We start from the raw sequence: 72,089 nt of genomic DNA, 5'->3' as shown, positions 1-72,089 counted from the left end.
CCTAAGGTACATTATTCAGCAACTCAGAGACCTGATTAAAGAGCCTAGAGCTGTTCACAGCTGGGCTGGAAAGACCACTTCTTGATAGTTTCTTATTTCAAAAACTGTGCTATAAAAACTCAGCTTCTTAGATATACATTCTCTAAATAATATAGAGCCTTAAAGAGGTTCCTCAGGTAACCTACTCCATTTTGATGTCCTGTTCCATGAAAGTAAATCTCCTAGACATTAAGATAATAGACTGATCTTACTAATTAGGTGAACAAAATAAATCTTAAAATAGAACCTAAATGCACAAAAAGTGCATAAACATTAAAACATCAAGAGTCAACATTCCCATCACTTCCTCCATGAAGCTCAAGTAATCACCAAAAGCCTACAGGGAATTTCCAGCACTTAATTTTTCTGACCTCCAAAAACAGCAGTTTCACAGTCTAACCTGATATGAAGTGGGAATACAAGCAGCAGGTGAATAATTTAAACTACTTGCTCAGAGTACATTTTTCCAGTTGGAAGAAAATTATCATAGGATTGGACATAGTTTCTAGGTGCAACATGATCTTTTCAGATTATGACTGAAAGGGGGAAAAATAGAGATTGAAAGAAATGGTAGTTAGAGGATCACCTGGGGAAGAAGATGAATCAGGTAAGTGAGGAGAGCCAAGCCCCGACAGCAGGTCACTCTGATGTAGGCAATGATCTTGCGATGCAGCTTGCAAGAGAAGGTGGGACAGACCCTAAATGTAGTATTCAGACAGCTGAAGGCCAAAGGCTTTTCAAAATCTGGAAGAACCAGGAGCAGCTGGACGGCTCAGTCGGTTGGGGGTCCAACTTTGGCTCAGGTCATGATGTCGTGGTTCGTGGATTCAAGCCCCGCATTGGGCTCAGTGCTGACAGCTCAGAGCCTGGAGCCTGCTTTGAATTCTGTGTCTCCCTCTCTCTCTCTGTCCCGCCCCTACTTGTGCTCTGTCTCTTTCTCTCAAAAATGAATAAACATTAAAAAAAATTTTTTTTTAATCTGGAAGAACCGTAAGCAAGAGAAATAAAAGGTCTTCCTGAGGCTATAAAATCAAAGCAAAGTGATGACCATTGAAGTTAGTAGGAATGCTATTTAACTTACATGTCACTTTTATCATTATTTTGATTTTAAGCTAACATAACTTTATTAAAAGGTTTTTATTAGAATTAAATGAAATCACGTAAAGAACCTTGCATTGATCACTGCTGAGAAGTATCAGTTCACTTCACACTCTCTCCTGGCTTCTCAGATCTTGTTAAGTGAGGGAAACTTCTTAAAACATAGCCTAGAATGATTACTCAAATAGCCACTAGCAGGTCTGTGTCAAAGAGTGCCATTCAAATGTAAAGACTGTGACACTTTTCTTACAATACCATGAAAATATTTATGTTTGCTCTCCCTTCTTTCTCAACCAGCATAAATTCTCAACAGCAGTAACCTGGCCTCCACCCAACACTGATCTAAACTAGACTGATGAATGTCACCAATAACCTCCTCGATTCCAAAGTCAATGTAAACTTTGAAATGCTCTGCAGCATTGGCTTCTTCTTGGTGCTCTCTCTTCCCTCCTTCTTCTGTTGCTTCTCTTTCCTGGTTGATTTCTACCTCCTTCCATCTTCCTTTTCTCTGGTTTCACTCGTAAATGTCAATGCTCCCCAGAGCACTCAGCTCATTTTCATGAGTTTCTCCATAGCTTTCTCTGAACCCACGACTTCCATGCTACCTATACGTATTCCTGTCACCTGTTCCACCACTTAGGTTGTCTGCTCCAGCCTCTGGCTTGTAAATCCAACTGCCAAATGAGGAGATCCACTTGAGGGTCCCAAAGACACCTCAAATTATACACGGCTCCTAACTCCCCAGTCCTCTGTCCCCATGGCACTTTGCTGATGACTTACCTTTGCATTTATCACACTATGCTGGGGTTTAAAGAATATATTATTATCTTATTGAAGACAAGGACTATTTACTATTCAAATTAGATTTCCTACATCAAAGCACTGGCACATAGTAGGCATATACTCAATACGAATAAGCAAGTACAAGTCTTGTTACTTTGCTGCCTTTAACCTGACACAGAACGTCTCCACTCTGCCTGTAGTGTTTTCTTCTTTCCTTGACTCCTTAGTAGGTCTGGGTTATGTTTTGGTTACTGGGTTGCTTTGTTTTCAACTTTCTGATTGTTGCTGGGTGATTTCCTTGGGACTCTCTCCTGGTTGCTATGCTTCACACACTCTGAGATTTCCATTTGTAGCTAAATGGTAACATTTTTTATCAGCCTCTGGAATGGATCAGGGTCTCAGAGAAGCTCAATTGCAACATCACACATATTCATGGGCTGTAACAGGCAGAGAACAGGTTTGGAAGGGGTTTCCTTATCTCTGCTCAGAGGCATCCTTTGTGTGTTATTTCACCGTCTGCTTCCTCAAAAAGGATTTCACTTTCTCACTGTTCAACACTCCAGTCTGAATGTATAGTCCACTGGTAATGAATCTATAAACTTAAAATAATGGAGAGATTTGTTAACTTCAAAATAAAAATAAGAGAGTTGAAGGTTTTACTAGCTTTTGTGAGATAAGGTCTTTCTGTTGTTTGTGTTTTGAACTTTAAAACAGATATTCTAAAACTGACCTTTTGCTTGTTTTTAACAGAAGCTTTCTACCGAAATCAGAATTTGGGACAGACATCTGCCTTCTACAAACATGTTATAGGAAACTTCCTTCATCTGGAAATACTGGGAACTGAGATATTCTGATTAATTGAATACCCTACTTAATCCAAAAACATTTATCAATCCTGTGCTAGACATCAAGGGAAATCAGAAAAATGTTAAAATACAGTTGGGTGTGAAAAGTCCAAGACACATGTAATAATTTGTGAATAACTTAATAGTCACAAACCAGATAAATCCTTAAATGGGCTCTTGAAATAGGCAAAAATACTACTATATCCCACTAATCAATTTATTCTCCCACTTTCCAAAATGGGTATTCAAGATTTCTTCACTCTTTTCAAAACTGTGATTCACTGCTGTGGCTGCCACTGCCTCAATCCCTAACTTCACCTACACGCCCTCACCTTCACCCCTTCCACCTACCCTGTCTCAGAGTGTAATCTTAACTCAGGCTTCATAAGAGAGAAGAAAACATAGAAACCCTCAGAAACTTCCTCATCCTCCTGATGCCAAATATATCAACCCACACCCATCCCTTTCACTCTATTCTGATATAATAAAGGAGATAACCTTTCCCCTCCAATCCCTCCAGGGTGTGATGAATCCTGCCCCTCCCTTTCCAGAATTCTTAAATAGCGATATTCTTTCTTACATTTTTGGTTTTAGTTTCACCTTTTCCTCACTGCCTCCATGAGAATTTCCCAACAGTTAGTAAACATCTTCAAGACTTCTTTGCAAAAATGAATTCTCTCAACTATCATTCCCCCACAGGGACTGTGCTATCTTTCTCTCCCCCTCCATATTTTGTAGAAGAGTTATCTACACCTGCAATCGCCACTTCCTCAACTCTCACCCACTCATCAACCCAATCTGGCTTCTGCCCCATCATTCCATCAAAAGAGCTCTAGCTATGGGAGCCTGCGTGGCTCAGTTGGTTAAGTGTCCAGCTTCAGCTCAGGTCATGATCTTGCTGTTCATGAGTTCAAGACCTGTGTTGGGCTCTGTGCTGACAGCTCAGAGCTTGGGGCTTGCTTCAAGTTCTCTCTCTATCTCTCTGCCATATGCACTCTCTCTCAAAACTAGATATTAAGAAAAATCTTTTTTAATAAAAGAATTTTAAAAATTAAAAAAAAAGAGCGCTAGCCAATGTGAGTGATGTGTTCCATGTAGCCAAATTAATAGGTGTCTTCAGATGGCTTTAATTGTCATTGATGACAATAATTCACAGATCTATTTGCTCACATAGTCTGTGACCAGACTCTCCGCATCTGAGTCATCTCTCTACCACTTAATACTTCTGTGCCTCAGAGAATTTATTGAACCTCTCTATGATTTCCTCATATGAAAAATATAAATAAAAATAAATAACCCCAAAGACTGTAGATAACAAATTCGTTAATTCTCTCACACACATATAAATTAATTACAATAGAGCCTAGAAATATTTATTATATTCCCTGCTCAAATTTTTCTTCTGAACCCCAAACTCACATATTGAACTGCATACTGGACATATTTCCACTTGAATGTCTCAAAGGCACTGTATTCATTCTCTGTGGTTGCTGTCACAAAGAATCACAAACTTTGTGGTTTTAAAACAACCTAAATTTATTAGTTTGCAGTTCTGAAGGTTAGAAATTTGACATGGGTCTCAATGGGCAAAAATCCAGGTATCGGTGGGTCTGGTTTCCTTTCTGGAGGCTCAGGAGGGAAACCTTGTTTCTTTGCCTTTTCCAGCTTCCACCTGCATTCCTTGGCTCATGGTCCCTTCCCCCCTTTCCAAGACTAGCAACACTGCATCTCTTTCTTTGATTCTCTTCTGCCTCCCTCTTCACTTTTCTTTACATTTAGATGTAATTCAGACCATAAAATTCACTATTTTAAAGCATAAAATTCAGTGGTTGTTTGTATATTTACAAAGTTGTGTGTCACTGCTAATTCTAGAAATTTTCCATCTCTCCAAAAAGACATCTTTTACCCCTTACAAGTCATTCTTCATTCCTCCTTCTCTCAGCTCCTGGCAACCACTAATTTACTTTGTGTCTCTAGACAGGTTTGCCTATTAACGGAAATATAAATGGAAACATGCAAATTATAGCCTTCCATGTCTGGTTTTCTTTCACTTAGTTTATCCATGTGGTAGCATGGATCAGTAGCTCATCCTCTTTATGGCTGAAAAATATTCCATTGTATGGATATACCACATATTGTTTATCCACTGATAACAGCTGATGAATATTTGGGACATTTTCACTTTTTGGCTACTATGAATAATGCTGTTATGAACATTCATGTACAAGTTTTTGTATCAACATGTGTTTTCAGTTCTCTCGGGTATAGATCCAGGGGTAAAATCATACTGCAACACTATATTTAACCTTTTCAGGACCTGCAGTTTTCCAAAGTGGCTGAGCCATTTTACATTCCCCCCAGCAGTGGAAGAGGATCCCAATTCCTCCAAATCCTCACTAACACTTGTTATTCTCTTTTTTTTTTTAAATTAATTAATTAATGTATTTTGAGACAGAGAGCACATGGGGGGCAGAGAAAGGGGAGAGAGTCCCATGCAGGCTCTGCACTGTTGGCACAGAGCCCCTCGTGGGGCTCAGTCTCACGAACTGTGAGATCATGACCTGAGCTGAAACCAAGAGTCAGACGCTTAACTGACCAAGCCACCCAGACGCCCTTTTTAAAAATTTCTATACCCATCCTAGTGGCTATGAAGTAGTATCTCATTGTGGTTTTGATTTGCATTTTCCCAATGACTAACGATGTTGAGGATATTTTCATATGTTTTTTGGCCATTTATATAACTACTCTGGAGAAATGTCCACTCAAATCTTTTGCTCCTTTTTCATTCTTTTTATCGTTGAGTTGTAAAAATTTTTTTATATTCCGGATACTAGATCCATGTCAGATTTATGATTAAAAAAAATTTTTTTTCTCCTATACTGTGGGTTATCTTTTTATTTTTTTGATAGTGTGCTTTGGTACAAAAAAAGTTTCTAATTTTTTTAAAAGATTTTATTTTGGGGACACCTGGGTGGCTTAGTCAATTGAGCGTCCGACTTTGGCTCAGGTCATGATCTCACAGTTCGTGGTTCGAGCTCCACATTGAGGGGAGCCTGCTTTGGATCCTCTCTCCCCCTCTCTTTGCTCCTCCCCTGCTTGCATTCACTCAAAAATAAAGCAAGCATTTAAAAAAAATTTTAAGTAATCTTTTCACTCAGCTTTGGGCTCAAACATACAACCCTGAGATCAAGAGCTGCATGCTCTACTGATTTGAGCCAGCCAGGCACCCCAAAAAGTTTCTAATTCTAATGAAGTCCTATATAGCTATTTTATCTTTGGTTGCTTGTGTTTTGGTGTCATCTAAGAAGACATTGCCTAGTCAAAAGTCTTAAATATTTAAAGCTCTGTTTTCTTTTAAGAGTTTTGTAGTTTCAGATTTTACATTTAGGTCTTTGATTCATTTTGAATTAATTTTTGCATATGATGTGAAAAGGGGGTCCAAATTCATTCTTTTGTACGTGGATCTCCAGTTGTCCCAGCACTATTTGTTGAAAAGACTACTTTTCCCCCATTTCGAATGGTTTTGGCACCCTTGTCCAAAATCAATTGACCATAGATGTATGAGTCAATTTTTGGACTCTGATTCTATGCCACTGATCTATATATTTATATTCTATGCCACTGATCTATATATTTATATTTATATATTTATGTATTTATTTATATAAATATATATTTATATTTATGCCAGTACCATACTGTTTTGATTACCGTTTTTTTGAAGTTGGGCGTGAAATAAAGAAGTGTGAATCCTTTAACTTTGTTCTTCTTTTTTAAGATTATTTTGACTATTTGGAGTTCCTTGTAATTCAATATGAATTTTAGGATCAGCTTGTCCATTTCTGTTAATAAATCAATCAATAAATAAATAGCAGTTGAAATTTTGATCTGTAGGATCAAATGAGATAGTACTTCACAGCCATTAGGATGGCTATAGAAATAAAAAAGGGGGCACCTGGTTTCCTCAGTTAAGCATCTGACTCTTGGTTTCAGCTCAGGTCATGATCTTACAGTTTGTGAGATTGAGTCCTGCATGGGTATCTGTGCTGACAGTGCAAATTTTGTATCTGTAGATTAATTTGGGTGTATATTAACTGCCATCTTAACAATATTAAGTCTTCCAATCCATGAGCACTGGATGTCTTTCTATTTACTTAGGCATTCTTTAATTTCTTTCAGAAATGTCATAATTTTAAGTGTATGAATTATGTGCCTATTTGGCTTAGTTTATTCCAAAGTATTTTATTCTTGTTTATGCTATTACAAGTGAAATAACTTTCTTAATTTCATTTTTGGATTACTCATTCTATTGTATAAAACACAACTCACTTTTGTATATTGATCTTGTATCCTGCAAACTTGCTGAACCTTGTTATTATTAACCATAATAGCTTTTCTGCAAACAGAGATGGTTTTACTCCTTCCACTCCAATCTGGATTCCTCCCTTCCCCCCATTGAATAGAAGTTATAAAAGCAGACATTCTTTACTTGTTCCTGATCTTAGGGGGAAAGCTTTGGGCTTTTTGCCATTAAGTATGATATCAGCTGTGGGTTATTCATAGATGTTTATTAGTTTGAGGATATTCCATTCTGCCTCTAGTTATTGAATATTTTTATCATGAAAGAGTACTAGATTTGGTCAAATGCTTTTTCTGCTTCTATTGAAATGGTCATGTGAAGGTTTTTTTCTTTTATTCTACAATATGGTGTATTTCATTGATTCGTTTTTTATGTTGAAACAACCTTGGATTCCTGGAACAAATCCCACTTGGTCATGTATAATTCTTTTTATATGTTGCTGGATTTGGTTTAGAGTATTTTGTTGAAGATTCACAAGGATATTGGTCTGTAGTTTTCTTTTCACATGATGATGTCCTTATCTGGCTTTTGTATCAGGATAATGGTGGCCTTATAGAATGGGTTAGGAAGGGTTCCTTTCTCTCCAGTTTTTGAAAGAGTTTGTGAAGGATTGGTGCTAATTTTTCTATAAATATTTGGTAGAATTAGGGGCACCTGGGTGGCTCAGTCAGTTAAGCATCTGACTTCAGCTCAGGTCATGATCTCACGGTTTATGAGTTCGAGCCCCACATGAGGCTCTGTGTTGACAGCTCAGAGCTTGGAGCCTGCTTCAGATTCTGTGTCTCCCTCTCTCTCTTCCCCTCCCCCCAACTCAAAGATAAATAAACATGAAAAAAAATTTTTTTTTAAATATTTGGTAGAATTCACCAATTGAGCCAAATGGTCCTGGGTTTTTCTCTGATGTAAGGTTTTTTGATTACTGAATCTCCTTGCTTCTTATAGAGCAATACATGTTTTCTATTTCTTCTTGAGGCAGTGTTGGTAATTTGTATCTTCATAAGAATTTTTCCATTTTATCTAGGTAATCTAATTTGTTTGCATATCATTATTCATAGTATTTCATTTTAAGCTTTTTAAATTTCTATGTGGTTGGTTAAAATGTTCCCTCTTTCATTCCTAATTTTAGTAATTAAATCTTCTCTTTTTTTTTTTTATCATGGTCAGTCTCGTTAAATGTCAGTTTTGCTGATCTCTTCAAAAATTAGCTTTCAGTTTCTTTCATTTCCTGTGTTATTTTTCTATTCTCTATTTTGTTTATTTCAGCCCTAATCTTTATTCCACCCTTCTGCTTTCTTTGGGTTTTATTTGCTCTTCTTTTCTAATATCTTAAGGTAGAAGTTTAGATTATTGATCTGAAACATTCCTTCTTTTCCTCAGAGCTTACAGCTATAAATTTCCCTTTGTTAACTGTTTTTTTTTCCTATTTCCCATAAATTTTGGTATGTTGTGCTTTCACTTTCATTCATCTCCAAATACTTTCTAAATTTCATTGTGGTTTCTTCTTGGAATCACTGGTTCTGCAGACGTTTTGTTTAATTCCCACATATGCATGTACTTTCAAAATTTCCTTTTGTTTTTTATTTCTAATTTCCTTCAATTGTAGTTGAAAGAACATATTTTGTATAATTTCAATCCTTTTAAATTTATTGAAATGTGTTTAACATAATTGCCTAACATAATGGTATATCCTGGTAAACATTCCATGAGCACTTGAGAAGAATATGTATTCTGCTGTTGTTGGATGGAGTGTTCTATAGATGTGTTAAGTTTAGTTGGTTTACAGTGTTATTCAAATTTATTTCCTTGTTGATCTTCTGTCTAGTTCCTTATTCATTGTGGCAAATGAGATATCAAAGTTTTCAAGTATTACTATTGCATTGACCATTTCTTTGTTCAATTTTGTCAGCTTTTGCTTCATATATATTGGGTCTCTATTAGGTATATATGTGTCCATATTTGTTGTATCTTTCTAGTATATTGACTTTTCGTCACTATAGTATGTCCACCTTTGTCTCTAGTATTATAAATTATAAAAATAATTTTTATTTTTGCTTATTTTGTCTGATATTACTATAACCACTACAACTCTCTTTTGGTTACTATTTACAAGTATCTCATTTCTATCTTTTCACTGTTTTTTAACGTTTATTTATTTATTTTTGAGAGAGAGAGCATGAGCAGGGAAGGGGCAGAGAGGGAGACAGAGAATCCCAAGCAGGCTCCATGCTAATAGCACAGAGCCCAACATGGGCTCGAACAACACGGGGCTCAAACTCATGAACCATGAGATCATGACCTGAGCTGAAAGCAAGAGTCAGACACTTAACTGACTGAGCCACCCAGGTGCCCCTCTATCCTTTCACTTTTAACATATTTTTGTCTATTAAAGTAAGTCTGTTAGCATACTGTTGGATCATTTTTGTTGTTTTGTTTTTAAATCCATATGCCGATCTCTGCCTTCCCCCCCATCTCTGTCTTTTACGTAAAGAATTAATCCATTTACATTTAATGTAATTATTGATAAAACAGGATTTGCTATTTATAGGTGTGTATTAGGTCTATAGATAATAAATTTTATTCTATTTTATTTTGCAGTTTCTTTTATAAATGTTTTATGTCCTTTGTGTTCTTCAGTTCCTCAATTACTGCCTTCTTTTGTGTTAAATACTTTGTAGTGTACTATTTTAATTCCCTCATAGACTTTATCTTTTACTATATATCTTAGTTATTTTCTTAGTGGTTTCCTTGGGGATTACCATTAATATCTTAAGTTCAGCTCATTAACAACCTTAATTCCATCTGTAACTTTAATTCCTTTTTGCCATATAACATAATTTATTCACAGGTTCTAGAGATTAGGATGTGGAAAGTTTAAGGGGACCATTATTCTGCCTACTACAGGCACCTAAAAGTCACTATGTCCAAACCTTTTTATTAAATGTTGCTCACAAATGCACAATCACACACACACACACACACACACACACACACACACACACATACACACTAATAGATTCTACAAAATAAACAAGCAAATGACAAACTTCTGGTACTCTTCCAGTGCTTCCTGCATCTCAGTGTCTGGCTGAATCATTTGTTATTGTGCAAACTAGACCTAGGAATTACCTTTCACACTTTCCTTTCTCCCATTCTCCAAATGTCACTCATCATCAAACCATAGTGCCTTACCTCCCCCAAATTTTCTGCATTTCTGCATTTCCACTTCCATCACCCTAATCTAAATCATCTTTACTAATCTTTTCCTTATTATTATGCCCTAAGAAGCCTTTTTAGGCATTCTTTTCTAATTGCCCCATCCACAAAATGTAAGCACCACAAATATATTGCATAGCTGTAATTTATATATAAAAACAGTAAGTATATTGAATACAGGAGTTTTTTGTTTACTACAGGATTAAGAATGGCTGAGTAAAATTTTTAAGTTAAGAGATAATTTGTAAAGCTATCAACATTTAACTTAACATTAAAACTATATTTGCTGAGTAACTCTTTTTTAACAAATAAGAAAATTTTATTAACTATTCATTACAAACCAGGTAGTCTGATACATGCTTTTGAAACATGTCATTTAATCTTTTTTACAATATTTAATTTTTATCAACATCGTATATGTACATTGTTTTAAATGTTAAATGAAGCTTACTATGGAAAATAGCAATCCTCTACTTTTGTCCTTTCCTTTTTCCAATTTACACGAGGTAAATTTTAATGTAATTTATATGCTTATGTAAATCATGAAGTATCAAATATGTGCATATATGCAAATGAGTGATTTATATAAATACATACTATTAATAGACACAGAATTAAGTTCTTTTTTAATCATTAAATTGTATTTTCCAGCAAAAGTATAACTTTAAGAACTGAATTAATTTCTTAAAAATTATTTTAGTTAACTTTTGACTCTTGCTTGATATTGGAAAATAAAATTTAGCTTCATTGGCTGCTAGATATCTATTCAGATTTGTTAAAATTTTTCTTTTCAGCATTTGACAAGATGAATGATGAGTTGATTAACTTCTGTCAAGTTAAATAACAAAATATAAACTGTTTTTACTTAATTCTCAAAGCCCAACTCACACACAAGATCATTAAGATCAAACACAAACAACATCTACAAGGTAGCCAAAAGCAGCCTCTACCCAAGCTCAGACAATCTTTTGCAATAATTAACTCAAGATCAAATAATCCTACAAGAGAAAGTCCCCAGTTACAGCCACATATTCCTGTAGTTATAAAGCACTAATCTTGCATACATTTTGTGTATCATCCATAAATCCAATGCCAATGTTGCTCATGTGATACCTCAAAACAACACTAAAATGCAATGAAAGACATTAAATACTGAGGAATAAGATTTTATCAATTAGAGTTGAGTTTTGGAGGGTCACAAACTATAATAATAATACTGAAGATTTTTTTCCCCAATGAACCAATTTTTGCTCTGTTGGGAGTGATATCGCCCCTATGAAGAGTTCATGGTCTAAACAATTAGCATTTATCACTTGCATTCCTAAAATAATCTCCTGATAGTTCTCAATACCTCCTTCTTGCCTCTCTGATCTGTTCTTTGCAAAGCTGTCAGACTGATTTTCCAAAACAAAATTTGATCACCTCACCTCCTTCAATGCTTTCAGCAGCTCTCCAAATAGAGCAAAAAGGCATACCATTGCCTACAAATTATGCATGATCTGGTCCTAGTTCACATAATCTCCTATAAAAACCTCCAACTCTCTCTGCACTCCAGCAACACTGCCCTTTATTTCATTGAGCCACCCTTTCACCACAGGGACTTTGCACATGCTGTTCTGCCTGGAAGACCTTTCTCTGCCTTCTTTGCTTATTTAAACGCTATTTCTTCAGATTTTTGCTTAATCATTCCTTCCTCAAGGGATCTTTTTCTGTTATCCCCAATGTCATCAAATCTGCCTTTAATAAAATGTAACATCACCATACCCTCCCTTCAATGACACTCATCACAATTGTAATTTTATATTATTTGTTCTGTAAGTTCTATAGTCCCTAAGTTGTATGTGTCTTTTTTCCACCAGTATCTCTCCAGTATCTAGAATAAATCTGGCACAAAGTAAGTGCTCAATAATTTACTGAATGAATCCATAATTGATGAATTGTGTTTTAAAGAACTCAACAGATTAACTAGTTTGAACAAGTAAAAAAAAAAAAAAAAAACAACAACATTGAAATCCATACCACAATCATAAGCAAAGGCTTCATGAAGCAAAAGTAAAACTATAATAACAAGTATAAACTATAAAAACAAGCAATATGAGTCTAGACCTTGAGTCTTCTATTATAATTGTATTCCAGAAATCTTATTTTAGAGTCCAATTAAGCAAAACGTGTTTGACTGAGACTTGCCATATTGTCACCTTAGAATGCTATCAAATGTAGTAAATGCTAAAACTGTTCCAAATATAATAAGTCTTTGAAACTTCAGATCACATCCTGAGAACCTGCAGTGCCTTAGGGACATTGTTGCAAACCACAATTATCACAGCACAACTCAGCAGTCACAGACAACACGAGCTTGCTTTCAGCGATCTGTCAAAAATGCTGCACCAGTATTCTGCCTCCCAGCCTTCTGCTGTGTCTGAGCTGACGACAATGCCCTGGCATACAAGCAGGCATGCAGAAGTAGCTCTTACAAGCCTTAGGGTGTGAAGGCAGCCACTAACCTCTATCCACAAAAAACGGCCTTCATGCCACTTATGGCACAGCATTTAATACTGTCATTGCTGAGGACAGCATTAATGTAGTGAAAAGAATGACAGGTTTTAGTCAGAAATTTGGACTTAGTCCTATCCCCATCATTAATCAGTTGCAAGAGCTTAGAAAATGCACTTGACCCCATTTTACCTCTGTAGAACGTTAAACCGGATACGTAGTTGAAACATTTTCACTACTAAATTCTCCTGCTAACAATTTTTAACCATGGACCTTGTATTTCAAAATATTACGTCTAGAAAAAGTCACTGAGTGAGCAATAATTGTTTCATTTTCTGTTTTGCTAAAAATTCTGACAAATCTCTAAGGGGGGATTAGGAATGGCGGCCACACAGACAGGGGAAGCTGTGGGAGGCAGAGGGCAGTGTAGGTGACTAGGCTAGAAGGAGATGTCACTTTCATCAAGTAATTAAGCAACAATTTGATGTCCTGTTTTTATAGAACAAAGACCCATAAAACTGAGCACATTAGGGGGAAAAAAGCCCAGCAAGAGTATGATTTTGCCAAGGCATTTTGAAATATTGAAAATAGCTCACGACATCCCATTACCTTTGTAATTATTCAAAGATCTCAGACTGGACACACTGCACAAGATGATTCCCCAAGTCCCTAGAAAAAGTGCACTCCAAAATGAATTTCTATTTAATGAATTTCATGAATTCATTAAATGAATTAAATGACTTCTGTAATCAAGTTAGGGAAATTTTTTAGGAGGAGGGCAGTCATCCCTTATCCATGTAAAATTATATGTAAGAGGTCAAAAAAATTAAATTGTGTAATTGAAGGGAAAATATATTTTTCTTGCAAATATTCACTTTATAAATATTTTCTATCACTGTTTTAAATTTTTTTAATGTTTATTTATTTTTGAGAGAGAGAGAGAGGAGGGAGGGAGAGATACAGAGACACAGAGAGAAAGAGAGAGAGAGAGAGCAGGGGAAGGACAGAGAGAGAGAGGGAGACGCAGAATCCGAAGCAGGCTCCAGGCTCTGAGCTGTCAGCACAGAGCCTGATGCGGGGCTCAAAATTCATAGACCCTGAGATGATGACCTGAGCTGAAGTCGGAAGCTTAACCCACTAAGCCACCCAGGTGCCCCTTCTACTGTTTTAAATTCATTTACATTAGGCATTCTCAGTGGGGCACTGTTGCACCAAACAGGACAAAAATTATTCCTTGGGGAGTGTTAAAAAAAAAACAAACAACAACTTAATATTATAATGGTATGTGGCTCTCCAAAGTGCAACTGTACCTTATAAAATATTATTCCTTCGTATTTCATTCCTTTCGTTGGGTTTTGAGTCCTTAGGGGTATCACACGAGCAGCACTGACATTGAATTCACAGAGGGTACCAAATGTATTCCAGGTCAGTTCTACAAAACTATGGCTAATAGAAGGCTGTGAATTGAGGACTTTCTCTTGCTCAATTGATCTTGATCTCAAAGTTGCATTGCAAGAGGTGGCCTGCACATGGCTCCGGGATGCTGTTGGCCCGGTGGCTATTTATGTTTGTTCCTCATGCTTTTGGGTACAAGTTGAAGTTTGAAAATTAAATAAAAATAGTTCATATTTTACCGCTTAACTTGATAAAAACTATTTGATATTTTATTACTTATGTCAAGTGCTAAAAAGAAAAAATTCAACAATATCTGCATGATAAATTAGCAACTAAATGAAAGGTTATATTTTCACATCAAGCAAAAGACTAAAGTTTACTTAAAAAGTTAAGAAATTATTTTATTTTTTCAATAGTTTTAGTTTTGCTTAAAAATAACACTTTTGAGGGATTTCTTTAAAAATTAAGCTACATTGCTATCATTATTATATATTTATATATATTGCTAGGATGGAATTTAGTTTCTTTTGGCTTTTTCTTTTTTTTTTTCTTCATTTAATAGCTCTCTTTTTTTTAAATATGATTTTCTCAGTTCATGTGATTTTTTTTCTATTTAAGGATGGAAGGGATTGTCACACTGTCTACATCATAACTGGAACAGAATGTCATTTGTTTTAATTTTGCCATTTTGATAAAGGGAAAAATCAATAGCATACAGGGATTTTATATGTTTGATTTAAGCCTTTAAGAAAGAAGGGGCATGTCAACATCTGAAATGAAGATTACTTCTCCAGTCTAAAGACACTGACACACAGGTCATTTACTCTGAAGGGCGTCTCAGTACAGGGAGGTAGCCAAAATGAAAGTTTTAGAAATGGGCTACAATTCTGTGAGCAATGCTAATTCTCAGACTGTGGGACAAGAGCTGTTCACATCCTTCCTGTGTAAAGTCAGTTGCTCCTCACCTTGTAACTAAACTGTTTCATGGTTTCCATTTTGGGTCAAAAGCAAAAATGAAGCCTCATTAGAGTTTTTCCTCTTTGGCCTAGCAAGAGATGTGAGTCAAAATAATATAAAATGCCAGACTAGACCAAAGATCTACAGAGGGGTTCTACTAAGTAGAAGAGATGTGTGGGATTTAAGGGATTTCTCCCTTGGACAGAAAGGGAGTCTATTCTATGTGAAGAAAAAAGGTGTGCACAGATATTTGGGTTACCAGAGATGCTGGTGTACTAGTTTTCTATTGCTGCTGTAAGATATTATCACGAACAGTGGCTTAAGACAACAAACAATTATTACCTTACAGTTTTATAGGTCAGCATGTCTCCCTGGGTTAAGATTAAGGTGTTGGCTGGCCTCCTTTTTTGGAGGCTCTAGGGAATAATCTGTTCTCCTGTTTTTCCAGCTTCTAAAGTCCACCTGCATTCCTTGGCTCATGGTCCCCTTTCTTCAAACCCAGAAGCGGTGGGTTGGGTCTTCTTCACATGGAACTTCTCTGACCCTCCTTCTTGTCGCATCTACCTTCTGACTATAGCCAAGAAAAGTTCTCTGCTTTTAAGTTTTTATATTGGGCCCACCTAGATAATCAATAATAATCTCCCCATCTTAAGGTCCATACTGCAAAGTCATTTTTTCCATGAAAAGTAACATATTCACAAGAATATTCTGGGAATAAAGGTGTGGATATCTCTGGGGGACAATTATTCTGCTTGTCATAGCTAGTTAAACCTCAATATCTATTTTCCTGTCCTTCAAAAGTAGAACCTCCATGTTATTTACTGAAAGTAGGGAACATCACTGCTCAGAAAGAGGACCATGTTTTCTAGCTTCCTTTAATATGTTTAACGTGACTAAATTCTACCGTAGGATATAAGTGGAAGTGCTACATGCAGCTTTTGGAAGCTGCCTTAAAGAAAAAGAGCAATTCTCTCTCTTTTATCCTTCCTGCTCACTAAAATGTACACATAAGGAATAAAGCTGGATCAGCCATCTTGGAAGAGGACATAGAAGCTGCATAATGAGGATGACAGAGTAATGAGTTAAGAGACTGAATCCTAATTTGTCATGGAGTTACCACATCAACCCTGTGATTTTAATGTGAAAAAAGTTAGCTTCTATCTTCCTAGCCTCTGTTATTAGGGGATTTTGATGCCCAAACATACTCATATAAAATATAGCGTGCAATGACATTGACCGTTCAAAGTATACAAAACAAGATAAACAGGTAAGGAAGGAGAAAGGGGGTCTTGGGATTTCTCCAGGCTTTGGCCAGCTACAGAAAAAAAAAGTCATGTGTATGACCATAGAATACAAAACAAGAACAAACAAAACACAGCAAAACAAAACAAAACAAAGCCCTCAAGAAGAAGGTGTAAGTAACCAAAGAGACACAATGGAGGTACAAGGTTCAAATACAGCAGCCTTTGCCACTGCAAGAGCCTGTTCATTATTTTTCTCTGCAAACTTTGAAAGAGTCAAATTTTAATTTTAAAAGTTAAAACCTTATCAGTTTTCCGTAGGGGGAAAAAGGACCCCAAATCTCAGTGGCTTAAAATAACAAAGGCTTATTTCTATTCACTGTGCATGTTCCATGCGGGTCAGCAGGGAGCACTGCTCATTTCTATAATTCAAGGATCCGGGCTGAGGGAAGCTCATCTTCATGTGTGCCTCTTTGTTCATGGCAGCAGGAAAAAGAGAGTATGGGGAATCATACACTGACTCTTAAAAATGGTGCTCAGCATAGCACACTATTTACAATAGCTAGCAGGTGGAAGCAACCCAAATGTCCATTGGCAGATGGATTCATAAATAAAATGTAGTATAGTCACACAATGCAATATTATTCAACCTTAAAAAGGAAGAAAATCCAGGGTGGCTCAATAGGTTGAGTGTCTGACTTTGGCTCAGGTCATGATCTCACAGCTTGTGAGTTTGAGCCCCACGTGGGGCTTTGTGCTGACAGCTGGGAGCCTGGAGCCTGCTTCAGATTCTGTGTCTCCTCTCTCTCTGCCCCTCCCCCACTCAGGCTTGCTCTCTCGCTTTCGCTCTCTCTCTCTCTCCAATGGAATACTACTTGGCAATGAGAAAGAATGAAATCATGCCATTTGCAGCAACATGGATGGAACTGGAAGGTATTATCCTGAGTGAAATAAGTCAGTCAGAGAAAGACAGGTATCATGTTTTCACTCATATGTGGATCTTGAAAAACATAACAGAAGACCATGGGGGAAGGGAAGGGGAAAAAATTAGTTACAAACAGAGAGGGAGGGAGGCAAACCATGAGACTCTTAAATACAGAGAACAAACTGAGGGTTGATGGGGGGGTGGGGGAGAGGGAAAATGGGTGTTGGGCACTGAGGAGGGCACTTGCTGGGATGAGCACTGGGTGTCACATGTAAGCAATGAACGACAGGAATCTACCCCAAAAACCAAGAGCATACTTTACACACTGTATGTTATCAAACTGACACTGAATTATATTTAAAGGAAAAAAAAATTTTAATTAAAAAACAAGGCAGAAAATCCTGTCACATACTGTAACATGGATGAAACTTGAAGACATTATACTAAGTAAAATAGGCAGTCCAGACAAATACTGCACAGTTGATTTCATTTATATGAGGTACCTAGAGTAGTCAAATTTCTAGAGACAGAAAGTACAACCAGGGGCTGGGGCAGGTGGGGGAGAAAGAGAAGTTGTTGTTTAATGAGTACAGGGTTTCAGTTCTGCAAGATGAAAAAACTATGGAGATCTGTTTCATAAGCATGTTCATGTGAACATGCTTAACACTACAGAATAGTATACTTAAAAATGGTTATGATAGTAAATTTTGTTATGTGGTCTTTACCACAATAAAAAAAAAATGGTGCTCAGAAAAGACAAATGACACTTATGTTCACATTTAATTAGCCAAAGTAATTTATATAGCTGTGCCTAACTTTAAAAGTGGCAGGGGGTGAGGGGCACCTGGCTGGCTCAGTCAGTCAAGCATCCCACTTCGGCTCAGGTCATGATCTCACAGTTCATGAGTTCAAGCCCCGTGTCAGGCCCTGTGCTGACAGCTCAGAGCCTGGAGCCTGCTTCGGATTCTGTGTCTCCCTCTCTCTCTGCCCCTCCCCCGTTCATGCTCTGTCTCTCTCTGTCTCAAAAATAAATAAACATTTTTTTAAATAAATGAAATGAAATGAAATAAAATAAAATAAAATAAAATAAAATAAAATAAAATAAGGTGGGAGGGGGAGAATGATAATCCCATTAGAAGTAAAGCTGACACAGGTGATGAACAATACTGACTATTATCACAGTCTCCTCTTCTGGAAGTGAAATCCTTCTTTCACTCTCCTCCCTGCAAACAAAATGCACTTATTAAATCCCTTTGCAGTGAAGAGAACTCGAAAGTCCCAGTGATGACATTAAGCTCAAAGCCCAGGGTCTCTGGGTGATGTGTGGTAGTCTTTATATCAGAGAATAATGGCCTCTGCAACAGGTCCATGTGCATGTCCTCTCAATCCAGGGACCTGCCCCTCCCTGTGGTGATGGAACAGCATTGGGATGATGTCAATAAATACTCATATGAAAATAGGAAGAATGGGAAGCACATGGCAGTCACTGACCTATTGCAATTCTGATATTAGACTCAGCAGAAGTTGGCCTCCTACCCCAAAGGTGAGGAATTTTTTCCCTGAATAGGCTTCATGTAGGTTTCCTAGGAGGGGCTCCCCTGTCTATTCAACTCCATGGTACTTGGATCTGCCCTTTGGGAAGTTCCTCCTTTTCCATTACCCTTCTGGGCGCCTTGTCTGAAGTAGGCATTGAAGAATATATCTGCCTTAGAGACTGAGCAGTTTTCTCAGCATACTTCTCATCCATCAAAGGTATGGAATCTAAGGGTCATTTTAAGTCTCATACAGCTACAGTGGCATTTAATCCAGGTTGGTGCCTCTTTATCAGTAAAACCATCTTCCAAACTTAAACTTGTTTGACTTCTTCCCTGCTCTCATGTTTCCTTTCTAGACATATGCCTTTGCCATATTTCTGTGTTCTCTTGCCCCAATGCCTGTCTCCCTCTCCCTCCTCCTCTCCCTCTCTGTCTTCCTCTCTGTCTCTGTCTCTATCCCTCTTTCTCTCTTTCCCTCCCTCCCTCCTGCCTTCTCTTCCTAACTGTAGGCTTTTTGAGCCTAGTAGTGCCAATACCTTTCCCCCTGAACCATTTCATGTTATTTTGAGAAATTTGGTCCAATTGAAAGGAATTTCAAGCCTGCACACCCTAATCCATGTTCAGTGAATTGATCCTTGCTACAAAGCTGAGTTTTAATAGTCCCTTGTGGCTCAAAGTATGAATTTTATCCTTTAATGTTTGAGTTGAGAAGCAGTTGCATTTGAATCCCTGAATTTGTAGACTCTCTTTTTTATCCTTACAAACGGACCAATTTTTCTCCAAACTTATCTCTCTCTTGTATTTTGCCAAATGCAGTTCATGGCAGCCAGTTAAATGGGAATAATAACATTTTCAATCTCTTCCCTAAAATTAGGTAAATTAGGTAATACCTTCGAATTTACTGAAGGCAACACTTTTACCAAATGTTTCACCACTAGAAAATCCATTCTTCCAGTCTTCAGCAATGGTTTCTTTCATACTCTCTGACCAGCTATGAAGTCAATGCCACATATTTTAGGCTTTATTTTATTATTAAAACAGCACCCCAAGCTCTTAGGTTCTAAGTTCTATGTAACTTTGGAATAAGATAGATAAACCTGTGGTAACAAATCCCCCCCAAATATCAACAGCTTAAATAAAAGGTTTATTTTCACCTGTGTCCCATATCCACTTGAGGAGACTTCAGAGGGCTCTGTTCACAGTGGTCACTCAGGGACACACATAGTCTGCATCTCAACATCTGCTTCTATAACCACAGATTCAAATGGAAGAGAGGGTGTCCCTTAAAGCTGGAAATATTTCATAAACAACACTAAGAGAAGTTCTATAGCTCTGATTTCAGATGCAGGGAACAGAACCCATTTTACCCAACTTAAGGAGGAAGAAATACATTCAAGGAATCAATGGCTCATGGACGGTAGGGAGGGCTAAAGAAATAGACTTGACATTGAACTTTCAGGAAACTCCCCCAAAGTCACACCCCAGAACCAGGTCGTCAAAGGAGCTGTGCGCTCTTTCTGCCCTCAGGACTCCACCAGTGTCAAGACTCCATGATAATAACAATGCTTTCTCAGTCAGGAAGCCACTATTGTTCCCCGTTCCAGACCACACCACACCTGCTGCAGTCTACGTGTACAGAGTGGATGCAGAGAGTCCTGTCTATCAAAACCCACAAAGCCAGTGCCTGGGATCTCTGCTGATATTGTTGCAGGAAAACAGAAAGCAGCAGACACAGCAGACGTAGCCTAGTGTGGCCTCCTCTTAATCTCTACTTGCCAAATTTCACGCTAGTGCATCTAATTGGCCAAATCCAAATCACACCCAAAACCCGAGCTGCAGCGAGCTCTGGGATATGCTTTTTAGATTCTAGCATCTACAGTACAAGGAAGCCTACTACCACAAAGATGGAGTTGAACAACAAGCCAAAATATCCTGGCCTTAGGCCATAGTCTAGGGCAGCACATTCTACAGCATCAGTTTATAATGTTTATCTCTGCCTATTTTAAAGTAATTTTAAGAGGTTTACACTAAACATTCATAATCAGGCCCTCAGGGATTCAGGGAAAGTTAAAATTTTTCTGTGTTCTCTTTTATAATCTATGGGGGGTTATAATACACTTTCTTGAAACAAAATATGGTAAGTACTATGCTGCAGGCATACAAGCGTTCGCATAGTTACTGTCTCCGGTTTTCACACCAATTCTGTGAGGTAGTCTATCAGTTAGGGATTATATTCAGCTGCATGTCACAGGCACCCACCTACAGTGCCTGGATCAAGCATGCTGTTTATTTTCCATGCATTAAAAAGTAGTAGAGTGGTAGCCAGTACAGGGCCCGGGATGTCTTTCTCTTTCATCCTTGACTTGTCAGGCTTTCATTCTCTTGGACACAAGATAGATGTTCTACTTCTAGACATTATTATCAACTTCCAGGATGGAGGAGGGGGAAGAACAAAGGCAGAAGGCAGCTGTGGGGCTGGGTCTGCCCCTGTCCCTGTCCCTGTTATAGGTGGTGTTTACAGCACTACCTTGTGACTTTGGCACACATCTCATTCACCAAAACAGTGTCATGTAGCAACCTCTCTGCTGGGGAACCAGAGAGGTAAAGTTTTTGCTTTGCTTTGGCCAGGCCCATTGCCAAAATCAGAATTCTGTCAGTAAGACAGAAGACTAGTGTGAATACTCGGCCAGTAACTAGCAGTGTCTGCCTTGGATAAACATTATTATCATTTTACGACAACAACAACAACAACAACAACAACAAAACAGAGTTCAAAGAGGTTAAATAATTTGATTGCAGCTCGATGACTTGGGATTTTGAGTTCAAGCCTTATGACTCCAAATTCAGGTTTTTGGATAGGCATTTATGCAAAAAAATAGTTAAAACTTCAGAAAATTTTTGACATATAATATATATAAAGAGGTAAATTGGATTAATCAGAAAAAAATTTTTTTGTTAAAGTTTGCAAAGAGCAGAAGTGGGAGTAGGAATGAAAAAGAGGGGAAGGATGAGATTTTATGTGGGAATAACACAATTCCATGTTTTAAAAGCAACAACAAAAACAGCAACAACTCTGTGCTTAAAAGCAGCCTTAAAGACTATGGCACGTTTCAGGCTAGCTTTCCACTGCTGTATAAAAATGTATTGCCTTGAGAATTATGATAGTTATTAACCACGCTAACCTGAAAAATCATCTCCAATTGCCTTATGGTGTTTTTCAGAATGATTCTCATTTCTCTAAGCCTCAATTTTGTTTATTTGTTTTCACTGAGAAAAGGAAATGGTCTGATCTGCCCTGAAAGGCAGGACCACTGTGAACAGTGACAGGAATGGGGCTGTTGGATGTTTCTTACAAGATTCCAAGGATTCTGAGGTTTGAAGGAAATGCAGAAGACATTGGACATGGGTAGCCAAGCTCCCCAGCTTAGAAGGCAGGGTGTGGTCCTGACTGAGAGTGTACTGGCAATGGCAGTAGTTTACAAGAATGTGTAACTCCGTCTCAGAAATCTGCAACAACCCCTAAACTAGTCTCTGGCACTTTGCAGCTTGTGGCTTGTCCCCAAAGGGGAAGAGATGTGTCTTTTCCTTGCTGTGTCCTCACCATGAAGCTTCAGGAGTCCCTTCCCTTAACTTTAACCTCCTTGAACATGGTTGGATCTTGGCACTGGACATGTTCTCAATCTGGCAGAAAGGGATGGCTGAACAAATGTAGCCCAATCCCCGGTTCTAGTTACTGAGCATGGCTAATTCATCCCCAAATAGTCATTTGGGAGCTACAAAGAGCAAATTAATTACACTCTGATGAGTTTAAGCGGCAGCAACAAGAAGAAGGAGAGGTAGATAACACAGAGATTGAACCTGAAAAGGACTGGGGGTGGGAAAACTGTATAGAAGAACTGTGTAGAAGAACACACATAGGGTAAAGAATGTGCACATAGATTAAATTTGATTGAAGGCTGGGAAAAACAACAAGTTGGTTCCTGTTGGAAGATCACAGAATGCCCTGGTTCCCTTGCTGTTAATGCAATTACAAGGTATGCTTGTACAACCACTGAAATAATACAACATTGAAAGGGTGTGGTTTGTGGAGCTTTGGGCAAGTTAGGTTCCCTTTGAGGATGTGGGGTCAGGGAATTTAATCTTATCAGAGGCTCAGGGAGCTGCCTAGAGTGCTGCCTGGGAAGATAGGAAGAGGCGCTATTCTAGGGACCTCAGGGTCTACAGTTTTCAATGATCCTTCAGGTTCCTTGCAAGACGAGAAGAGGAGGGAGAAGAATGTGGACTAAGCATGTAGTGCCAGGCTAAGCTGGAACTGAGGAGAAAGCACAGGGGAGGCCCATGGTAGGGAAATTTCACCCACAGAATTATGCTCCTTCTCTGGAAGTGTGTTAAGGAGGCAGCAGCCTTTTATATCATTTGAATCTAAGTACCAGCGGTCAACAAAAATTTGTTGAGACCTAAGGTCGAGTCTAAACTTCTCAAATTCTAGTATAAAAAATCATAGGAGAAACTTGTTTGAAGTGCATATTCCCAGGTCCAGGCATGAAAAATTCTGATTCAGTAAGCTCGGGTTAGGGCCTGGGTACCTGCATTATCATCAGGCAGCTCCTATGATTTGGGATTCATGGCTCTTAGAGTATCCTGGTTACTTTGTAAAATTAAACATGGTGTCTTTAAAAGTTAGCATCCAATCAAACTAGAGATTTAACTGATAAAAATACAAACAAAATAGAGTATTCCTTTGCTACCTCTTGTCAATTGTTTTTGATGTTGTTTTGTTATACTCCGGAATTCATTCACTTCGGGAATTCTTTGGCCGATTACCGAATAATTTATTCCAGAATTAGAGTTATCAGAAGCAACAGTCTACAGATTCTAGATATTAATTCTCCAGAAATTCGCCATTAATTACAGCAAAACCCTGCCTGTGCCTGCCTGAAAGAGGGAAGAAGTGACAGATCAAGAGGGAGGTGGTCCTTTCCCTTCAAATTTTCCTTTCAAGATTTGAAGATTAAACACCCTTCTTCCAGAGGAAGAAATTCCTGGAACCCCAAAGATCCACAAGATTCATTAGGGCTGTGAAGTAGCTTTAAAGTTTTTTCACCAACACCCATCTTAAAATACATTTCAAGTTACAACCTAGAACACACACACTTACACACACACACACAAACACGCACATGCGCACAACTATATGTGTACATGTGTGGTATGTTTATGTGGGAATGTGTGAAAAATGGAAACATTTTATAAAACACTACTTAACTTTACCATGTGAAACACTCTGATATTTTCCATGCTCTGCCCTTTCTTTTCTTTTCCCTTCTCCTTTCTCTTTCTTAATGATACTCATGATACCATCAATGACTTTGTCCTGCTGTTTGAAAAATGCTGAGGCAGGTTTAGGATTCCAACTGTTTCAAGTAGGAAAGAAGTAGAGAGGAACTGGAATTGGAAAAGAAGTTTGTTCACTAATTTTTCCTTCTTTCTTCCTCAGGCAGTAACTCCCTGCATTTATCCATCATCTGTCTTCACTAAAATAGTCTCATCTTATAGAGAAGACTTTACTGGCTTAGAGGTTGATGTTTCAAAGCAAGAGAAATACTCAGCAGAATATACTGCCAAACAAATGAGTCTTTACTTCTTACCATGTTGACCTTGCCTCTTCACGTGGCATGCTCCTTTCTGCTCAAGTGTCTAATCTCCTAACCTGGAATTCTAGCTACCCACTAAATCATTCTCTTTGCCTACTCTTCTTTCCTCCAGAGGTCTGTGCTTATTTTCTCAGATGTTGGAAGATATTGAAGATACAGGGAGAACCCTCTATTCCCCAGTGTTCTGCTCAAGCAGGTGTAATCCACTTCAAAGGAAAGAGAATTCATGCTGTTATTCATTTCAAAACTAACCTGTTATTTTTGTCACTTATAAATGCACTAAGAGGCTCAAATGACCCAAGGTTCCCACAATCAACTTTCTTTATCCAACTAGCTAGTTTCGTTTTCATTGCAGTTATTTTATTATGTGCAGTAAAAACATTCACAGTTTTGTTTGTTGTTGTTGATAGTTTAGCCTTGAAAAATATAAACTAAAGAAGCCAACTTTGCACTTACCATCACAGAGGGAAAAATTCACCCTAGACTACTTTTGTTGTGAAGCCTTTCCATCTCCGTAAAGAAAAAAATTTTCAACCCAGATTACAAGTGCTACCGAGCATCCTTCCACACATATCTCATTAAAAGTGTCTTCACTGGCTTTTTTCTTAACCACCAAACATTTTGCAAATTAACTCTCTTCCAAGACAGCTCCACTATAAATATTATTTTTATGGTAAAATTATTAACCTCAAAGTTTATCCAATTCTCAAGCAATGAACTGGTTTTATTCAGATTATTTTTAGTATATTGTGATCCACTGAATGCCTGAAAGTGAAAAATCTATCAAAGACAACTGGGATCATGTCAAAATGACCAATTTGGGCAATATGAGTATAAAAAATAGTAATAATAGCAATAGATTGAAGTGTACCAAATACATAACAATCCATGAGTTCCTAAAGATATTACAAAAAGAAAGTCATTGACCACTTCTAGAGTTTGCTAGGATGCTAATTTGTTATTCTGAAAATTAATAAAGAAAAAATCCAAGCATTAAAATTATTTAATGACATTGTTTAATGCATATTTTCATCATCTGCATGACCAAAGTGAATTTGGCCATGTTTGTGGTGTAAGACTTCAATACATTTTCCTATGAGGTGAACTTTTGCCTTTCAATATGATTATGAAACTAAGCTTGCCTAATTTTACCTTTTCTGTAACTTCAAAAGAATGAAATTATTCAATATGGTCTTTTGTATTTGACTTCTTTCATGTGGCATTTTGTTTCTGGCATTCATTCATGAAGGAATATTTTATTCCTTTTAATTGCTGAGTAATATTCTATTGTGTATGGTTACCATAATTTGCTCACCCATTCACTGGTGCTTTTCCTGTATCTGCTGAAATGATCATATTGGTTTTTTTCCTTTATTCTATTATTATGGTGAATTACACTGATTGGTTTTCAGATGTTGAACCAACTTTGAATTCCTAGGATAAACCTCACTGGTCATGATGTCTTATCATTTTAAATGCTGTTGGGTTTGATTTACTAAAATTTTGTTCAAGATTTTTGTGTCTATGTTTATAAAGGAAATCAGTCTCTAGCTCTCTTTTCTTCTGAGGTCTTATACCAGTTTTGGTATCAGGGTAAAACTGATCACATAAAATAAATTCGGAAGTGTTTCTGCAAAGCCTATTTAATGCCTTGCAGAACTTTGAGAAACATTAAAATATGTATATTTTAAATATGCTTATTTAAATGTTTCAAATGTAAAATAATCTGTTCTGACCTTGTTCATTCTTTTTCTGATTTCCATAACAAATATATCCTATTCATCTTTGAGCCTAGTTTGAAGTTGGCTGAATTAAAATGAACATTTAAAAAAAATTTTTTTCTAAGGTGTGCCTGGGTGGCTCAGTTGGTGAAGACTCAGACTTCTGCTCAGGTCATGATCTCACCATTCATGAGTTCAGTTCATGAGTTCAAGTCCCCAGTAGGGCTCTGTGTTGATAGCTCAGAGCCTGAAGCCTACTTCAGATTCTGTCTCTGCCCCTCCCCAGCTCACGCTCTGTCTTTCTGTCTCTCTCTCTCAAATATAAGTAAACATTAAACAAATTTTTTTTGAAGTTGACTGAATTAGTGATTTGTAATCACAGATTTTAAGATATTAAAACTAAGTAATTTTAGAGATTATTGTCACTAGATATCTAGAACGGGAAGCTGAGACCCTTAGAAATTGCCACACTCTTCCAGAACAGGGTATCTTCCCTCTCTTACAGGTCTCCATCACGTAACATTCATTACAAGCCTTTATGGGTAGGAAACCTATAAAGTGCCTGCTGTGCATATACTTACACTATAAAGTTAATGTGTCCATCCTTACTCTTTTTCCTGTCTCTAAAGGCCCACGCTGTTCCTAGTGACACAATCCAAAAAGGGAGCAGGAAAACAATGAAACTCCAGGACCCTGTAGCTTGGAGGTTACTAGTTGAACTGGGCATGCCCAGTCACCAGGCAGATTTTTTCGATGAAGTGGAAACTACAACAGCGCTTACCGTGTGCGCGGAGGTGGGCGTGCCCTCGTGGAATTTAGAATGTTGCCGCAGCCAATGGGGCCTCGCGGCCGGCTGCTGGGGCTCCTCATTGGGTGAGCGAGGAGACGAGCGAGTAGAGGGCCCCTGGAGGGAGCCGCGGAGGTGCAGGTCGGAGAGGCCGGGTACGCCGTGCCCTGCGCGTGAGCAGCTGCAGGGGCAGCGGCAGCATCCAGCGGCGGTGTCTGCAGTTCCACCCCGTTGCTTTACTTTTTAGCTGCACGAACGTAGTCATTATGCCGAAGAGAAAGGTAAGTCTCACCAAAAAGATTTCAAAGGCCTTCAAATTGTGCTTACAGCAGATCTTGTCATTGCAATGGATTGCGCGGAATGCACTTGGTAGTAACTCCGGGTTTGCGAATCTTTTTGCTTCTCCACGCTTGTTTTCAGATGCCTGTTGCAGACATTCCTCCTTCCCGCCCTTCCTCCCTCGGTCCCCAAGGATTTCTGAATGTTACTTTCTCTCCAGCGACGCCGCTTCCCTTCTTTTTTGAACTCCTGGTAACTGGAATGGTTTCCACCTTCTAACAAGAAGAAGCAAAAGCGCTTTCCATTCCCCTTTCCAGGAGGGGAGTTTCCTCTTTGAAACTGCCGGGTTGTGGAAAAGCAGTGATTGGGGGAAAACAAGTCCATGCATAGAGAGATCGAAAAAAATAAATAAGTCGGGCAGATGTTGGGGTTATTCCCAGGTGGGCCTAGCCCACGGCTGGGCGCGCCGCGTTGGCTCTGAGGCCAAGAGAGAGGGAAAGCCATGTTTAAAATAGCACTCACCCCCCTGCTCGCCTCCGCTGCAGACCCGTATGTACCAACTCCAGTGTCAATCAGGGCTGGGGACGGCGCAGGCGGGGCCGGGCTGCCGGGACCTGCCCGCAGTTCGCGGCGGGAGCGGCGGAGTTAGCCACGCACCGGACGGGACGGCGCCAGTGGCGCCCACTCTGGCTGCCAAGGGCAGGGGCCACCGGGTCCACTCTGGCGACCCAAGCCCACACTCAGTCGGGCAAGGCGGGGTGCGCGAGCTCCCAAGTCCCTCGGTGCTCACCGGGAACTGGGATCATTTTCGTCTCGGCTTCGGTTTCTTTTGGACTATTACGTCCCCTTCCGCGCGGGTCGCGGACACCAAGTATCGCACACCGCGACGCACGTTTCCGTAGGTGCCGGGCTCGGACCCCGTCATTGTCCCGGGGAGGGAAGGGAAGGCTTGCCTCCACCCTGAGAAAACCGGTGTGTGGCGGCTGTTCTGAGAAAATGCTTTGCACCCTCCCACCGCCTGCCAGCAGTGTGAGCCAGTGAGTGTATTAAATTTGAGGCAAAATTACAAATAATATCCTGCATTATCAATTAAAAACTGTGGACTGATTGGTGTAAATGAATGCGTTACTTTAAAATATTGAAGTTTTAAAAATACAGAAGGTTTTGCTTTCTTACGTACCATTACTAAGAATTTGGTGGAAACTTGCCTCCACTTTTTAACAAATATAACGAAAGTGGTTTTTTTTCTTAGAGTTTATCGTGCACATACTATGTGCTTCATATTGTGGGAAGAATTTGGCTTGCATGATTTGATTTACTCCTCAGTACACCCCATTGAACTAGGGCTTAGAGACATGAGTTACCCAACATTTCACCAACCAATTGCTAGTAACCAAGGTTTAATTAGATACTGTAGGTTCAGAGTCCTTACTTTCAAACATTATTCACTCATTCTTTTCATTTAGTGGCGGTAGGTGAAGAGGAATTTAGGAAATGCAGAGATTCTCAGCCCTAGAAAATGGATGGCATTTACTGATATTTGAGATTCATTATTTAAAGTTAATGTTTATGAAAGTATTGTTTTTCTAGCCCTGTTTTACTAGAACTTAGATATTTAAAATGATGCCACTATTTTCAGCATTTTATCTGAGGTTCAGTGACAGGGTTGGGAATTCTAGTAGAGTCATATCCTTACAATCCTTACAGAGTGAATGGTGCCTTCCCCTTTCCTGAGAATTATTAACAAATTTAAATGAACGGTAACTTAGATATGCACAAAACCCATTATTATAATGGACCCTGATGTGCTGGAGTCCTTGTTGCTAAAGGGCCAGAATTGGTGAAATCATTCTTACCTTCCCTTGCTGTCCACCTTTCTAAAGGAAACAGTAGGGAAGAAAAGAATTACAGTAGAGGAACTGTCTTTTGGTTATTCTTTTATTTCCTGGAAGGCAGGGAGCACCCCTATGAAGAAGCTAGCCAGCCATCCTGGGACTAGAGGCAAACCTGTGTACAAGTACCTGAATGTCATCCCTCAGGACATCAGAGTATTCTTCAGAGATGGAAAAACTGTCCTTGATTAGTAAGAAGGCTCTTCATTTATACCTGGAGCCCAAAGTTGATACCTGAAAAGAAGCAGCCACAAATTAAACATAGCTAACGTGGCCATCCCATCTATCAGTCAGACCTTAGAGCTGCCTCATAGAATCCTGGAGTTTGTTGGAGCTTACGTTGGAAAGCACTATCTTTAGGTAAAGCCTGCCTGGATGCAAAGAGAAGAACTGAAAACAATCTGTGCCTAGCTTTTTGAGGTATGTAAAGCTGGGGCAACTGCTAAAGCATTTACATACTACTCCACATTATTTTTCTTGACTAAAGGGACTGCCTGTTCTACATTATAATACATTTGAGGAAAGTGCCCCACAATACCTTTTTTTTTTCTCCATCTTGGCCCTTTTTTTTCAACTTTTCCCAGAAATCAAGAAAAGTTATTTAATGAACACCTGTTTAGGCTGTTCTGTAGTGTAGGATCTGGAATCCTACCACTGTTTTAATGTCGTAGGGATACATAGTTTGCTCTCATGGAACTTATATTTAATTCATTGAAGATGATAAGAGTGACAGGCACTAAACACTTGAATAATGTTAAGACTGTATATATGTGCCAGAATATATAGTATAGGTATAGATTCTAAATGCTGTAGAATTGATAGGGAAAAAAGGTTGAATTTGGGCTGGTCCTGCAAGGGTGGGTGGGACTCAAATATATACAGAGAAAAACAGTCATTTTCTGTTATCAGGCATTTCAATGCCTCTTCTGATTATTTCTTAACCAGCTATACAACTTAAAAGCCATAATATCCACATTAATATAAAATGTTCTTTTATTTCTTAATCATATCTTTGTTTTATCTCTTTGTGTGATAGTTATAGCTATGTTAAACCAAATAGGTGGGTTTTTTTTTATAACTGCTGTAGAATTTTTTGAAGCACTCAACAATAAGGAATTCTTTCGTTAGCATTAAATCTCCTTCTGAGTTTGTAAAATAAGAATGAAATTCAGTTTCCTGTATTTATTACCTAATGGGTGATGGGTCATTCACCACCTATTAATAGTGAGTGACATAGCAAGGAAAATGATAATATGCATGAATGCAGTGGTTGTGAGATAATGAGTGACTGAGTTCTAGAGTGTTCTGGTCAGACATCCATGAATGCCTATACTGGTCACGTTGTTATATGATGATATGATGTCCTACAAAGAGGCATCAGCCAGTGAGGCCTAGAGTCATAGCCTGGCATGATTAGCAACAGCAAACACATTTTCACATCCTTCTTTTTATTTTTCCACTATCTCATCACTAGAACTATTGGAAATATCTAGTGTATCACATCAGAAGTTCTCTAATGAGGCACTTGTCCATGAATTTGGGGTATAAACATTCGTGTTTCTTTATACACTTAAAGGCTTAAGGAAGAAAAGGCTGTCTGCCTCTAGCTTTGAAATTTGAAATTAGGGTTTTCTTCTCTTAAAGTAGAAAGGCCCGATAGTGCTGGGCTTGGCACGGAGGATGATTAACTAACAATATTCAAGGTTTCTGATTACTGTTTCAAAAGAATATCACATGTCAAAACACCAGAGACAGACTCTGGAAGTGAAAATACAGATGAATGTGACTACATGAAAATGAATATTTCTGTATGACAAAAAGAAAAACCTATTGTTAATAAAATCTAAAAACTTACGAAAAACTGGGAAAAAATGTTTGTACCACAGATCACCGAAAAAAGTTTGCTAGTTTAAAAATATAAAAGAGTCTCACATGTCCTTATGGAAAAGATGTATATTTAGAAACCAGCAGACCCAAATAGATGAAATGTTTAGATTTGCTAGAAATCAAAGAAATGTATATTATTAAGAATAAGGAGATGTGATTTTTTAAAAAACCAGTCTGGTAAAAAAGATTGGAAGTATCACTGCTAAGTGCTGAATTGTACTGACACTCTAGCAGCAGTCAGGCTATATGGATGGGAATATAATTTACTTTAAAAAAAAAAAAAAAGCTTGGGGCGCCTAGGTGGCTCAGTTGGTTGAGCGTCTGACTTCAGCTCAGGTCATGATCTCACAGCTCGTGAGTTCAAGCCCCGCATCGGGGTCTGTGCTGACTGCTCAGAGCCTGGAGCCAGCTTCAGATTCTGTGTGTGTCTCTCTCTCTGCCCCTAACCCACTCGCATTCTGTCTCTGTCTCTCTCAAAAATAAATAAACACTAAAAAAAAAAAAAAAAAAGCTTTATTGGAGGTATGATCTACTTCCCATAATGTCCATTCATCTATGCAAATCAGTAATTTTACATACATTTATAGAGTTTATGACATTACTGTAATCCAGTTTTGAGCCATTTCCATCACTGGAGAAAGGTTTCTCAAGTTTTTTACAGCCAGTCCCTGCTCCCACCCCAGTCCTAGGCAACCACGAATCTACTGAGATTTGCCTTTTCTGGAAATTTTACATAAAAGGAATCAAACAATATGTAGTCTTTTGTGTCTGGTTTCTTTCAGCATAATGTTTCCGAGGTCCATATGTGTTCTAGCATGAATCAGTATTTCGTTCTTTTCTGTTGCCCAGTGATCATCCATTGTTCATCCTTTCACAAATGGATGGACATTTGGATTGTTCCAGGTTTTAGTTATTATGAATAACGCTGCTGTGAATATTTATATAAGTCTTTCATGGGCACATTTTCATCTGTCCTGGGAACTTTCCTAACTGTAGAACTGGTGGGTGGTTTGAAAGTCTATTTTTAACGTTTAGGTAACTTCCAAACCGTCTTCCAAGTGATTATACATACCATCAATGGATGAGGGTTCCAGTGTTTCAACATCACTGATATTGTCAGTTTTAGTTTTTTTCTTTGTAAGGTTTGCATTTATTTTTGAGAGAGTAAAAGTGGGGGAGGGTCAGAGAGAGGGGGGACAGAGGATCCAAAGCAGGCTTCATGCTGACAGCAGTGAGCCTGATGCGGGCAAACTCCTGAACCGTGAGATCATGACCTGAGCCAAAGACAGACACTCAACCGACTGAGCCACCCAGGTGCTCCTGATATTGTCACTTTTTATGCTTATAGCCATTCTAATAAATTTAATTTGTATCTCCATAATAACTAATGACGATGAGCATCGTTTTGTGTGCTTACTAGCATAATGTATGTCTTAGGTGAAATGTCTATTCAGATATTTTTGCCCGGTTTTTAATTGGGTTGTTTCTTATTGAGTTGTTAGAGTTCTTTAAATGTTCTAACACAGGACCTTTATCAGCTATGTGATTTGTAGATATTTTCTTCCAATCTGTGGCTTTTTAAAATTTGGAAAAACAGATTTTTTTTTAATTTTGATAAATCCATTTAGTGTCATGTTTAATAAATCTTTGCCTAATCCAGAGTCACAATTATTTTCTCATAAAGCTTTATAGTTTTAGCTCTTATATTTGGTTCTATGATCCACTTTGAGTTAATATTGTACCTAGTGTGAGATAAGGGTTTAAACTCTCTTTCTCTCTCTCTTTTTTTATTTTTTGGCATGTTGATAGCCAGTTTTCCCAGCACCAGTTGTTGAAAAGACTGTTCGTTTGCCACTAAATTGCTTAGGTACTCTGGTGGAAAATCGGTTCATCTTAAATGTAAAGGTTTCTTTCTAGGCTGTCAGTGATATTCCATTGTCTATATGCCTGTCCTTAGATCAGTACTGCATTATCTTGCTTACTATGGTTTTAGAGTAAGATTTGAAATCTGGTAGTGTCAGTCCTCCAGCTTTCTTCTTCTTTTTCAGAATTGTTGTGTCTATTGTATTCTTTGCATTTCCATATAAATTTTAGAATCAGCTTATAAACTTCTACAAAAATACCTCCCTTGACTTTAATAGGGATTGAATTGAATCTGTAAATCAATTTGGGGTGAATAGCCTTTTTAACATACTGAGGTCTCCAGTATGAATATGAAAGGGTCTAACTACAGGTAGTGTGCCACCCAGATGCTTACTGAGTTTAATTGAGTTAATATTGAGATGGTACCTATGTTTGAGTAAAGGCTCCAAAATGGCAGAGTTGTACATTTTATTCATTCATTCACTCATTCCATGTTAAATAAACATTTATTGAGTATCATCTTTATGCAAAGTATCATCATGTTGGGAGAATAAGTGAATTGGATTTTTTTCCAACCCTTTTTGAAGTGAATGAGTAAATGCCCCTATTTTTAAGGATCCTTTAGTCTGATAGGGTAGGTAGTATACATATGTAAATATTTATAATTTATGGCAAGAAATGATAATGAGCCACAAGAAAAGATAAAAGCATTGAAAGGTTTGGCCAGACCACATGTCCAGAGAAAAAATACTGACAAGAAATTGTTTGGTTAAAAGGGTTGAAGGTGATAGGTTGTTTTTTTTTTTTTTAAATCTCAAGAGGATCAGTGCTAGTTTGTTATTAAAGGTGATCTGTCATTGGTTTTTCTGTGAAGTCTTGCTTTCTTTGAAATATGAGGAAGTTAAATTCAAGGCCTGTTAACAGTTGAGATTAGATTGTATGCAGTAACTACCCTCCCTCATTAGTGCCTTTCTTTTAACTACTGTCTTGTATTTTTATTTTTATTTTTTTACTCTCTTCTATTTTAAAGGTAGTTGTCTGACAAGCACCATGTTTCTAAATTGGGACACATGGTTTGATTACCTAATTTAGATTTAACTTTGTAATCTTCCTAATTTGACTTGACTGTGAAATATTTGATGGCTCTGATGTTTCTCATATCCCATGCACCTAGCACAAGTAGTATAACTATTTGTTGAACAAGTGCATGAGTGAATCATTTCCAAGGGAAGAAAGTAGTAAGTTTAATTATTTCATATGTTTGTTGAGGAGGTAGTCCAGTAGGGTTCTGACATGTACCGTTTACTGGCTGTATGATTTAGGGCACATTACTTCACTTCCCCCTAAACTTCTAAGTTCCTAATTCTCCAAGACTCAGTTTTCTTGTCTATCAAACTGGGATACAAATATGCTTTACCTCATTGGGTTGTTGGAGAAATTAAATGAGATTGTGAATGCAGAGTACTTCGCATAGCACTTGCCATGTGTAAAACACATGGGGTGTTCGTTATTGTGATAATGATATTTTCAATTATTCAGAGAACTACAATGAAATAATAATAAATAAGCACCATGCTTCCATTTGGTAGGAGGATAAAATGGCACACAGCGTGGATAGGGAACAGGTAGATCGCACAGTTTAATTAACTGCAGTTACAGAAATAGATGTTCAACAACTGAATAACAAATGTAGTGTTTTTGAAGGAACATAAGCTTTAATCTGGTGCATTTTTACAGGGTTGTGTTTTCTCAAAGAAAAAATATGTTTAAAAATATCTCCATATAACATTAAAATTCCCTTGGCAAATCAGTTATCAAGTGATCCTCTTTTCCTATACTTTCCACCTAAAACACTGCTTTTGTTTATACCCAAGTTAAATATATTCCACTTTCCTGCAGGGTACAATTTGGAAATGGTGACTGAAATAAACACCATTTAAGCTGTCTGCTTTCACAGTACCTAGTATGTTGAAATATGATGTTAGTCTCCTGAGTAATTTAAAAATCAGTGTTGAAGATAACAAACCAAATCAAAATGTTGAATTCCTTTTTCACTGGCTCCTTATTTTTTGTACATTTCACTGTCTTCTTAGAAGAGTTCAGTCAAATCAAGTATTGGTTCCTGGTCATGGTATTTATTGAGTCCAGTGTTATTATATCTTGTGGACACATTCAGAAATGGCCATTTAGAGATGCCTAAGGCAAATGCATATTTGATCACACTTAAAGTAAATGATACACTATTCAGAAGTCGGGAAATAGAAAAAACAGTTTTAAATTTCAAAATGAGTTGCAAATTTAATATTTCAAGGGAAACACAGCAGTAACAACATATAAATACATTTATTACTATTAAAATTTAAGTAGCTACCATTTATTAAATGCCTGGATGTACCAGACCTTAGCTTTTATATGCTTTACATTCATTAGTTTAAACCCAAGTATGTGAAGCTACTAGAAACAAACATATATGGGAAGTATTATGGTGTAATTTCATATTATTTCATGTTATTCTCACAACAGTTATGTGAGGCTATTCTCATCTCACAGATACGGTAACGACAGCCACGATAACTAACATTTAGATGGCTTTCTGGAATTCAGGCACTGTTCTGAGCACTCTGCATTAATGAACCTAACCCTCCCAACCACCCAGTAAGGTATGTACTCTTCAGACTGTGGTCTCACAGAAGGCCCCCTTGATAAGAAATGGCCCAGCTGGGATTGCAGTCCTGGCAGTCTGGCTCCAAAGCCTGTGCTTTTAACCGCCGAGCCCTACGGCCTTTCTCATACACAGAAGAGAATATTGGGATTTAGTAAGAATAAGGAATTCCCCCTAGGTCACACAGCTAGGAGGTAATAGATCCAGGAATTCTAACCCAACCCTCTTTACCCAAGAATTTTGCTCTTAACCATTACACCACAATACGTCCCATAAATGTTTATATCTAGGAACCTCATGTAGTTTTACTTAAACGAAGATGCCCAATGAATGAAACAAGGAAAAATCAAGAGTTATATAAATACGTAAATGTTCCTTTGATTAAAATGTTGTCTTTATTAATAGACATAGGCTGATGGCCATTTTTTCTAGGTGCCAGTACAAGTTACCCAAGAAGTATTTATTATTTATGATCATGCCCTAAGGTTGGCCTCAGGGTCAGGCCTCTGCTTCTGAGAGAGGCACATACATTATCATGAAGGCTTCTGGTATGCCAGTAACTAATAGACTGTAGAGCCATATACAAGATATATATGTATACATGCACAATTTCCTCACCCCAGTATTAATATCTTTGAGTGTTGAAAGTCTAAGACTCAGTGTTTCTTCAAATTACAACAAACTGCTGGATTTACTATTTCCAAGATATATTGTCTTCATTAATTTGTTCTATATAGGCTAATAGAGATAGTCCCCTGTGATCAGAAACACATAAGTACACTTGCATATTATACAATATATTGAGAGGTTGCAACGTAAATATTACATTACCATTACTTAAGCATTGCGTTTAAAAAATGAGCCGGTGCTTTTGTTTTGGGAACTCTTTGAATAGAATAAAAGCTTTATAATTTGGAAAATCTATTGAACCTAGGACTGAATGGATTTTTATTTCAGAGTTCTGGTTTACCAATTATTTAATGTTTAATCACAACATTTATTTTTTTAATTTAATGTTTGTTTATTTTTGAGAGAGAGAAAGACAGAGTGCAAGCAGGGAAGGGGAAGAGGGAAAGGAAGATAGAGAGAGAGAGAGAGAGAGAGAGAGAGAGAGAGAGAATGAATCCCAAGCAGGCTCCATGCTCACTAACTATGAGATCATGACCTGAGCTGAAGTTAGAGGCTCAACCAACCAAGCCACCCAGGCTCCCCACAAAATTTGTTTTTAAAAGGTATACTATAAAGTGATATTAGTTTAAAATTATAATTTGATTATGTGACCCCATGCAAAGATAAATACAAAGTCTACCCTGGGTTCCATATTTATTTTTCTTTTTTTCTCTTTCTCTCTCTTTTTTTCTTTGTGGATATAAGCTGTGTTTTGTTGTTTTTTTTTTTTTTACAATACTGGGCAGAATTCTATTTTGTAGGAAATCATGAGTATTAAGCGTGGTGTATGTGGGCGATAAACATACCAAAGATTTGAGGTGGTCAAAATGTGAAGCTTTGAAGGCTCCTTCTGAAGTTCTACATTCCATATAATACATTCTATTCTTTCTACGTCTCATGGCTTTCCTTTACCTTTTAGTTATAATTTTTAATTTTATTATCCCCCTTTTTTGTGGCCACAGGTCAGTCACATCAGAGCTAGCTGATTAATTTTGCAAAAATACAAGGACATCGTAACTGTGCTTACCATTTGCTAGAAATTAATTCATACCAGCGCAAATAGGAAAATAAAGTAACCATCTGGAAAGATCCCTGGTATAAAAGTTGGAAGACTTGGGTGTAGTGTGGACTCCACCACTCTTTAGAAGGGGAAAGTCACTTGACTCTTTGAACTTCTACTTTTCATCTGTAAAATGGGAATATTAAGGTCACACCTCTGTATTCCCATGCTATTGAGAGGACCAAATACAACAACAATGTAAAAGTACATTGAAAAATGTAAAGTGCAGGGCACCTGGGTGGCTCATTCGATTGAGCCACCGACTTCAGCTTAGGTCATGATCTCACAGTCCGTGAGGTTGAGCCCCACATCAGGCTCTGTGCAGACAGCTCAGAGCCTGGAGCCTGCTTCAGATTCTGTGTCTCCCTCTCTCTCTGCCCCTCCCTTGCTAATGCTCTGTCTCTCTCTGTCTCAAAAAGAAATAAAGACATTAAAAGAAAAAAGAAAAATGTAAAGTTCTACAAAAATTGATTGTTTTAATAGATAAAAATACTTTTATCTGTGTATGTAACCATTTAGAAACCCAGAATAGTACATTTATGTGCATCTCAACATACGGTATTTTTAAATGGGACATTGTTTATTGTTATTCCAAGAGGCTCACCAGTGAGGGGGGAATAGGAAACACTCCACTACATATTATGTGTTTGTTGGCTACATCTATAGATTAAGATATTTCCCAATCTGGAAACCCTTTGCTCTTCTAGCATCCTAGATCTGCACCTAATTTTTAAATTCGGAAAACTAACAAATCAGTCTGAGTGTTGTAGTAGTTAAGGGAATGAACTCTGAGGACACCTGGGTTGTTCATCAGTTAAGCGTCCAATTCTTGATCTCAGCTCAGGTCTCCATCTCAGGATCATGAGTTCAAGGCCCACATTGGGCTCCATGCTGGGCATAGAGCCTACTTAAAAAGAGAGAGAGAGAGAGAGAGAGAGAGAGAGAGAGAGAGAGAGAGAGAATGAACTCCGAACCAGCCTACTTCAGTTTAAATCCCAGGTCTTCACTTACAGGCAAGTTTACCAGCTGGGTAATCTGGAGCAAGTTACTTAACCTCTCTGGTCTCAATTCCTCATTTATAAAATGGACATGATGCTAGTTTACCAACTTCACAGGATTGTGGTGAGATTTAAAACATTTAGATCATTGCCTTGCACATAAGTGCAGTATACATTGTTTATTATTATTATTCCTCTTGGTCCCTTGTCTCTTTCACTTGTACTCATGAAGAAACTTGGGCAGAGGGAAGTGAGATGTGAGCCACACTGGAATTCAGGCTTCTGACTTCAACCAAGTGCTTTCCCATTGATGCAGTACAACTCACATGAAAAACGTAACTCGGGTAGAAAAGGCAATTCAGACCAAGGAGATGTGTGAAATATTTAAGACTATTTCATTGAAGATATACTTCCGTTATTGCATTACATATATATATATATATATATATATATATATATATATATAAATGCTAATAAAATTTCACTGAACATCCTAGAACATGGCTTATTCTTTATTTTTGGTTATCTTTTGTACCTGAATACAATGTGAGATATTTTCCCTAAAAGTATCCCTCAGAAAAGAGATAGTTGCTATTTATTTCAGTTCATCCAAAGTCTTCTAAAGCAGAGTTTTTAACTCAATTATTTTTATCTCTAACAACAAAATAAAATTTGGGGAAGACATACTAGCCTGACATGACATTAATAACTGCAATTTGGATTTATATAAGTTGATGAAATTAACAGGCATAAGCAAGGAAGGAGGTAGCAGAGAAATGTAATATTAGTTTGATTATTAATCCTCTTAAAATGATCTCTCAATTGTAAGTATTGGGTTTTTAAAGATTATTTTACAAAGCAGTGAAGTATTGGAGGATCCCAAACATAGGCCTACGGGATGAATGAAAAACAATCATGCTAATGTTAAATAGTGATCCTGTGGCTTTGAATCAATATTTTAGTATCTGTTTCATATGTCATAGGAATATTTGAATTTAAGAGAACTACCTGTTATTTTAAAAAACCTCCAGAATTTCATGGGCATTGCCCCCATTTGAGGAGGGGGGGAATTCATACTGTGTTAAAAAGTTGAGTTCTGTGTTCATTTTAGCTGAAGAGTGATAAGAGTTAGTTATGGGCACATTTCTCTGGGTGGATTACTTGGATTTTTTGTCCCAGAATTTCCTCTGCTAACCAGCTCACTATTAGACTGCTTCTTTCCTGTAGCTTTGGGTTTATAACAAAAAACATAAAATTAATTTTTAAAGAAATTTTGATAAAGAGATTAAAAAAAAAAAAATACTTGCCAGGGTGCCTGGGTGGCTCAGTAGGTTAACCGTCAGTAGGTTAAGCTCAGACCATGATCTAGGATTCATGAGTTTGAGCCCCACATCTGTCTCTCTGCTGTCCACGCAGAGCCTGCTTCTGATCCTTTGTCCCCCTTTCTCTGCCCATCCCCCGCTCGCACTCTGTCTCTCTCTCTCTCTTTCTCTCTCAAAAAATAAACTTTAAAAAAGAAATACTGGCCAGCAAGTTAGAGAAGAATCACCTCAAAGTAATACCTTTCCTGGGTTAAAAGAAGTAATTACTGGTTTATTTGCACTGTTACGTCTGCTCCCTAATTTCCTGCATTGGCATGGACAACCCAGGAGTTGAGACTGGATTTGTTCTGTGGCTGCTGGAAAATGATTGCTTGAATTGCACAGATACTGTAGGCTCTCAGGTAGTGCACTTATAAAGCAATAGCTCTTGTCTCTCAGTCTTAGAAGAAAATCTCTGAGAGCCGACACTTACCAATCATTAAGACTTTTTGGAACTTTGACATAAGGCCCAGCATTTGTTGCTGAGACTCCCGAGCCCTCCCCTTTCTTCTCTTGTGTAGCTTAGAAGAAACATGGCACAAGCCGGGTACTAGCCTCACCACGTCCAGCCATCTGCCACACCCTCCATATCTCTCTGCTGTGAGAAGTCCACAGGCTCATGCTGTTTGAACTGTTCCCAAGCAACTGTTGAAGGGTGTAAGGAATTTCCCATCTTCTCTGATATCTTCCTGAGTTTGGAGAGAGAAAATTTGGCTTCTGACCACTGCCACCACCGGTGCCTTTCAGTCCAGTGGTAACTGCTATTTACTGGAAGAGAAACTCGGCAGTTGGGGAGTTTTTGCCTGTTGATTCCTTATGGATTGTCTGTGGGATAAAAATTCCAAGTTTCTTTTCTTGGTTTCCTAAAAGGACTGCTGGTCCTGTTTAGTCTTCCAGAAAATGCAGTTGTGTCCCCTCAATGCATTTTTGTATCCTCAGGGGCGGGGCTGAGGTATGTCCGAGTAAAGAAAGAATGGGGATGGAACAGTTGGTCAGCTGCTGAAGGAATCTGTGCTCCCCGTCAGCTCTCCTACGCTAGCCCAAGGAGAGCTCTGCATCCTTGTGGTAGTGCCCTTGGCTTCCCATCTTGCCCCACTCCAGAGCCTTCATATAAGATGAAACAATTATGAATGATATGTCTTTAAAAAATTTTTTTTTTGATGTTTGTTTATTTTTGAGAGAGAGAGACACAGAGTGTGAGCAGGGGAGGAGCAGAGAGAGAGGGAGACACAGAATCCAAAGCAGACTCCAGGCTCTGAGCTGTCAGCACAGAGCCTGATGTGGGGCTCAAACTCACGGACCACAAGATCATGACCTGAGCTGAAGTCGGACACTTCACAGACTGAGCGCAGGAGCCCCGGAATATGTCTTGAACAGAAAAGGAAGAGGCAGTATATAAGCCAGGTTTATAAGCCATTTAAGAAATGCAGAAAATGCTGTGAGTAAACCTAGTCATGGAATTTGTGTGAGGGCCCTGTTAAACTAGACTTAGTGGAACAAGTTTGCCTCTAGTCTTTTTTTTCTCTCATTATTGGTAATATTTTTATTTGAGAAAAATTTAAATACAGAAAGATCCAGAAAATAATATACTCATTTACCCACCTCTCAAATTCACACATTTTAATGTTATCATTTTGCTTCAGGTTTCTTTTTAATAAAATAAAATGTTACAGGTAAAGTTCAGTTTTCCTTAGAACCACCCCCCCCCCGCCTTGGTCTCCTTCCATTATCAGCCTCCCTAGAGGTAACCATTATCATGAATTTGTTGTGTATCCTTCTAGTCCATGATTTTATACTTTTATGGTACATATGTCATATATAAATCCTTCGTATTGACTGGTGCATGTTTTAAAATTTGTAAAAGTGTAGTCATAAGCATATATTATTCTGTTTTTTCCTGTCACTTGACATTATAATGGGTAAGTATAATTTGTTTAGGTATATTGTGATTACTAATGTGTTTGGACTTTTTCTAATGACTTATTTTGTGGGGTGTTTTTTTTTTGTCATTTGTTTTTTTCCTTCCTTCCTTATTGACATAATAATTGCTTAATTTCACTCCTCTTGATTTGGAAGTTTATAGATCCTGTTTCTTACGTTAAATTTTAATGGCTATCTTTAAATTTTATTTTAGCAAATCTAAATGATTCTGTGACTGTATCATCCTCCAGAATAAAACCAGGACCCTAGCATGCTTTACCTTCTCATCTGTTCATCCTCCTCTCGTTTTTTGTGGTTATTATGGTCTAGAACTGTGCCATCCAGTATGGTAGTCACTAGCTTTGTAAGGAAATTAAGCACTTTTTTTTTTTTTTATGTTTATTTATTTTTGAGACAGAGAGAGACAGAGCATGAACGAGGGAGGGTCAGAGAGAGAGGGAGACACAGAATCTGAAGCAGGCTCCAGGCTCTGAGCTGTCAGCACAGAGCCCGATGCGGAGCTCGAACTCATGGACTGTGAGATATGACCTGAGCCGAAGTCAGTCACTTAACCGACTGAGCCACCCAGGCGCCCCAATTAAGCACTCTTTAAAAAGAAGAAGGTGAATCTTTTAAATTTCAATTTTAACTTAAATTCAAAATTTGTATTAGATACAGTTATTGGAACAATTTAAATATGTTTGGGACAACCCAGATGTGTGAAACTACTATAAACTTGAACTCCAAATATAGATAGGTGAGAACCTAACACTTGCATGGGGTATGCTGTTAAGTGTCAAGTACGTGCTGCATTTTGCAGATTTAGTGTTAAAACTTTGTGAAATATCTCATTAATAATTTGTAAATTGATTACATGTTGAGGTGATAAAATTTTAGATAGATTCAGTTAAATAAAATATTAAAATTAATTTCATCTATTTCTTTTTGCTTTTTTAATGTGGCTATCAGAAAATCTGGAATTAAATGTTATATTTCTATAGGACAGCACTGGTTTAGGATTTCTAGGGAAATGTTTTTAAACACAAAAAAACAGGCATTATTTACAAGTAATAGTTAATTGGATTTGCCAGTATTTTATACATTACTTCTTACATACTTTTTCATCTGAATTCATTTTTCTTATTACTGAATTTGATTCTTTACTAACAGTTCCTTATTGAAATGCTCTGCTGATGGCAAAGTCTCTTAAGTATTCATGTTATGAGTTGTCTTTATTTTTCTTTCATTCTTTTTTTTTTAAGTTTATTTATTTTCAGAGAGAGAGAGAGAGAAACATGAGTGGGGGAAGGGCAGAAAGAGAGGCTCGCAAGCAGTGCAGAGCCTGATGTAGGGCTCATACTCAAGAATCGTGAGATCATGACCTGGGCCAGAATCAAGAGTCAGATGCTTAACTGACTGAGACACCCAGGCACCCCTGTTTTCCTTCATTCTTAAGTGATAGCTGGATATAAAGTTCTAGGTTGACAGCCTCAACTACTTGAACCTTACTTCATATTTTCTTAAACTTGTATTTGCTGGTAAAAGTAATTCTTTGTAGATAATCCATCTTTTAACTCTGATAACTTATGTTTTTTAAATGTTTATTTATTTATTTTGAGAGAAAGAGAGCATGCATGCAGGGAAGAGGTAGAGAGAGCAGAGGAGAGAGAGAATCCCAAGCAGGCTCCATGCTGTCAGCACAGAGCCCAACACAGGGCTCAATCTCACGGAACACCAGATCATGACCTGAGCCAAAACCAAGAGTCAGATGCTTAACCAACAGCCACCCAGGCACCCCTTACTCCGATAACTTCTAAGATTTTTCTCACTTTACTACAGTTTTACTACAACATGTTTCATGGTATCCATTTGTTTTGTTTCTACTTTGTTCCTTGTCATAAGCTTTCAACCTGGAGACTTATGACTTTAATTTGGGAAAATTCTCAGCCACCCTGTCTTTGCCTTCCTTCTAGTACCTCTGTTCCTGGCCTCTGAAATGTCTGTTAAGTATATTTGGAGCTTCTCAATTAACCACCATATCTGCTGTCCTCTCTTGCGTATTGTTTATTCCTTTATTGCTCTTTGTTGCATTCTGGGCTAATTCCTCAGCACTCTCTGACAATTTACTATTTCTTCTGTCCCTGGTCTAGAGTTTGTTTTGAGAGGTTGTTTGTTTTTTTTTTGTTGTTTTTTTTTGTTTTTTTATTTCAATGAGTCTACTTTTATTTTCAGAATTTTGAATTCAAAGATGTTCAACTACCTGTTGGTTTTTGCCAAAGTTCAGGCCTTCTAATGCCGATTCTCTGTCCCCATCTGGTCACCAGGTGTTCAGTGATCCATCGTCCTGCTGCCTTGCCCTCAAATCAGCACTCACTGGTACTCCAAACTTCCTAGAATCTCTGCTGGGCCTTGCATCAGGCCACTGTGTATGTCTGCGCCCCCCCCCCCCCCCCCCCCCGCCTTGCTGGCTCTCAGTTCAGTACCTTTGCCTCTTGGGTGCTGAAGGAGCTTCACATATGTGAATGAGACCTTTTTGTTTGACCATGGTTCTTTACTCTCTTGACCATGGGTTCTGGGTTCAAACTGGATTAGCATAAGTTTGCTCTGTCCTGGGAAATGATTTGAGAACCCCTCTGTCTTGGAATTCTTCAGATCCAACTCGCCTCATCCTTCCCATCAGCCTCCCAGAAGGTTGAAGTACATCTGAGATCATCGCCATATACCCCCAGTCCCCATTTCCCCCTTTTCTTTGTCTTTATTCCTCACAGCCCCTTGGGACAAAAACTTTGGCCTTCTGCTTCAAGCCCTTCATACCATGTCCTGCTTCCTGTCTCCGGCCTCGTGGCTAAGTGTTAATGGTAGCCTGGGCGTGTGATAAGACAGCCTGAAATGATAAGTCCTTCTGAAATAGTGTATCTGTTACTCTGTGCAACAAAAACAGATAACAAGGTTACAGGGAGTTTTATGTGCTCACCTTTAAGGGTCTGTTGAATATAATTTGATATTTAATCATTTGGAAGACTCATTAAGATATATATTTCGTTGCATAACATCTGTATAACAATTCACCGACTCCGAAATGATCTAACATCTTGCTTGATCATAAGCCTGACGCTTGGAGTTCAGCATCATCATCCTCTGTCATTTATGGATGAACAGACTGAGCCACTGATCAGGTCACTGGCCCAGATCACTACAGCTCCTAGGTAGAGAGCCAACACTCAGGCCCGGGTCCTGACCCAGGATAAATATCAGTTGGCTTGTTTTGACTAAATTGGTTACGGGCTTGTTAATAGAAAGCCCTAATGGAGAGATTGCCAGAGAAACCAGCTTAGCCTTGAGCTGTAGCTCTTCACATTTCTAGTCTTATGTTCATTCACCTGAAGCCATTAACATCTTCAGTTATAGCTGCTTTTTTTTATGTGGTATCTTTCCGGGTTTCTTTTTTTCAGTAATTTGTACCTGACACAGACATTTGGTCAGTGTTTAGAAAGTGATCTCTCAATCATATTGCTGTCACTAATCTACTGCATAGAAGAATCTTGAAAATTTTGTCACTAACATCCATTTTTAACTTTTTTTAATGTCAGTTAACATCAGAATAGTTGTGTGCTGCTTCTTTAAATGCCCACCAGCTACAGATGAATTGAAATCTACCAAGTGGCCTAACGGGTATGAATGAGAGCCCAGTGCTTCTTGACAACAGAGTGGCTGGTTTGTGTCCAGAAAGTCGGGTTTGCAGCATGGAGTTGAGCAAAGGGAAATAGCCCATGTAGGGACTATCTTCATGTGCTGACACTTTCTAAGATTTTGCTATCTCCAATTTGGCTGGCTAATAGGGCAAGATGAGAAGCAGTGTTTCCCTTCATGACAGAGAAGTTTCCGGGGAAGAGGGGAAAACAGTTGGCTGTTTGGGAAACAAGAAAGAACTCCATGAATGTGGGAGGTTCTGGAGAGAAGTGAACTGACAGACGCTGGGTTGAAGGTTTAGTGTGTCCTCTGCCTTGAAGAAAAGTTTTGACTTTCTAAAAGACTTTGTATACTTCTAGCCTATGTTTTACATGTTCTTTTATAATCTAAATTTTTTTAAGTTAGCATTATTTTATGTGGACTTTCTATGTATTCACATAGCCTAACTTTTTTTAATTCCATTGCATTAATAGTTACATAGTTTACTTAAATATTTCTCTGTCATTTACTGATCATGTGAGTTGTTTCGAGTTAGTCCATATTAGAAACAGTACAAATAAAATGATGTTTTTACAGGCTTTCTTTGTGTCCTGGTTCCAAAATAGGAATTACTGGATCTTTATATGATTAGTCGGTGTGTCTTTCTCATATTGGCATGGTGTGTTTTGAAAATATCATATTAATTAACTGTGTCACCAGCCCCACCAAACAGTGGGTTTTATGATCTTTAAAATGTTTTTCTCATTTTATCAGCTGAGGCACCACTACATAGCTGTTTCATTTTGCTAAAGCCAAACATCATGGCAAATGTCGGTTTGCTGTTTTCTCTTGGAAACTCTTATTCATATCTTCTGCCCGTTTGTGTCCTAGAGATTGGGTATTCACCTACTACCTTTGTATGGTTTTAAAATATGTGAAATAGTTTAACATTGTAACTAGTTTAGTCATTTTCACCTTGTTTACTGTCTTTAGCCAGTAAAAATACATTGAGATCTGCAGGGTGTGTCACATGAATGTAAGCATATTTTTCCCAGAGTTGTATGCCCCCTAGAAAGTAGTCAGGTTTGAGCTGTCACCAGAGGGCAGTTGCTGCCCCAGGGGGGCGTGGATCAAAATTAGGAAACAAATTAGCTGGAGTGTCAGGGCATTTGGCTGTCCTGCCAAGCCTGTGAATTTGGTCGAGATGCTGAAAGAATAATAATCCGTGACACATTTGTCAAGTCGTATCAAGAAGCGGGCTAGACATCAAAACTAGGCAAGTATGGGACAGAAATATGCTTTTGTGCTCAGGCTGGGCTTTCTTAGCATCCTGCTCTCATCATAGAGAAACAAAGTCACTGGAGCATGTGGTGGCTTCGTGGCACCGCTGCCACTGGCTCTTGGGTCCCTGTCCTTTAACTAGTGGTGAAATCCAATGAAAATTGCTGACGGTGAACACACATTAAAAACACATCAGTTTTTATGTGCATATCAGTTCTTGCACCACTCCTGTTTTAAAATTAGAGCAGTTACACAGATTAAATGCTCTGTGGGGTGTGTGTGTGTGTGTGTGTATGTGTGTATATAAAATGTATCCTCTTACAGACTTACTTTTTTCCCCACAAAATATCTGTTGACTTACGTGGTCTGGAGAATTGAAAGAGCTATTTTTTCAAATCTGCCTCTAATGTGTGCTTTCCAGTTTAAATACAGTTCACTGAAATATTTTCTTTCTAGTCTCCGGAGAATACAGAGGGCAAGGATGGATCCAAAGTAACTAAACAGGAGGTAAGTGTATCTTTGACTTCCTGTATTTAATTATTTTAACTGGAATTTTTTTTTAATATTGTTAAGATTGTATGCATCTGAATGAATGCAGTTCTGAATAAGGCTGTTGAGACTACATAAACCAGAGATAAAAGTGTCACTGTGTAGCATTGCTTGGCACAGGTAAATTTCAGTTGAGATCACTGATGAGACATTTTCCACTTACTATGTTGTTTATGTTTCTACCTGTCGGTCCTGCTGTCTGTTAAAGTAGATACTGAGAATTCCTTCTGGGCAAAGAGCAAGATAATAGGTAAATTCATCAAGGAGAACAAAGTCTGCCTTTCACAGCAAGGAAATGAAAGATGGCTGATTTAATAAATTCTCTGCTCCAGTGAGTGAATTATACATTTCTTTTTTAGTTCTGAATATTTGCCTAAAAGGAGTCATCTCTAGAGTCAAAAACTGTGGAAGGACACACGAAATGTCGAAATACTGAACTTTTTTTTTTTTTTTAATCAGGAATATTCTTAGGGCTTTGGATAATGAATTGAGCAACAATTCAAAGAAACTCTGTATTAAAATTCAGAAACCTCCAAAAAAACTAAGAAATTGAGAGAGATGGTTGCATTTACCCACTGTGGTAATATCATGAACTTCTAAAAGGAGATGGATGAAAAAGTAGCAAATTAGAGGCTAACTCTGATGACAGCCATTCACTTTTGCACAGAGCTTTACAGTGTGTGGAACAACTGCAGTTCTTACCCTTGAACTTATAAACTAAAAGAGGTCACGTGAAAGACAGAAACAGTATTTAGTTACAGATTCTTTGATTGAGGGATTCATATTGTGGTTTAATAATTCAGAGGAGTTTGTCATGCATAGCAGAACCGCTCCACAAATGTGTACACGGAAATTTGTTCTGCCAAATGGAAAACCTTTAACAGAATCTATAACTAAATCAGTGTAAAAGCCAAACGAACAAAACTGCCTGTCACCAAAGCCCCACCATGCATTGACCCAGCATTTAGTGTCACAGAGTTTGGGAGGTGAAGTTTCTAATCTCAGGTCAAGTTCTAAACACATGCTCGGACAAACCAAAAAATGGTATGTGCTTGGATTTTCTTAAAAATGGCAAAACTATAAATTGTAGGGCAGTTGGCTAAGTATAACAGATCTTAATGTTTTTAGATTTGGACACAAAATGCGTTTGGATTTTTCCTTTAGGAACTGCTATTTAAATTGATCTGTCAGTCAGAAAACCTAGAAACCATTACACATGATAGATCTTGGATAGTGCACACTGTCTTTTCCAGCCTTCTACACGGAGCAGCCAAGCTGGTTAGAATATACGTAAAAGATTCTTGCTTATACAGCTGTCTTATACATATTCTATTAGCCCCAGAATTTTAGTTATTTATGTTATTTATATATTTTATTATTTTTAATATTTTATTTTATATTATTGCATGTACTACATCGTGGCCAACAAAAGTCGTTCCTAGAAAACACTCTTTCCCGGTCATGTAAGCTATGACCAGATTAAAACTCATGATTTGTCTTCAGGACATCAACGCTCTTGTTTGAAAAGTGAAAAGGTCAGCCAGCTGGTGGTTTAGGGTAAGAACTCTTAAACAGTATATTGATTGATTCCCCCACCACCGCCAAAATTGACTGAATTTTCTAGTTATGTCATTGTGTATGCACAGCCTTGACTATAGTGAATAGATATCAGTCACAAAGCAGGATCCTGTATTGAAAATCCTCTTCCACTGCCATGATGTGTGAAGGGCATGGTGCAGAGTATAGTTTTTGGATAACAAATGACCAAAACAGTACATTAGAAGCATTTCCCTTGGCAGTTTGCAAAGCCCTTTCACATTTGTTATTTTATCTGATCCATTTAATAACCCTGAAATGAGGGCAGAGCACATTCATTCCTCAACAGCAATGTATTGTGTACCTTTAATGTTCCAAGCACTGTTCCGGGCTCTGCAGAATCCACAGTGAACCAAAGAAGGAAAATCTCTTCCTTCATGCAGCTTCCATTTTAGTGGGGGGAGAAAGAGAGTAAAATAAAATCATTGGATATTTGCTATGAAGAAAAATAAAGCCAGGAAAGGGAATAATGAATATCAGAGAATTGCTGTTTTTGGTAACAGGCGGATGTTATTATGTCCAGCTTTACTAGAGGAAACAAGGTCCTGAGAGAAATACATTATTTTCCACAGGTGTCACAACTTGTATATAGCAGAACCAGGAAAATTATCTGAGCCCTGATTCAAAATCCTCTGTCCTCTAGGGCACCTGGGTGGCTCAGTAGGTTGAGCGTCCAACTTCGGCTCAGGTCATGATCTCATGGTCCGTGAGTTCAAGCCCCGCATCAGGCTCTGTGCTGACAACTCAGAACCTGGAGCCTGCTTCTGATTCTGTGTCTCCCTCTCTCTCGGCCCCTCTGCTACTTGTGCTCTGTCTCTCTCTCTCTCAAAAACTAAATAAACATAAAAAACAAAATCCTCTGTCCTCATGCCACTTTTGTGGTAATCATAAAAACATGGTTATCCAGTGCCTTTTCTCTGTCCTCTCCATTCCTTAGCCAATGCTCTGATATCCATGTTTCCCCACTTCCCATTTTTGCAAAGAAGTTAATTTCTTTTCTTTTTTATTTTTTTAATTTTTATTCATTTTTGAAAGAGAGAGGCAGGGCACAAGCAGGGGTGGACAGAGAGAGGGGGACACAGAATCTGAAGCAGACTCCAGGCTCTGAGCTGTCAGCCCAGAGCCCAACACGGGGCTGAAACTCACAAACCGTGAGATCATGACCTGAGCCGAAGTCAGAGCTCAACCAACTGAGCCACCCAGGTGTCCCACCAAAGAAGTTAATTTCCGTTTGGCTCCTCATTTATCTTTGGAAATTAAAAGCAACTTGACTTTTGGCGTTTGTTTGCAAGTACACATGGTCCCTGACTTGTGATGGTTTGACTTACAATTTTTGGCTCTACTGTGGTGCAAAAGCAATACTCATTCAGTAGAAACCATGCTTCCTGGTTTGCTCTTTTCCCAGACTAGCTGTATGTGGCACGATGTGCCCTTGTGACGCTGGGCACTGGCAGTGAGCCACAGCTCCTAGTCAGCCCTGTGATCATGAGGGTGAACAACCGATACACTAACAACCCTTCTGTACCCACACCACCGTTCTGTTTTCCACTTTCAGTCCCGTATCCAATAAATTACGTGAGATATTCAACACTGTATTATAAAATAGGCTTTATGTTAGATGACTTTGCCCAACTGTAGGCTAATATACATGTTCCGGGCACATTTAAGGGAGGCTGAGCTCTGATGTTCAGTAGGTTAGCTATATTAAACGCATTTTCAACTGAAGACATTTTCAACTTACTGGCTTTATCAGGATGTAACTCCATTGGAAGTTGAGGAAAATCTGTACGTGGTCAAACTTAGAAGCATTAAGAAATCTTATAAAAATAAACATACTTCCAGACTCCATGGGAATGGCACATATGTTTCAAGCAGTATTCAGCAAAGTCCAGTGATTCTACTTGAATCCAGCTACACCAGTGAACTTTGCCATAGCGAAATAACACTTCCATGTTTTTTTGCAACCAGGACGTTAAAGTAAAAGGCTCTGTGTCTTTTGGAGTAGCCTTCACCAGAATTTGCTCCAACCCAGGGAATGATGAATTAATCAAATGCTTTTTGAAGAATTTCATTGTACCCAGCACCTAGACACCACATTGACAAACCCTCCCATTCTTTGTCTCTGTAACTCTTGGTGGCATACCATTCTGAAAGTCTCCTTTCCTCCTCTGATAACCACTTTTGGCCACTTCTCCTGAAGATTCACCATCAACAAATCGGGAGAAATTCTTATTAGCTCTTTTTTCATAGTAGCCCTGCCCAACAGTCTGAGTCTCAAGGGAATACTTAAAATTCTAGTGCTCTAAGGAGGAAAAAAATAGCAGTCTAGTCTATTTTATATCCAATAAATATAGCCCAATCATTTATAGATTTTAAGGCTGTGAAAGCTGATGGAACTTTCCAGGAAGGTGTACATGCTTGCATGCATAACCATGCTGCTGACTGTGAGTGAAAGGTTCGTCTCAGCCTCCACTGTTTGCAGTGAAAAAGAAAATCTCTTATGATGGTTGCTGGAAAGGAAAATTTGAGAAAAATCCTTTTTTTATAGCATAGAAAGAAGAGCTGGTAAATTTTAGACAGGAAGTCGTAAAATGATTTTACAGTAAAAGATGTGCTTTTTAGAGATGGTTGGTTTAGACAGCCTGGAGAGGCAGGCCTTGTTTTTGCATTAATTTCCTAGGCTTTTTATTTTGAAACTCTTGTACTGGGTCTGAATTATAAAAAGATAGGGAGTCCTTTGGATCAGAACAGCTTTCAGGCCCTGCAGAGCAGTGCTTGCTTAGGTTGGAATGTTTCTGGAAATCCCAGAGGGCTCTCTGACATCCGCCTCTTCAGTTTGCCCAGGTGTTCCCATGGAGAAGAAAGGAGCAACAGCACCAGAGTTGGAAAATCTGTCACATGATTTGGCTTTACTTCAATGAGATTTTCCTCAGGACAACTGCTTGGTGGATAGGAAGGCAGTGATGAGTAATATTTAATATATTGGCTTCTTTTCAGGCACTAAACTAGACAGTATCCGAGTAGTGGCCTTAGCACACCTCACCTCAAGTTCACACTAGTACACATTTCTGGTGCTTACCCATGAGAAGTGCACTAGGGGTACAGATGTGAGATAGATGAGGTGAACAGTGAGGTAAGGCCAAGGCGGTACACGTAAGTCAACACGAAGTGGAGAGGGGTTCAAATAAGGTCCTTTCACCCCTTCTGAGCATAGAGGCTGCGATTTTTTTCCCTGCGTTATTTTCTGAGCACTCTTCTGCCGGCTATGCTTCGCTTGGGAGATGGTGGTGTAGTTCTTCAGGCCATGCAGAAGCATCAAAGATGAACTCTGTTTGGTAATTAGTGGATGCTCCTTTGCTCTTCCGTGTTCAAAAGAGCATCTGAAGAAGCACAAGTTACACACTTGCTGCCTGGTTTGATTGTTACTGTTGTCTTTTCTTTGGTGATACCCAGTTCATTGCAATTAACGATACTGAGAAAGGCAGCACAGGATTTGGGTTCTGGTTCCCTGCGACTCATGGCTGTGTTGTCATGAATGCACCCATCAGTGCACTTACGATAATCCGAGCAGACACCGTGGTATTTCCTGTGGAGCGTGTGATACAGGCATGCCTCCCATACTACATGTTGCACTGTACATCCCCTTACCTGGTGCAGTGAATATATCATGGCCACCACTTCACCGACACAGTCTCCTAGTCTCTGCACATTCTGTTCGCTGGCCTTAAGTCCAGCTCTGATTTTTCTTCAGGACCCCAGGGTTAAAATTATTCATGGAGGCTCTGGCCCTTCATTTCCTTCTGTAGTTTAAAGAGAGATGAGTTTAGCTTCCTCTGGCTATTTTCAGCCAGAAAGTTCTGAGGTGTGAAGACGGCATGAAATATTTCTTCCAGTTTGGCCTGACCAGCTGACCTGTGCTGACCTCAGCATGGCTTCAAGAATTCCATAATTCCTTGCAATTGTGGCACGGGTTCCTCCTGACCATCTTTGCTGACCCCCTTGAAGAAATTATTTGAAACATTTAAGCTATTGTAAGGAGGCAAAGTTTGTATAAGGCAGCCTGAATTAGGTAAAAGATTGGAGTTCATTTTTTCAGCACGTATTTTTGGGAATCTACATGCTAGGTGGTACACATACTATTCTACCAGAGACAGAGCAGTGAGTAAAACAGACAGAGTATGGAGTATTTATTTCTGGAACACTTTTCAAGAAAGGCAGTTATACTTTCAGAATGTGAAATCCCTTGGGGAGCCATCTTTTGCTGATGGTAAGTAGAATATCGGTTCTGTATGCTTATTTCTGAAACTCCTAGAACCGTTGTTGCTATTTTAAATTTTCTTTGCGGCCTCATTTGCTTAATTTGCATCCTTGAAGAGAAAAAGATTTCCTTAAAAATACTAATCTCAACCCAGTTTTTCTAAATTTTCTCAACTTCCAAATTAAAAGGAAAGATTAGTGAACCTTTTACTCTATCTCAATCTTTCATTAAACATATGCATTTAGCAGATAAATAAATGTGCTTATTTTGTTACAGATAAGAGGAAGTATTTCTTGTGAACTGCCTAAGATTTATAGTTATTCTCTTCTCTAACATAGTAACAAGTCAGGGAACTCCTATTTTGGTTTCTACACAATTATGTAACTCTTCTTTTGTATTAATTTATAAGTTTTAGTTCTATTTGTAAGGAACAAGAGTCAGACCGGAACTAGTTCTTAAATAGCTCCTCAGTTCTCGTATTGTCATTTTTATCACACAAGTAGATTACAGGTCAGAACCCAAATTAATCTTCCTTTCTTTTTCTTACCCGCAACACCCTTAATTAGGAGAGGCCATTTCTTTGAATAGTGTGTCTGCACCTCTTTAGAAAACTTCCTGTTGAGTATTATGGTTCCCAGGGCACTTGAAGTATGTTTTAGTATGCTTGCTTACCTGGAGAGGGTAATGGGAGTCATACATTACACTCTTTCAACAAAGTAAGATACCAAGAATAAATTTTTAAAAATCAGCTGGGTTGTGTCTAATAAAACTGTATATTTTTCCATTTCCTTTGTAGCCCACCAGACGGTCTGCTAGATTGTCAGCGGTGAGTACTTTAGAACCCTCTTGTTGTTAGTTCTTATGAGTAAATATTCCCTCTGTTCAGGACAAAGCAGCAGAAGGAAGATTAAGGTGTTATTTCCCTTGAGTTTTTTTGTTTCCTTTTTGGAAATCAACGTGGGTCACAATCTGTGGCAAATGTGACTGGTGTTGCCAAGCAATTCAGTTGATCAGATATGTCAGTGAAAAGTAGCTGCCAGCCCCATTACCAGGCGTACAAAACCCAGGAAGGTGTTTGATATTTCTAGATCTCTGAAACAAAAGAAGCACATTAGCAAAGTCCTACCCTTCTGATTCTGCACATGATGTGTTAAAGTGGAGATGAATTACGATCCTCTCTCCACGGCCTATACTTTATTCAGAAACATGCTAAAAGTCATCGGAATCCATGCGCTTTAGTCCCATTTCAGAACTAGAGAATCTTTGGGAAAGTAATGATTCCACTTTGCCACTCAGAGTCTCCCTCTGTGGGCCAGGCCTGGGGAAGAGACCAGGGTTAAGATCATTAAAGCTGGGATGGGCAGCTGTGACCAGCCTTGGCCATAAATGCGCTCCAGGCCTTCTCACCAGGCTGTGCTCCCTGCTGGCTCTTGTGGTCCTCCTTGCCGCCCTGCAGAGGTACCAGCCATTACTCTGCCACGAGAGGTCAGCCTGGCTCTCTGGTGGAGGATGTTGGTTAAAATAGCCGCAGCCCTTGCTGAGACCTGAGATGTAGGAGGAAAGGCACTGGCTTCTTGGCTGGCAGGAGCTGCTAGCTGCTTTAGCCTTCGGGGGAGCATGGATTTCATGTCAGCCAACACCTGTGCCTGGCACAGTATAGGGAATCAATGCAGAAAGGGCTATGAGGGCACTCACAAGTTCCGAAGTATAGCCAATTTGGGGTTGGGTGAGACAGTTTCACGTGAGTCCCAACCTAAGGAAGCAACATCAGAGCCACTGGAAAGATGAAGAGCCGGGAGATGCAGTTGTGTGTGCGCACAATTAATCCGGATTCTGCCGAAGTCCCTCAAGATGGTGTGCTCTATCCAATATTAACTCTCACCATTGTTCAGTACTTATGTTTTAACTTCCGTTAGGCTTAGCTGTAGATTGTACTACAAGCCGTTGCATTCTGTGGATCTCTGTCCCATTAAGGGAGTAGACCTTGTAAGTCAAATAAAAATCAAAATTTAAAACAAGGCTTTTCCTGAGCACCATGAACCAGCGGTATAAGCACCTTCCACTGAGATCATTGCCTGTGGTGCTGACACAGAGCCTCCTCGGTGGCCGGTGGGATTACAGCCTGCAAAATCTCATCTTTTCCTGTTCCATCAAAACACTTAAATGCTGAATGGAGGAGAGGTCTATCTTTACAGAAAATACAAAAGGAAATCTTTGCTGTGAATTGTGACAACAAATACATGTTAATGCAATATATCAAAGCCTCACATTACAAAATTTTTTAAATTCTGAAAACCTAGTAGCCATGCAAGCTGCTGTTTAGGTAACAGACTACAGATTCAGGGGGTAAGAAGCTTAATAAAAATATCCCTTACTTTTCAGACCCAGTTGTCCTTTTTTATTTGAGAAGTCCTAACAGCCAATCTTCTGGAATTGAACTGTCTACAATTTTACTTTATGCGTTTGATGAACAGGGCCAGATTCAATATGAACCTGAACCACCTACAGGCACCAGGGACGAACATGTATTTTCTCCAGAGGGGGATATCCTGGGCAGTGTTTTCTGTTCAAAAGCCATTCTCCCTAGTGTTGGGAGAGATGGGCACTTATTTTTTTCTAGCTTGATGAGAGAAATATTTGCCCTAAAATAGCTATAGAAAAGCAGAGGCTTTAATGGGTTATCTTCCCCCATGTCCTCATGTGCCCCCACCCGTCCTGGAAAGCAGGTGAGGGCTGAAGCTCTATATGTTATGGAGGGAACCATGGCCACAGGGCAAGCAGTGCTCATGGCAGCAGGGAAGAGAACCGCATGAAGCAAGAGAAAAATAGTTGCTCAGTGGACTCTTTGGCTAAGTTTAAGAGAAATCTTAAACTTTCGGAGCTAACAGTGGACATTTTATTATAATCATGTTCTTGATAAAAAGCTCTAGAGGCAAATAAGCCTAGTGTCTGGGTGGGCGAGAGATTCTTCTCACCTTGAGCTGGCATTGGAGAGGATGCGAATAGGAAGAAGCTGAAGCTTGGCTACAGAACTTGAAATTGACATCAGAGGTAGAAGGATGTGGAAATGATTTTGAAATACTTCACAGGCAGCGGTCTTCATTACCGGATGGGCTTTGCCTGCAATTGTGCTGTGATTTCTAGACTGTTGGGAAGGCCAGTGTGACTGAATTCATTGAGTCATTTGGCCGAGGGCCTGAGTCATTCCTCTTGCTGCTGTGCTGTGATCAAAGGAAGTACAGAGACATCAGAGCTAGAAGCTTAAACCTGTTCCTGGAGAGCTACTCTGGACTGGGGAATAAAGAGTCGGCTTTTAAATCTCACCTGCTGTTCACTTGAGAACCCAGGATGAAAATAGTCACGAAATGCACGGGTCTTTATGCTGCTACCTGATGCCGAAAATAGAAAGAGGTTTTTTTTTTTTTTTTTTTAAATGAACAAAATCGTAGTCAAAATGAACTGGTGTCTTCTGCAGTCTCGTTGCATTCCTTTTGGTCTCGAGGGTTGTCTTTTTCAGTATTTGTGTAATTTATCTTTGCAGAAACCTGCTCCACCCAAACCTGAACCTAAACCAAGAAAAACGTCTGCTAAGGTAAGAGGTGCTCCTTTGACTGACTTTGGCCTTTTAAACAATGAATAAATTATAATTTTGTGTCGAAAAATCCCCCAAGGAAAAATCACATGTAATGATACGGGCTAAATGTACTGACTAGGAAACTGTCACCATTGTTGCAAAAGGCATAAAGCACAGTTTTACGCTTTCCCAGGAAAGTGTTCCCATTTGGTCAGTAAAGGTGAAGGAAGTCAGAGCGTGGTGCTCGGAGAAGCCGCCTGTCCAGGAGGGTTTGTTAGCAGTGCGCCAGGGTGGCTCGGGAGGTGGGAGGCTGGGCCCTGGTATTGCAGCTGCCAGTGGCTCAAGGGCTTGGGGGAGGGGATCTGACTTCATATAACTGGTCTTAGTGGCTTAGTCTGATGACTGACATGTAATAATTAACACTAGCCAATAATTAATATCAGCAAACATTTATATGGTGGCTCTTATACTATGCCAGACCCTGTTCTTGCTTTTCTTATGAAACCCTCGCATCAACCCTATGAGGTAGGTACACATACCCCATTTTGCAGACAAGGAAACAAGCAGAGAGGTATGAAGAAACTTGTCCCAAATTGCTTTTCTGTACTCTGCCCTTCAGAGCAGTGTTGTGAATTGTTTGAAACGATGTGTATTTGTGGCATGGGTAGGTGATTCTGAAGCAGAACTCGCCCCTGTGGCTTAGTCTTCAAATCAGGAACTTTTCTGGGCGCCTGGGTGGCTCAGTCAGTTGGGCATCTGACCCTTGATTTCGGCTCGGATCATGATCTCACAGTTCGTGGGCTCGAGCCCCGCATCGGACTCTGCGCTCCCTGACAGTGCGGAGCCTGCTTGGAATTCTCTCTCTCCCTCTCTCTCTTCCCCTCCCCTGTTAGTGCACATGCTCTCACTCTCTCTCTCAAAATACATATATATATATACTTGTTTTTAACAATCAGGAACTTTTCTTCACCTGGGACTTCATTTTCAAGCATTTTCTCAGCCTTCTAGTCACTCAAGTCCCACGTCCCCACATGAGATGTTTCTCTTGCTGGCTTCTTTCCTGGTTTCTGCCTCCTCCATCACTTCCCACTGCTGGTGCCCTCCACGGCAGAACCACTTCTCTGTAGTGAGAGAGGAGGCCCACTGAACAAATACATGAGGAGAATCACCACCTTTTTCCCAGAGGAGAAAGTCAGTGGATATTCTAAGCAGCCCATTACATTTTCACAGAGACTCAGTGTAACTCACTCGAGGCACTGCAAAATTGGGTTCCCCTCCCCCTGGAAAGCCACCATGTTGGCCCTGGTTTTGCTTTACCTTGTGTTTGGGCGAGGTTGGCTGATTTTTACTGACATCACACCCTGTCTAACATGCCTTGTTTCCCTCTATTAGAAAGAACCTGGAACAAAGATTAACAAAGGTGCTAAAGGGAAGAAGGAGGAAAAGCAAGAAGCTGGAAAGGAAGGTACTGCACCATCTGAAAAAGGTGAAACTAAAGCTGAAGAGGTACTTTCCATAAATACCCCCCACTGATTGAATCAGTGTCTTAAAAGAAATTGCTCAATCCTTCAGCCGGTGATAGCACATTCATAATGACTCTTTTTATTGCCCGTAATGTTATTACAGATCCACATCTCTCGCTCAACTGTTAATGTCTCAACCTCCAGAGGTACCCCACCCAGCACACTGTCAGTAAAGGGGCAGATTGAAACAGTGAGAGTTAAGGGTACAGTAGAAAATTCTGCATGTTTGCAGTGACTAGAATCAGATAGTAGTGTGGTGTTTTTTTTTTATTATGAACAGTGGGAGCTTACAGGTAAAGCTTCTGTGGTCGTTTGAAAACCAGAAAGCAATAAATGCAGCCAAGTGTTTGCCTACTATATTCCTGCCTTGTCTGTTTCACACCCAGAGTTGAAATAGGTTTTGCAATCGAGCTGCTAAAAACCAGATGTTCAGAGTGTGTGTGTTGGTCGGGTGGACTTTCTTTTGGCTGATAGTAGCTTTAATAGTAACTATATCTCCCCCCCCCCCCTTTCTTTTTCACAGGCACAGAAAACTGAATCTGTAGATAACAAGGGAGAATGAATTGTCATGAAAAATTGGGGTTGATTTTATGTACCTCTCGGGGCAACTTTTAAAAGCTATTTTTACCAAGTATTTTGTAAATGCTAATTTTTTAGGATTCTACTAGTTGGCATACAAAAATATATAAGGATGGACATTTTATCTTCTCATAGTCATGCTTTTTTGGAAATTTCCATCATCTTCAAGTAAAATAAATACGAGTTTATTATTGAAAGCTATGTGTAAGGTTGATTGAGCATTCCATGCACTTGCTTTAAAAATCGGGTCCTGTGGATACTGTGGTGTTTCTACTGTGCGTATTTAAATTTTTCACGCAGTTTTTCTAGAGCAATAATCAGTGGTGCTTTTGTACCTAGGTTTTATGTGGTTTTAATGAAACATGGATAGTTGTGGCCACCTGCTGACTATTTGTGGTTTAAAATAAAAGGTTTTCTTGCCTGCAAAATACCTGCCTCTTAGTAGTGTCTTTACTATAAACTTGGGCAGTGTTTCATTTTGTTGTTGCAGAAGATGTGAAGAATATTTCCAGTGCGTGCCATAACAGCATTCCTAATAAGTCAAGTAGGATTATTTCTTAATTCTTTGGCCTGTAAAAATGTTATTATTTTAATGAAACCATCGGTGAGTGCTAGTGTGGAAGAATTACATCTAAAACACTTTATATCAGAAGTGGTCATCAATGATCACCATATAATAAGCTTTTAATAAAACATTACTTTTTCAAAGTTCTTTATAAACAGCATAGAGTTCTGTTAAACCAGAGAAAAACCATAAACTAGTGCTGATCCTTGAAAATCTCTCCCTTTCAAAATATACTAAGTCACATTTTACTAAAATACTTTCCCATTTGTTGAGGACTTCACAGCCTTGAAAGCTCTCTACCCGGCATGACCACATTTTAGCCTTGCATGAAGCTAAGAATGGAGGTAGCATAAGTAATATGAGAGGTCCTTTCTAGGCTAAGAAATGGGGACTTGGATGTTTATGCCTTACTTCAGGAAAGAGAAAAACCAGGATTTGAACCCGGTCTTTCGGATTTTAAACATAGCCTGTCTCGGTCTGTTCAGGCTGCTATAACAAAATCCGATAGTTTGGGTGTCTCATAAACAAGAGAAACTTATTTCTCACTGTTTTGGACACTGGAAGTCTAATACCAGGGTATCAGCATGGTTTGGTGAGGGCCCTCTTCTAGGTTGTAGAATTCTGTGTGCTTACATTGTGGAAGCTCTCTGGAACCTCTTCACAAGGGTAGTAATCCCATTCATGTGGGCTCCACCGTTGTGATTTAAGCACCTCCAAAAGGCCCCACTTCCTAATACCATCATCTTTGGTGGGTGGGATTTCAACATAGGAAAATAGGGGGATCACAAGCATTCAGACCATAACAGGCTCCTCTTTCTGGAATGACATAGGTGTTGTGCCGGGAACATAGGAACTACTTTTTGTTTCTTTTTTTTTTTTTTTTTTTTAATGCTTATTTTTTGAGAGAGAGGCGAGCAGGGAAGAGACAGGCAGACAGAGAATCTGAAGCAGGCTCACTGCTGTGAGCGCAAAGGCAGACGCAGGGCTTGAACCCACGAACCTTGAGATCATGATCTGAGCCAAAGTCAGACACTCAACCTACTGAGCCACCCAGGCACCCCGCCACCCCCCCCCCCAACAGAGAACTACTTTATAAATATAATTATTTGGTTTTTCTTCGCATTCCTGAGAAGTTTGGAGACTGCATGAGCACCCAAGAAAGCTGAATTCTGGGGATTCCTCTTAGATGAGGACTTGAATCTTTTAAGATGGAAAGTAGCACCTGAATTGCTCAGAGGCTCTTGTAAGGAGGCTGTAATTCCTCAGGGCCTTAGCATATACTGTGGGGGCTCAGAACTTGTGTCAGTGCCCCCAATCTGTCCTTAATCAACTGCATTTACTATCCATATTATATCCAGAAGAATCTTATTCATAGCTTTTTTTTTTTTTACTTCTGATTATAAAATGTACCTTAATTTGTGTTGGACATGCTGAACACCACTTTTACCCAAAGAAAAATAGCTGGTATCCAGTGAATACAAAAATATTTTCAATGTGCAGTCAGTACACAGTTGACCTATGTTCTTGGCCTGCTTCCATTTCACAAATGCAGTGTAAACTCCACAGGTCTACTTTTTAAACAGTAACAAAAGTGCCACAGGTGATTTTTTTTAAATAAACATAACAATAGTACAAAGGAGAAAAAAGCCAACGTCCTCCTTCCCCGCACTCCTGTGTCCTAGAGGTAACACTGCACACCATTTTCTCTATGACTGTGTATGGATGTGTGTATCTATGAATGTATATTCACACACATGTAGATGCACATATAATTGTTAAAGGAGAATATTGTATACATTCTATTTTGAACTTATTCAGCCAATAGATTATAGTTATAGGTAAAGATTATTTCTAATACTGCAGTGATACTGCAGTAAACCTTCTTGTTCACAAAGCTTTTGCCTACGTAGATTTTTTTACTTAACTAATTTCTAGAAGTGGAATGTCTGAGTCAAAGGGAATGTACATTTGACATCTTGACTATGGCCAAAAGAGTTGTACTCATCCACTTCCATCAACAGTATATAAATGACATCTTTCCTTACCTTTGCCAGCACTCTTATTTTGGCCAGTCTAGTAATGAAAACTAATGCCTCACTGTTCTAATTTCAGTGGTTTTTTTTTTTAAGTTTATTTATTTTGAGAGGAGGGGGGAGGAACAGACAGAGAGAGAGAGAATCCCAGAGACCCTGTGCTGTTAGCATGGAACCCAACACAGAGCTCAATCTCACGAACGATGACCTGAGCTGAGATCAAGAGTTGGAGACTTAACTGACTGAGACACCCAGGTGCCCCAAATTTTTATTTTATTACTAGTAAAATAAAGTTTTTCATATATTTAATGGTCATTTGAGTTTCTTCTGTGAATGATGTTGTTTTTCTACTTTTCTGTTGGGGATCACTGTGTTTTAGTCATTCACACAAAAAAATCATTATTTACAATGATCATTGATGCTATTACTTTTATGCAAACACAAATATCAGGGATTCTGTAGGTCATTGGTACGTGTGTATTAAAGTTTATGGGTATTATCGTTACCACATTAGCAAAGTGAAGGAATACTGTAGAGCAGATAACTACCAAAGTCACGTAAGAGCCCTAGTTTGGTTCCCCAAAATTTGATCTGATGGTTATCCTGCTGTGAGTCTGGATACACTGCCTGCAAACAGATGGAAGTTTTGGTCCTACCCATGACTGCCACATTGCTTACCTCAGCAGTGAATTTATACATGTTAAAAAGTAGCCACCTTCTCCAAAACACCTATCTGCTAATCTGACGGAAAATCCTAACCCTATGAATCTACAATGACTTTGAGTCATTGACGTTCCTTGTGGTTAAGCAGTGTACTGCTTGTATAATCATACGTTTTAGTTCTGATATTCTCCCTGGAGATGGCCCCATGGATTGTAGTATTAGAGTGCAATGTTCCTGAAATTCCAATTTTTAAATTCTAAGAAAAGATAATCTGAAAGTCAAAATCCATTGGTCTAACAATAGGTGAGATCTCCCATAAAATCTTGAATGTACATTTACATAATTCAGGAATTTGAAACAAGGTTATGAAACAAAGACTTTTTTTCCTGTCCCCAAATTTTAGGGGACTTCATTCTTAGCCCGAGGTACAAGTTCTGTCCCCTTTACCAATCCTAGCAGGCATAGGGAACTCATCTCAACTTTTAGCTGTCACATATGCTAACAAACATGTCTTCTGAATGCTTTTCACTTAATCATGAATTCCAAACTTGTATACTGTTTTCTATTATTTTATTCAGAACATTGACTTTAAATCTCTCAGAATAACTTTAATGATTAAGATAATAAGTAGTGGTTCGCCTGGGTGGCTCACTTGGTTAAGCATCCGACTTCCATTTAGGTCGTGATCTCATGGTTCATGGATTCGAGCCCTGCATCAGGCTGTGTGCTGACAGCTCAGAGCCTGGAGCCTGCTTTGGATTCTGTGTTTCCCTCTCTCTCTCTGCCCCTCCCCCACTAGTGCTCTGTCTCTTTCTTCAAAAATAAATGATAAAAAAATTTTTTAACAGAAAAAAGGTAAGTTTTAATTTATTAATAATTATTAATATAAATTATATGTGAATATATATTAATATATAAATAATATAAATTATTTAATTTATTAATAATAAATAATAAACAGTTTATTCAATGCCCTGTGACAAATATTTTACATAAATTGATTTGGGAGAAAACTTGTGAATTCTGTATTATTTTAATGTTTCCATCTCCTAGTAAAAATGAACCCAATTTTCCAATGCCAAATAGAGTTCAGACTTATTTAAAACTGCTAAGGGAACTTTGTGATTATGTATTTCTCCTTCATGAGAGAAGAGTGTCTTTGAAATTCCAGTTTAAAACGATATTTATATATAAATGTCATGACGTTGAATTAAGCAATGGTTTATAAGGTATGACACCAGAAGTACAAGTAAGCAAGTAAAAAAGTGGACAGTTTCACAAAAATTTCAAGAGAGAGAACAGCCACAGAATGGGAGAAACTATTTCCAAATCATATATCTGATAAGAGTCTAATATCTAGAATATGTAAGGAACTCTTCTTACTATTCAAAAACAAACACTTTTTAAATATAATTTTTAAATGGGCAAAGGATTTTTAAATAGATGTGTCTCCAAAAACATACATCGATAGCCAATATGCAAATGAAAGGATGCTCTACAGTTAGTAATTAGGAAAATGCAAGTCAAAATCATTATAAGATACCATTTTACATGCACTAGGATGACTTAAAAAATAGCAAGTGTTGGAAAGGAAGTGGAGAAATTGGAGCCCCTTTTCATTGCTGGCGGGAACCTAAGATAATGTAGCCTCTACAAACAACAGTTTGTCATAACCAAACGTTAAGGAGGGTTAAGGAGGGTTACCATACGATACAGCAATTCCACTCTTGGTATGCACCCTAAGGAACTGAACACATATTCCCACAAAAACTAGTACATGAATGTTTATAACAGTGTTATTTCTAATAGCCAAACGCTGGAAATAATCCTGATGTCCATTAACTGATGAATGGATAAGCAAAATATAGTATCTCCACACAATGGAAAATTACTCAGTCATGAAAAGTGATGAAGTACTGATACATGCTACTACCTAGATGAACCTTGAAAACACCATGCTAAGTGAAAGAAGGCAGTCACCAAAACCACTGATATGATTTCAAGTATATGAAATGTCCAAAATGGGCAAATTTCATAGTGGTTGAAAGTAGATATGTGATTGCCAGGAACTGGAGGGAGAGGAGAGTGGGGAATGGTTGATAATCGGTACAGAGTTTCTTTTTTGGAGTGATGAAAATTTTCTGGAAGAGTGATAATGGTTGCACAACCTAGTAAATATACTAAGAGCCACAGATGCATACACTTAAAAAATGACATTTGCAAGGCCACTGTGCGAGCACAGGACTTAGAATCAGGAGGTCTGGTTTTAAATCTCAGTGCTAACTCACTAAGTGTGTGAACCCACATAGGTCATTTAATTTCTGCCTCTCAATTTCTCCTCCTTAAAATAGAATTAATACCTGTTTGACAAAGCTGTTAGGATAGAATGAGATAGTCACGGAGAAATCACTTAGTGCAGTGCCTAAAATACAGTAGGTTTTCCATAGATGCCAGTTGAATTGAAAATGGATGAATACAAATGAGCCGTGTAGGCTTTGATGAGTGTATATCATGTATGATCGTTGTAGGCTGTCAGCCTCTAGTCAATCTCCTTTGAACAGTACAAAAGGAAGAATTGTGTTCCACTTAGAAGGCAATATAGTATAATGGTTAAGCTTATGAATTCTGAAACCAGACTGCCTGGGTTCAGATCCTCTGTTAAATACTGTCTGTGTGACCATGGACAGATTTACTTAGTCTCTCTATCTATACTCTGTATAACTTAGAGTTCCCATCTGTAAATGGGAAGAAAAATAGTTCCTACTGTATAGGATGTTATAAATGTTAATGGTACAAAGTAATGTTCAGGAAGTATTATATTTAGTCAAAACATGGAGCAGATGAGAGGTTAGGTCCTTGAAAGGAGCATTGTCTCATTCTCCTTTGTAACACACAGTAGAGGCCAAACTAATATTTGTTGAACTGAATGTGGCCTTCCAGAGACAGAGAACTAAGTTCAGGGTTGTTACCATTGCTATTTCCATCTCCAAATTAAGCTAATTGGATGGGGTAAATCAAACGTACAAACTACAATTCTGGCCAGTCTTCCTTGAAATTAACATAAAAATTAAACCATTTTAGTTTGTATTTAATGTCTTTTAAAACACCAATGCCATAACTTTAAGAACATTTTTTCTGTTAGTTGTGGTATTATTATAATAATACTTGTTTAACCTGTGTACTCACATACTTATTTTAATTTAGCACCAACTTTACTTTTCTAGAAAAATACACCATGATCTATAATTCCTTTATTTCTAGATCACAAAGCACTTAACAGTTAAACAGGGAACATTCTCTTAGAGATAAATACATCTGGACCTAAGGTAATGGGCCTCATTGAGTTCCTTGAAGTCAAATCATCAACTCTGAAGATGGGAAGAATCCCTGGGATCATGCAGTTCCTCTCTGATACGATTTAGATTCCCATTTACAACAGGACCAGCAAAGAGTTTCTCAGACTTACATCTGGTCATAAAGGAGTTATCCCTCAAACAACTCTCAAAGTTAGGAAGTACTTTCTTATTATTGAGCCAAGAGCAATCTCCTTGTAGCTCTCCCCATTGATCCCGGTTCCACCAGGACCAGCGACATATCGAAGTAACTGATTCTTCCCCCCAGCAGTCCCTCAAACGTCTGAAAACACCTATTATGGTGCCTCATAAACACTTCGGTTTCTCTCATTCTTATGGATTATGGTATTGGACCTAGATCTTTTTAAAAATGTATAATGCATTTAAATTAGTCTCATAAATTCAGATGGTTGAGAAATGGAAACAAAATTTCAACACATTAGGTTGAACAGTATGAAATAGCTATCTTATGGACCTTCAAAAATGGTGATTTCATATGGTTCAACCTACACTTTTCCTCCGTTTTTCCCCCTTTAGGAAACTTGATTAGTGAGTTCATCCTGTTCTCTAATTTAAGTATGTTTACAAGGCAAAGAGCACTTCAAGACTGCACCAAAGTCTGTCTTCCAGATTTATCCATTCATCAAAAATACACTGAACGTCTAAATGCTGAGCATTTTGCATGGCATTAGGGATTCAGTAGTGAGAAGGTCAGTGTCCCTACTTCTTAAGCTTAGAGCTTAGTGGGAAAACCAACATTAATTACTTAGTAACACAAATAAATACATATTTACAAGAGCGATTACAGAATTCTAATCTCTTCCATGGTAAACCCTTCATGTAGTTCCTGTAATGGACTCCATTTTGAGAAAGATATTAGCCACAAACAAACCCACAGGAAACTAAGGTAACTTACTGAATAGCATTTTTAAAGTATTATTCACATGGTTGCTATAAAGCACCTGTGAAAAATGACAATTTGGGCTTGGCATAATAAATGTTTCGTTGTTCTTCCAGGAGATAATTGCTCCTGTATTTCTCATGCCTTTTCCAGGGATATCTTTTTGACTTAGAAGACTCCAATCCCACAAGTGACTCCTGAAAGTTAACTTGACAGGTGAAACAGATTCTTGAGGGAACAGAGGATGGGAGGAAAGTGGCCTAGGAGCTGGAAATCACAAAACTGGATTGACCTTTGTGGGCATCTGATTTAGCTTTGCTCTCAGAGCCAAGTCTCCTTTGAATTCTAGAAAAAACTTTTTTTTTCCTGCACAATTTTTTAGGTCTTTTAATAGTAGGCTCCAAATCAGGACAAGGTGATCTAAAAGTATATATGTACTTTTTTTGATGGAATTCAATTTAAGAAATGGGTAATGAGTGATACACTTAAAAACTGGTTTGCTGAGCACATACAAAAAGTCTCAGGAGCTGCACTGAACTAGCAACTGTTATGCAGCTATGATGTTCTGAGCACTTTGCTACAGAAGTAATAACAAACCCAAAAAGAGATGCGAGTTTTGGCTTCAGTCTTATGAGATAAGACACGCCTTGGCTCTATGCATTTCTGGATTCTTTTTACAAGAAGTTGAATACTGATTCATCAAAACTGAGATAGAGTAAAATCCTCCATAAGTCAGCAACTGTTAAATGTCTACAATGTGCCCTGTGGTGGATAGCAACAAAAGGAAACTTTACTGACCTTTTCTGTCAAAATGAGTTGCTTTTCCCTTGCATTCTCATAGCACTTTTCTTGACCTATATTTTGTACTTATTTTATTTCATCTGGTACCATAAAACAATGCTTCCTTGTCTGTTTCTCTAAATAGAAACAGAGAGGCAAGGAGCCTTTCATCCTTGTATTCTCCATAGCACCTACCTAGTGCTCAGTACATAGTAGTTACTTAATGAATGTTTATTGAAATGTTTAGGTACACTAAATTAAAAGTCAAACTTTTCTCTCCACTTTCAAAGTCCTGCTAACCTCAAAGGAAGGCAAAACTACAACACTTCATAAGAGAGGAAAAAAGACCCTAGCATACAATATTAAGTGTTAAATGTGTACAGTTCAGAACTATCTTGAGCATCTGTGGGAAGATTCAATGGTGGGGAAAAAGCATGGAGGCTCCTGATTTGTTAAGGAGGCATGGATGAGTCCGAGAGGAGCAAGAGGACCTGTCAGACAAGGGAACAGTCTTTATAAAGGCTGGAGGCAAGTATGTAGTATCAAATATATCTAGAGTAGGTTCATCTCCCAAAACTATGTTTTGGGTACCTGAGAAAATTGATTCACCGCTGCCTGCTTCCATTATGTAAAATGATTGGGTTGGATTTGATTAATGGCTTGTAAAACCATTTTAAAAACAGTAAGGTACTAATAATTCTCTCTTGATAATGATGGGAAAACTGCAGGGGGGTGTATAACTCACCCTCTTGACCATCACCTCATCCCTAGGGGCAGCTCCTAACGTTCATGGGCTGAATCCTTGGAACCCAAGTGTGTTGAACCAAGGGATCTCTGAAGGCCTGGGTGACAGGATGACTCTTCCCAACTACCAAACTTGCTCAGTTTGTGCAGAAAGACAGGGATACATGATGACCGGAGTAGAGCATTGATGGTAGGAAGCAGAGAACACTGAGACTTTGGACATAAATCACTCAGCACTGTGCCTAGCACACAGTTGCAATTCAGGAAATGTGATATAACGTATGTGGGAATGTGATATTATGGGCTAAGAATGTGAGCTCTACATGGTCATGGAAGCATTGAATGGCAGTCACCAGTGTTTGGATTTGATCCAGCAAGAAACATGGAGCCCTCCTGGCTTCTTGCCCTGAGAAGACACAGGATGAGCATGGTGTCCAAGGAAGAGGATTCTGGCAATTAATTCAATTTTTAACCCATATTTTCCCTTTAATTAGAATATAGTCTGGATATTGCATTTCACAGGATTATTATTAGTTTTTTCTAAGGTGTAAAATAGTATTATAGTTATTCTTAGGAAATCTATGCTGAAGTCTTTTAGGGATAAAGTGTTGTGATAGCTGCAACATTTTCAAATAATTCAGATACGTACACACGCATACATATACAAATATCCATCTACATAGAGATAGCAAACACGGCAAAATATTAATTGTTGGATCTAGTGGTTTATATACGAACTCCTTATATTATTCTGTTCTGTATACTTGCATATTTTCATAAAAAAGAGTTGGAAAAGAAGTGGGGGGAAATGTTTTCCTTTGATCTTCTTATAGGAGGAAGAGAACAATTAATAGTGATAGTCACTAATGATACTCCTACACATTAGGAGAATACTTACTCTGTGACAGTCTGTGAAGTAAAAAAATTGGTCTAACCCAAAGCTCCTGAGAAGTAAACCTTTAAACTCTTACAATTTCCCAAGTGATAGGAGTGTTTTTGTTATTCCTGGTAGGCACCTTGGGCCATGAGTATCAATCTAAACTGGGGTGGAGGAGGATGAGGTAGAAGACTGGAGACTGATGGGCAGTCAGTCAATGGGCAATCAGTCAATTAGTCATGCCTATGTCATAAAGCCCCAGTTAAAACTCTGGATACCAAAGCTCTGGTGAACATCCCAGCATGGCAGTATTGCATGTGTATTGTCACACATCGATACCAGAAGGGTAACACATTCTGAGGAAAACAGAAGCTTTGCCTTTGAAACTCTGCTAGACTCCACTCTATGTGTCTCTTCCTATAGCCTGTTCTAATTTGTATTCTTCCCCTTAATAAATCATAACCATGACTGTAACTCACTTCCGGTGAGTTCTGTGAATCCTTCCAGTTTTATCACATTATCAACCCCAGGAGTGGTTTTGAGAACTCCTTGAACTTGCAGTTGGTCTTAGAAGTGACCACAGTCTTGGAGATTGTGCCATTAGGCTTTGCAGTTTGGTGAACACAGGCTCAGATATTCTCCTTAGTATTTTTGTATGAATGTTAAATACTCATAACCTAAGCATAAATGAATTGCAGTAGGACCTACTATGTGGCCTATTTCACAGATAAGGAAACTTAGGAACAAATAACTAATTTGCCCAAGCTTATATAGTGAGTAAATGGTGGAACTAGAGTTTAAACTGTGGCAGGCTGCTCCAGAGCTAGTGCATCTTGTTGATAAGGAAACAAGTCTCTATCAGGAATACAAGTGAAAAGAATTCCAGAGTACATAGGTCCAGGGAGCAATGTAGGTTGAGTTCCGTGTCTTCCATTCTCTAGCTGCAGAAATGTATAATAATAATGCACCTTCAGAATGAATACCCTGAGGCACAGCAAGACACTGCCCTGAAAGACAGATTCAGTGATGTTTAATACTACTCACTTTGTTTTGTAAGGCCATTAAGTGGACTAATTAATTTTATAAAGAAGTCCAAGAATTCTAACAGAATGGGCTTTCTCATAAACGTTCCCCTTATCCAAGTAACAAGACCTCCACATTCTCTGACCATTCTAGTTAATAGGAGGCCTGCTGTAAAATTTCAGTGGCATGGAAAAATTGCTTTAAAAGCGAGAGCAGTCCCACACCTCTTTCCACTAATTGATAGTTGACAGTAATCCAAATCTAAATGACATGTGCTTCAGAATTCAAAAATGGGAGTGGTAAAAACTTTAACACCCTAAAAAAAATAAGACGAGGAAAGAAGACCTATCTAACAAATGGAGCTCCTATAGACTCTTCTTTGGAAAATTCAAAATGTTCCAATGGGAAAGGTCTAATTTTCAACAAGCCACAAATTTCAAGACTTTGCAAGCACTTTGGTAATTTCGTAAATCAACTAGCTGAATATGTGATCAATTTTAATCAAATTGTCACAAAAGCTTGCAGACAAATGGTACTATATAGGTGCAAGCAAAAAGTGTGAATGACTGTCTGCAGTAGTCACCAAAGTCGGGCATTTGCTCTTTGAATACGTGCACTGATGTGTGAACGATGCCCTTACACAGGTTGTGCGATGCTATTCTTCTCTTGCCACCCCCAAAAAAGCCTGGAGGTAAGCAATTCACTAGTGGGGGAAAAAATTAAGCAATGCCAAGAGTACATAAAAACAAGAGAGATCCAAGAGATTAAACCGCTGGTGCCGCTTTATTCTGCTAACTTGAGCCTAATGGCCAAACGACTCTCTTAAGAGGTTTTAGTTTGTGCCTCTCTATGGAATTCCTTAAGTGACTTATATTTCATCTAAAACATAAAACCCACAAGTCCAAACACTATGTCTTGACATTATGCTTTGCTCTGATCTCTGCTATCATCATTTTCTGATTTTTTTCAATCATTAAAAACAAATCGATTCTAAAACGTAATTACACACTGTTCCAAAACCTCAAGTAGGAAAAACAGAAACAAAACAAAGAAAGAAGAAAAAAAACACACACTACAAAAGGAAAACAGGAAACAGTGTTTCTATAAACTGAGAATAGTTCAAGGGCCTGAAATCATTATTACACCATATGTTAACTAACTTGGATTTAAATTTTAAAAAATAAATTTTAAAAAAACTTAAAAAAACCCCACAATACTAAAAGTGCCTTTCTCATAGGAGTGTTGTGAGGATTAAATGAATTAATATTTTTAAAGTGCTTAGGACAGCACCTTGCACGTAGTAAGCTATATAACTTTGTTTAATACAGTTTTTTAACACAAGCAGAAGAAACGTCTGGGTCACAAGTGGAACGAAGTGAGTGAACATGAGAAACCCGCCTTTGTCCTCCTTCCAAGTAATTTAGCACCGTGAGGCAGTCATGGAGCAGATAGAATTGAGGTACAGTGGGAGAAATGTGTTTCAAGCAAGTCTCAGCTAAGTGTGTTATCCCTCGGTTTATTTTCATTATATGAGTTTTTTGATTCTGCATACTTTGAAGTTTGCCTCAAGGGAAAAAGTTGAATTGGGACTCTTTGTGACTAGAATCTTTGGCCTAGAAGGTTGGCACCTTCGACTGTTTCTCATGCCAAGCCTTTGAGATTCTGTTCCTGTTCCAAAAGCTGACAGGAGCTTCCTTGCAAGTTGTTCTAAAAGAAATGAATGAGACTAAACTCCAACAGATTTCTGCCTTTATGGACCCTTAACTAGCCTAATTAGCTTGGTGAATTAGCAGTACGAAGGCCAGAATGCAGAGTGCAGCAGGCCCCAGCACTGGGGGTGGACACATACGAGGCCCACAGATCACGAAGCAGGACCAGCCCTGCGGCCCGTGGGGGACACTCAAGAAAGGCTGCCCTGAAAACACTGCAGAAAAGCTGCTGCCATCTTTTGGCTGATTGCACAGGAACATGGATTTTGAACCATGAGCTATGCAAATCAATACCCACAAAAAGGCTTTGTAATGCCAAACCTGGTGAGCATAAGATATTACATCGTTTATACTTTTAGACTTGAAAAAAATGAAGGAAAATGTTAATTAAGGTGGTTCTGAGTAGCTCTTTTCCATCCCCAATGGGAGGGAGGAAATGACTGCCAATGGAAAGTGGCATTACGCAGGGACAGAAGGGACCCAGGGTTTCTTAGTACAGTTGTACTAGACCCAGTCAGAGCCACCCCCTTTGCATAACAAATATTTGTCTCCTCTATTATACTGTACTAATGCTTATAGATAATATACCCATAGGTGTAATTTTAAAAACTCAATATACTGCTCTAACTGCAAAATGCAGAAGAATTTAAAAGGAAAGTAATTTATAATAAACTATTTCTATATGTAAATGTTTGATCATGATTTAACAAGAAGACATAATGGAGTAGATAGATGCACAAAATAAGTTTAGATTGAAGAAAACACAAATTCAGTG

At 38.6% G+C, this 72,089-nt stretch overlaps 1 protein-coding gene and 1 long non-coding RNA gene across 4 annotated transcripts; one reads left to right on the top strand and one right to left on the bottom strand.

Moving 5' to 3' along the window:
• Nucleotides 1-27,124: 27,124 nt before the first annotated feature.
• On the top strand, nucleotides 27,125-59,094 carry HMGN3 (high mobility group nucleosomal binding domain 3). 3 transcript variants are annotated; one of them, XM_042939214.1, is made up of 6 exons: nucleotides 27,125-27,327; nucleotides 47,044-47,094; nucleotides 53,787-53,816; nucleotides 56,532-56,582; nucleotides 57,957-58,070; nucleotides 58,191-58,604. In XM_042939214.1, the coding sequence occupies exons 1-6, from the start codon at nucleotides 27,313-27,315 to the stop codon at nucleotides 58,320-58,322; spliced, it is 393 nt and encodes a 130-aa protein (XP_042795148.1). In that variant the 5' UTR covers nucleotides 27,125-27,312; the 3' UTR covers nucleotides 58,323-58,604. The 3 variants fall into 3 exon arrangements, with proteins under 3 accessions (XP_042795148.1, XP_042795149.1, XP_042795147.1); XM_042939215.1 differs by lacking the exons at nucleotides 27,125-27,327; nucleotides 58,191-58,604 and adding exons at nucleotides 40,622-40,669; nucleotides 58,611-59,094; XM_042939213.1 differs by lacking the exon at nucleotides 27,125-27,327 and adding an exon at nucleotides 40,622-40,669.
• Nucleotides 29,379-68,740, bottom strand: LOC122220117. The gene is made up of 6 exons (XR_006202682.1): nucleotides 68,604-68,740; nucleotides 57,535-57,685; nucleotides 56,315-56,379; nucleotides 55,966-56,211; nucleotides 49,037-49,115; nucleotides 29,379-29,451 (listed from the first exon to the last, which is right to left on the bottom strand). It is a non-coding gene; the product is annotated as an uncharacterized LOC122220117 (long non-coding RNA).
• Nucleotides 68,741-72,089: the final 3,349 nt, after the last annotated feature.

This window comes from Panthera leo, chromosome B2 (genome assembly GCF_018350215.1).
Source record: "Panthera leo isolate Ple1 chromosome B2, P.leo_Ple1_pat1.1, whole genome shotgun sequence".
NCBI lineage: Eukaryota > Metazoa > Chordata > Mammalia > Carnivora > Felidae > Panthera > Panthera leo.
The sequence above is the reverse complement of the archived record's forward strand: the minus strand, read 5'-3'. Positions and strand labels throughout refer to the sequence as shown.

Excerpts from the sequence above, each read along its gene's own strand:
- HMGN3 (XM_042939213.1), top strand. The coding sequence starts at position 40,637 with ATGCATTTTTGTATCCTCAGGGGCGGGGCTGAG. Across the intron at positions 53,817-56,531 it reads GGTCTGCTAGATTGTCAGCG|AAACCTGCTCCACCCAAACC; the intron begins GTGAGTACTTTA and ends TTATCTTTGCAG. Across the intron at positions 58,071-58,190 it reads GTGAAACTAAAGCTGAAGAG|ATCCACATCTCTCGCTCAAC; the intron begins GTACTTTCCATA and ends ATGTTATTACAG.